Below are 72089 nucleotides of genomic sequence, written 5' to 3'. Positions count from 1 at the left end.
CTTCAGTGATCACCCTGCTTCTGATCTTGGGATAGATGTGGGGCGCCGGAATGGGGGCGCATAGACATTGATGAAGGAGATGAAGGTGTTTGTGCTGAGGAATTTAATCTGAGGATCTCCTGAAGAGATGTCCCGGGACTGAGAGGACACCGAACACAAACATCTTCCTTTGTGCTCTGAAAGATCCCAATCAGTAGGGAGGTTCGAACGGATTCTCATTGAGCTCAAATAAGTAGGTGGTCTCGATGACATCCTCAGTCGATTACTGCCTTGATTTCAAGGTCATTCACTCTTTCCTGAGCCCCTGTGTTCGCCTCTTGTTCATATCAATAGGTGCCAGTGTATGTGTAGAGAGTGTTTTCCTCTCACAGATGGTAATCGATGTCAGGAATTATCTGGACTAGAGAGTTAGGGGAGGTACATCACTGAAAGGATTTAAAGAGGTGATACATGAATCTTTGATCTGTCAGAGAGCTGAGGAGTGTGAAGAAATGGGCATAATGTGGAGTTCAAAGATTGTGAGAAGATTTGTAACTCGGGGGCTCGTTGTTGTGGTTCTGTTCAGCTGGGAATTTGGGTTGCAGACATTTTGTCCCCTGTCAAGGAGGAGTTAATGCCAACAGTAGATCAGCCATGATCGTATACAATGTCTTGACTGTCCGAATTATCTATTCCTGGTCCTTAGGTTTTCATTTTCTGTAATTTCAAAGTAAACAGCTGTAATTTTCCTGGATGTACTTTTATTGCATGTTGTAATCAGAGAGAGCAAAGCCCTTTTGAGTCATCTCTGAGTGAGAAATGGAGCTTTATTCATAATGAATCCTGGTCTAGACCAAGACCAACAAATGAAACACAAGTTGCATGGAGAGGGGGCACTCTGTAAAGAGACAAGAGGCGTCTTTGAAAACCAGCCTGGATTTCCAAATAACATTTTCCAATCCGTACCAATCTGTCTGAGACAGTTGTGAGGGATTGTTTGAGATCTTATGTTACTGTGGACCAGGTATTTGGAGCAAGTGGCCCCCATCTGCATCTTGCAGGAGCTGTGAGGGGCTGAATGCACCATAGTAACACGGGACTGTGGAGCAAGAGTGAGTCACCAGACACTTTGTCACGGCTCTACCATGTACCATTTTCATACATTCATTTGTCACGGCTCCAGCATGTACCATTTTCATACATTCATTTGTCTTTCAAATGTCTTACATAGACAATTTTGAACAAATGGAAATATCCAGGCATCACAAACTTCTGTGGAAGGAATTCTCACCTTCACAACCCTTTGAGAATCTCTTGTTCGTGTTCTGACCAATGTTGGAGTATCACTCATGTCTTTTCCCACTCCTCTATTGGTGAAGGCAAATTTTAAATGTCACCAGTTGAGTGTTGTGTCCAATGATATCAGTATCGGACTGGGTAATTTTCTAGAAAAATCTCAGACACAGTAAGTTGAACTGTGAACAAATGGTAAAATGATAGCGTGTCCCAAATGTTTTTTCTGACTTTGAACTTATTCTGCTCACACAAATGTCTGGGAATGCGGATTTCTTCCCAGAACAGTTGGATTTGGCTGAATTCCCTTTGCTTCGAGCTATACAGAGATTCCTATGAATCCTCATCAGGAATCCTCAACAAGTGGAAAAGATGATTCAGGATTTTTCTGCTCTGATCCCTTGTTTTCAGGTAGAACAAAGTAAGAGAGAGAGACCAATTGGCTGCTGCTTCTGAAGCAAATATTTTTCCCCGTCTCCGTGCGTAAAAATACAAGAATGTCAACTGAAAACCAAACTGGACAATGTACACTCTACATGTACATTCTCTGGAATGAATGATAATAGATTGTATGTTGTATGCAGCATCATTGCTGTTGTTGTGCACAGTGCCTTTCATTAGCAAAAGAAAATAATGCTCCCGTTTTATGATTTGTTTAGATGCTTATATGCATCTGCGTAATTTTTTTTGTTAAATCGGTTGATAGCTTCATAATATTTTTTTTAAACCACTGCATCTCATTCAACAAAAATATTATCTAGCTTTCGTCTTCTGAACGAGAGAAAATATGTATCCAGCTGAAAGACGTCTCTGAAAATCATGGTTCAATAAGATTTCTCATCTAAGATCCAAACAGATAATTCCCGATAACAAAAGGCCAACAATTCAGGAATGAGTAAAGGAAAACATCTTTGAACACCTTTGAAAGGAATTGTATCTTTTTCTTTAGTTTAGAGGATCAAAACTGCCCCCAGTGTATCTGATGTGGTCTCAGCAATGCCCTATACAGATGCAGTAAAACATTCCTGATTGAACCCAATACCCGTTGCCACAAACAGCATCATTCCACTTACCTTCCAAATCGTTTGCTGCACCTGCAGACAGACTTTATATGATTCATGTACCAGGAATATGAAAGACATCTATATCACAGACTTCTGCAATCTCTTTCCATTTAAATTGCTCCTGACTGCAATAGACAACTCACATTATATTATTACTGCTGAGGGTATGCTCACTAACCTTCCCTGTCGACATCATAATGCAGATTCTCTACCTCCGTTGGAAGATATATTGAATGATAATTTTGGTGTACAAGGTAATTCAGCTTTGATCCATTCAGTCCCTTCATCCAGATATTTTACTTGATCATTGATGACCTTACAGTGATCTCTGAGTCAAAACTAGTGACAGCTTTGTTTAAAAAATCATATATCTCTACTGTCTATCTCCTGTTAGCAACAGCATTCCTGTTCCTGTGCAGCACTTCAGGCGGTTTGAATGGCCTCGTCTGGGGCTGTGTAATGTACTCAACGAGCTGGATTACTTCATCCTATATTCCTGTGTAATTCTTTGGAGGGGCAGAATGGTCTCTTCCCGTTTCATTGTAATGATCCAGTCTGGCTGAATGGAATGTTCCTCTACCCTGTAATCGCATTGAGAAGTGGATTGAGGTAACAACACATGGGGTAGGGACAACAGCATATCTCTGTAACTGTTTCGAGGGGTGGATTGAGGGAACGACACATGGGATAGAGGCAGCAGTATATTCCTGTAACAGCCGGGAGGGGAAGCAGTTGGCCATTTGGCGGCACCAGTCAGAATGCTCATGGCTGATTGGAGTGTGTCTGACCATCCGTCTCCTGTCTGTTCCCAATAAACATTGACTCTCCTCTCCGGCAAAGATTAGTCAAGCTCAAACTAAAATATCTTCAATAACCGAGTCTTCACTGCTCCCTGAGGATGGGGACACCACAGACAGCACAACATTAAAGGGAAAGGGACATCCTTCTTCCATTGTGGGAAACATTTTTTAAAAAACTGTGTTAACCTCATATCAAATCACTGCCCCTTTTCGGATAAAGTGGTACAATAACTAGGAACATACATTAACCATTCTGCCCTCCAATCTTTTCCCACATTACCACTGACCGTTTCCAATCAAATATGCTGCTGCTGCTGTCTCAGGAAGAAAATACCTGATAACATAACAATACACGGGCATGAAAAAAGGATCAGAATTAGACCATTAGACCTATCGAGTCTGATATGCCATTCAGTCATTTCTAATATGTTCCTCAGCATCATTCTACTACCTTCTCCCTAGAATCCTTGATCTACTTATAAATCAAAACATATTTATTTGTGTCTTAATGGCACTCGTGTCTGTGTCTGTGTCTTAATGTGTATTTGTGTGTGTGTGTGTGTGTGTGTGTGTGTGTGTGTGTGTGTGTGTGTGTGTGTGTGTGTGTGTGTGTGTGTGTGTGTCCATGTGTTTGTTATCTGTGTATTTGTGTGACTACGTCTGTCTGTCTTTGTATCAGCCTGTGTGCTTCTATCTGTGTTTGTGTCTATTTGTGTGTGACTCTTTATGTATTTGTGTGCTTCTAAGTGTGTGTATGCTTATCTCCTTGTATGCATTGTGTATGTTAGTATATTGGGATATTTACCAATACATCTGTGTATTTCAATGTCTGTATCTTTGTGCAATGGGATATCTGTTCTTCTGCGAGTGAGAGAGATGAGGTTGGAACTGACAGTAGGTTTGAATTGAGAATTGCTCTTTACTGAATATTGCTCCTTATTCAGTTGGTGGTACGTGGATGTTTTAGAATCTCCACACAAGGCCTCCTGGTCCTCTCCGGCTCTCTCCAGGATCCTCCCCACATATCAGGGTAGTGGGATGAGGGAACGGATATCCGGCACTCCACCACCCAGCTTTACCCTTTCTGTCCGATTCCAGGCTGTTTCTCCTGGAATGGGAGAAAGGGAGGGAATGAGTGAGGTTGGGACTGGATGGTCCTGCTGTTCGTGCTAGGCTAGGTGAAGTGTGACATGGTGAGGTGGCCGGAGGGAGTCTGTCCATAGTGTTGTATCCATGTAGTTTTATTAGTGTGTGGGGCTATTGCGTCAGGAACAGAAAATGTGGGGAAGGGAAGGTGCTGAATTCAACAGTGAGAGTGGTCGTGCTTGAGCCTTATTTGGAGATAGAGTGTGAACCTTGGTTGAGGGTAGGTGCTGTAAGAGACATACAGTGAGTGTGAGGGCGCAGTGACAATATACGATGACACTTATCCTGACAGAGCGGTGTGGATATTGATGCTTGTCCTGTATTGCTGGACATATATTCAGATCAACTCAGCATGGAGGTGAGCCTCCCCGAATGTCTTATCCAAGTCTATCACCAATAACGACACAGGTTCTGTCCCGCAGATTCCATAGAATCAGTTTGGGTTGGTCTTACAATTAGCAAGGAGAAAGAAACCTGTTGTGTTATATATCTGAACCAAAACTGTCACGCAAATGTTTTGCATCATATGCTCTGGAAATTATATATGCAACTATATGCAAAGGGAAGCTATGACATACTGATATTATCGCTGGGCTCTTAACCCAGAGGCCCGCATAATGTTCTGGGTTCAGGGATTCAAATCCTGCATGGCAGATTGTGGAATTTGAACTTCATAAATATCTGGAATCGAGGGTTTATGATGATCAGGAATCCATTGTTGATTGTTGGAAGAACTCATCTGGTTCACTGATGTCCTTTAGGGAAGGAAACAGTTCTTCTTACCTTGTCTGGCCTGCACGTCACTCCAGACCCAATTCTGTTGACTCCTAACTGCAGTAATATTGGATGGTGTCAAGTTGGATCGAAACTGAGTTAACTAAGTGACTGCTAATGTTGTGAAAAAAAAATTCCATAATTGCATATCAGGTAGGTTGAAGAGTATATTGTGAACCAAACTAGAGAGCAGATTATTGCTGATTTGGTGTTGTGTGATACTGATTCAGGATGATCAGCCATGATCATATTGAATGGTGGTGCAGGCTCGAAGGGCAGAATGGCCTACTCATGCACCTATTGTCTATTGTCTATTGTCAATTGTGTGGTCGAAAGGACTAATTACTGACCTTGCTTTGAAGCAGCTTTGGAGGAATAGTGACATTAATATGTTGCATTTTACACGGCGTCTGCATTCAATATGGAATGTTTGAACATTCTGGTCAAACATCATGGAAGCCCAGAAGCTAGAGTGTCAAGTTCACTCCAGTGAACTGGGTAAGTACAATATTACATTCAGTCGGAGAACAATGGTTGTTAGACCCATATAGTCTTACAGCACGGAACAGACCATTCGGCCCAAACTGGTCCATTCCGAACAAAATGTCCATTCACACAAACCCCATTTCCCTGCCATTTCCCTGTATCCTTCTAATCCTTTCCTACCTGTTAATTTGTCCAAATGCGTGTTAAATTTTGTGAATGTACCCGCCTTAACCACTTCTGCTGGCAGCTCATCCCATATGCATACCACCCTGTGTATAAAAGAAATTGCCCCTCAGGTTCCCTTTTACTCTTTCCCCTCTGACCTTAACTTGATGCCCTCTAGTCTGTGATTGCCCAATCCTGGGGGGAAAAAACTGAGCGCATTCTCTCTATCACTGCCTCCCATAATATATTACACTACTATCAGATCCCCTTCAGCCTCATACATTCTGAAGTAAAAACTTCTAACTTGTTCAACCTCTCACTATAACTCAAACCATTGAGTCTTGGCAACATGCTTACAAATTTCTTCTGCACTCTTTCTAGTTAAATAACATCCTACCTAGAGCAAAGTGAACAAAACTGAACATGACGCTCCAAGTATGGACTCGCCAACATCTTGTATAACTACAAAATAACTCCCTAATTTCGATATTCAGTGCTCTAACTGATGAAGGCCAGTGAGTCAAAAGCCTTTTTCAGTGCCTTGTCTACCTGGGACTCCACTCACAGAAAACCGTGCACCTGAATTCCAGGGTCACTCTGTTCCACTGCACTCCTTAAGGCCCTGCCATTCACCATGAAACTCCTGTCTTGATTTGACTGTCTAAAATGCAAGAACTTACACTTACCTGAATTAAACTCAATTTGCCATTTCTCGGCCCAATTCCCCACCTGATCAAGGTACTGTTGTAATTTCTGAAATTTCTGATAACCTTCCTCACTGTCCACGATATCACCTATTTTAGTGTCACCTTGAAACTTACAAATCATGCCTGTACATTCTCATCTAAATCACAGATATGTGTAATATATGAATATATGGTCCCAGCACCGAACCCTGATGCATTCCACTCATCACAGGCCTCCAGTCCGACAAGCATCCTTCCACGATTACCCTCTTCTTCCTATCATCAAGCTAATTTCGAACCTAATTTGCCAACTCTCCCTCAATTCCATGTGATCTAACCTTCCAGAGCAGCGTACCATGTGGAACCTTATTGAAGGCCTTACTGAAATCTATATATACAACCATGCCCTTGACAAAGTTACTGGTCACTTCATCAAAGCAGTCTAACAAATTTGTGAGCCATGATCCCCCAATCACAAGGCCCTGTCTTTCCAAATGCATACATATCTTCTCCCTCAGAATCTGGTCACATAACTTACCTGCCACAGATTTTAGGTTTATTGGTCGATAGTTCCCCGTTTTTTGTTTAGCCCTTCGTGAATAACGGCACAGCATTTACTACCCTCCAGTCCTCCAGGACCTCATCCATTGGCTACCGATGATGCAAATGTACCAACCAGGGCCCCCGCTATTTCTTCCCTGTCCTCCTGCAGTGTTCTTGAATGTATATGGTCAGGGCCAGGAGACTTATAGAAATACAACAAAGTCTGAAAAACACGTCTATTTATTTCAGGTAAAACACCCACGAGTGAGAAAGTGAGTTAACAATGATTAGCATTATAAATTAAAGAATATATTAATCACAGGAAGTGACTTCAGAAGAATTCTACACATTGTGAAATCCTGAGAATTCTCAGAAATTTACGATCCAGTAAAGGAGGGCCATGAAACGGGTAAGGAAATCAAAAAGCGAACATGCATGCAAACAAACAGGAACACAAAGACTGCATAAATCTATGTTCTATATTTCAAAGGAAAGAGAAAAGCATAGTCAAATGTGGAAATCTGCAATCAGGAGAGACGAGCTTATTATGGATAACAGGGAAATGGCCAAGCAAATAACCAGTTACTTTGCATCTGTCTTCATGGAGGAAGATCCAGAAAATCACCCAGAAATACGACATCATCATATAGGACTTGTGGATCGAAAGACATGAAGTCAATTTCTATCAGTAACAAGGCTCTACTTGAACATACAGCTGGATTGTGCTTTGTTAACTTGACAAACCAGATGTACTTCATACCAAAATCTTCAGAAATAAACCACTAATAGAAGTATTAGTTGCACTGTCAATGACTGTGTTCTATTACGAAGTGCATTCTGCATAGTCTGGATCAAGCACTATAGATGAACGGTAGTGATCCAAGGGAAGAAGAGATAGTGTGGAGAACTGCAGACCAATTAACTTGACATTTGTGGGGAAACTGTTGGATTCTATTATATAGGATGTGATATTCGTTATTTAGAAATTAACAGCAACATTGGAGATAATCAATATGCATGTCTGAAAGGGAAATCATGCTTGACAAGCTTTGGAATTGTTTGAAGTTGATTCTTACAGCATAGATAATGGGTAACCAGTACATTGGCATATTTTAGATTATCAGAAGGCTTTCTGTAAGAGCGCACTCAATGGGTTTGTAAATGCAATGAATGTGAAGGGCGTTTGGAGGAATATATGCAAGTGTTAAGTTAAAGTTTGGATTGCCTTCCTTTCAGGGAGTCGGAATATAGATGTAAAGACATGTTGAAGCAGTTTAACAGCGTGTTGGTGAGTACTGTACCTGGAATATTGAGTTCAGTTTTGGTCACCAAATCTGAGAAATAATATACTGACCACAGAGGAAGTTCAATGGACATTCTCCAGATTAATCCCTCAGTTGGCGAGATTGCGTGATGAGGAAACGCGGCCCGTGTTCTCTAGAGTTTCAAAGAATGAGAGATGGGTCACTGTGAAATGTATAAAATTAACAAAACATGTGACAAGTTGGAAATTAACAGGATGTTTCTCCAGCTACCTAATACACAATCAAGGGAAATAATGGCAGGAAAAAGGACAGACCATTTAAGTCTGCAATAAGGAGGAAAATCTGCACAAGTAGGGGACTAATTAACAGAGGGGCATGGAAACCTGCAGCCAGGGCAAGATTAGGGAGAATTCCCATATATTCTACAAGTGTGTCCAGCGGAATCAGAATAACCAAGGAACAGGTCGGACTCATTAGTGACTTGCCAAATTGCATCCAAATGAAGTTTAGTGGTAGGAGACACAAGGTGGTGGTTGACTCCTTGTGTGACTGGAGGCCAGTGTCCAATGGTATACTACAGGGATCAGTGCTGTGTCCCTTATTATTTGTGATTCTGAGGTGCTGGTGTTGGACTGGGTGGACAATGCTAAACATCGCATAACAACAGATTATAGTCCAATAGGTTTATTCGGCGGCACTAGCTTTTGAAGTGCTGCTTCTTCATCAAAGCGCACAATCACCTGATGAAGAAGTAGCGCTTCGAAAACTAGTGCCTCCGAACACACCTGTTGGACTCTAACCTGATGTTGTGTGATTTTCCACTTTAATATTTGTGGTACTCGTAAATGATGTAGCTGTGAATATGGACGAGAGGTGGCGAGTGTGATAAGTAAATTTGTGTTTGATACGCAGATTGGCCGGTTGGTTGGCAGTGAGGAGGAAGGCCTTAAGTTACGGGAAGATACAGATGGAATGGTCAGCTGGGAAGGTCAATGGCAGATGGAATGTAACCCTGATAAATATGAGGTGATACACGTTGGAAGAAGGAACCAGACAGGGGAGGACTCAATGAATGGTATCACACTAGGAACGTCAGAGGGTGCTTCTCCACACATCCCTGAATGTGATGTACAGGTTAATACATAATTTGGGAAAGCATAGAGGACTGTAAACATAACCTTGATTCATTGAGGCACCGATTATAAGAGCTATGCGCAACTTTGGTGATGCCAAGATGGAATACTGTGTGTAGTTTTGGGAATCACAGTACAGGAAGGATGTGATTACACTGGGGGGGGGGGGGGTGCAAAGAAGATTCACCAGGATGTTCCCTGGGATTGAGCACATCAGCTATGGAGGGAGGCTGGATAAGTTTGGGTTGTTTAGTTTGGAGAAGAGGAGGCTGAGGGGGACGTGATTCGGAAGGATAGGATTATGAGGAGCATGGGCAGTGTGGATGGACTGCAATTGTTCCTTTTAGTCAAAGGGCCACACTTTTAAAGTGAAGGGTTTGGGGTTTAGTGAGGATTTGAGGATTGCTTTTCACCCAGAGTGTGTTGGGGTCTGAAATGTTTTTCTTGAGAGGCGCGTTGTCATGGTAACCTCAAAACCATTAGAAAATACATGGTAGTGCACTTGAAATGCCTTAAGATTCAAGGCTACGGATATTGTGTCGCGAAGTGCGTCTAATGTAGACCGTGTTGTATTTCTGATAGCACAGAGTCTTTGCTTCTGTGATTGTATGGCTGTGGAAGGCCAATCACTGAGTACCTTAAAATAGGAATGGATAGGATTCTGAAGAATATCTTAACAAAGTTTTTACGCAGAACTTGTAATATTTTCTGAAAATATGTCAATGGCAAAATTAGGGGAAAAATGTGCAGCTTTCCTACAGTTTGATCCCCGATAATTGAGGGCCCGGAAATAGCAGAACTATGGGTCAAATACTTCAGTTATGCCTTCACAGAAGAAAGCAAAACAAAAAAGAAAACTTCCTAGCAATACGAGGGAACTTTAGTCTGGTGAGCAAAGGGAATAGAATTAAATTATCAACTAAACAGTTTAGAGAAAGTATCGGACTGAAATTAATGGGCATAGACAAAGTCAACAGAGATTCATGAAATAGGAATCATACTTGAGAAAGTGACTTTTAGCAAAATTATGTAGAAGCTATCAATGCAATACGAGTGGAATTTCAGAAAGAGTTTTGATAAAGCCCCAAGTCTATTGTGCAAATTTGAATCCTGTGGGACTGGGGCTAATACATGGACATGATTCTCGAAGGACAGAGCTGGCAGGAAACAGTGAGTAGGAATAAAGTAACTTTTTTTAATGGAAGGCTAGGCGTATACAGCAAGGATCGTGGCTTGGGCGCCAGCTATTGCCAATACACTTCATATATTTGGTTGTATGTCTCAAAGGCAATATTCCCAAGTTTGCTGACAGCACTAAACAATGTCAGCTTGTGAGTGGTGAGGAGGATGTAAAAAAGCTCCAAGGTGACTGAGACAAGTGAAATGACTGGGTAAATACGTGGCAGATGGAGAGCATGGGAGAGATGAGATGGGAACATTGATGGGAACAATAGAATGGCAGTCTATCATTTGAAAAGGGAGTGGTTGAACAATGTTGCTCTATAAAGGAACTTAAGCTGCATTTTTGTTTATTTCTGTGCAGCCCTCCGAGTCCATGTAAGGCAGTGAGTTCTGAATCCAGTAGTCATTACTGGGAATGGCATTGGCATGCTGACCAGTGTATATAGACCCAGCAAATGGGGAGTTGTAACATTGAAAGGAATCTGGATCTCCCTGTACACCAGTCACTGAAAGCAATATTTCAGGAGCAGATAGTAGGGAGGAAGATAAATGCTGTATTCACCTTCATTTCAGGGGGATTTGAGTACAGGAGTAAGAGTATCTTACTGCAGCTGTACAGGGCCTTGGTGAGACCCCATCTCGAACATTGTGCAGCATTGTGTGCAGTTTTGGTCTCTGTTCCTAATAGAGGACAAACCTGACATTGAGAGAGCGCGGCAAAGGATGAGCAGACTGATCTCTGGGATGACAGACTTGTTATGGGATCTGAGTTTGGGAGGGACTGGACTTGTGTTCCATGCGGTCTAGGAAAATGAGTGGAGATCTCAGTGAAATATATCACACTCTGATTGGGCGAGACAGATTGGAAGCAGGGATGGTAATTCCCCTGGCTCGGATGTCTAAAGCAAGGGGCCACAGTATCAGGTACAGACAGGCCGCTTTGCATTGAGGTGGGAATAAATGTCTGCACTCTGAGACTGGCAAACCAGGGGTACTGTCTCCCAGATCAGGCTGTGGAAGTCATGACGCTGAATATCGATAAGGTTTTCTGGAAACTAAAGGGATAGGGATAGAGCAGGAGTATGGTGTGAAGATAGCAGATCAGCTATCAGTCCAGGTTGTTCTCCAATAACACGGTAACTGTGTTGCTGAGCAACACTGCGTTGTCGAAAATAGTACAATATTAATAATGGGGTCTATGGAAAAAAAGAGGGTAAGGGGCGAACCCCAAAATGTATCAGTAAAAACCAAAAATTAAGTTTAGTCTAACACACACACACTAGTTCACCTAAATAAATCTTTAAATCACCTGTTGTAATGGAACAGTGCTGTAAATGTAACACTTTCACACAACAGTCACTCACTGGAGCACTGTACCTTTCAGCAGAAAGTGCGTGGGGGCTGAATAACCACGTGATGCCGATGGAGAATTCCAGGTCTCCTCAAGATTCTCTCCACAGTTTGAAAAAAAGTTCTTTCTAAATGTAGTCTACAATTTCCAGTTTCAGCCTCAGTTTCAAGGCTTCCTGAGTGCATTGCATTCCTGTTTTAGCTGACCACATTGTACATTTTGCAGAGAGAGGATCCTGAGGCAGGGTTTTGCTGCTCAGATGGTTCCTGGCAAGGAATCGCGTCACAGTGAACGGGAGTTCACTTTACAGAAAAAAAAGATTCACGCATCACATTGCAGCCAAATTGTATTTAATCAACACAAGTTATCGGAGAACTGCCTGCACATTGAATGGAGGAGCAAAACTGATGGGCTTAAGGCACTACAGCAGTTCTCATTTTATATTTCACAATGTTTAAACATATTAAGGGATATGACTATTGTATGAGGAAAACTGCACTGAGGAGATGTTCGGCCATTAACTAACACAGGGAAAGCTCAATGTGTTGTATGACCTGCTCCTGTCACAATGTTTCTGTGCAGTGTGTGGGAAAGTTCTATTGTCACAAATATTATCACAAACTCTCAACTGTTCGTAGAGGTCTCTGCAGGGTCGAAAGGATTGTGTTTCCCATTCCCTTTTCTCCTAACGAGGCTGGGACCTGGTGTTCGGTTCAGGTAAATCATTTAAGACCTCAGTGCAGTTTGATATAATTGAGGCTCTTGTTTGGCCGATTCAGAGATCATTGAAGAGTTTATCACACGTCTCTGTGTCTGGAGTCACTTTTAGGCCAGACCAGCAAAGCACGGGAGATTCACTTCCTGAAAGTACATTGGGGAAAGTAATCGACGTTTACAACTGATATTGAACACAAGATCACTATTACTGACACCAGATTTTAGATCTTGATATTTTATTAATTGTTTTTAATTTGCACCAGCTGTCAGAGCATTAGCCTGGTCTAGGTTAGTAATCCAGTGACATTTCCACAACAGCACCAACTCCACATGGGGATCTCTCGGAAACCACACTGAGCAGGATATTTCTGTGCTGCTTGACATATCTGTCAAATAGAACTCCCATCAATATAACTGTCGTGATGGGACTGAAGGATTAGTAAAGAGTCAGATTGCAGTAATCCTCCTCTTAGCGTATTGGATATAGTTGAGTAATTTTCCACATTGCCAAGGAGATGTCAGAGTTGGAGCTGGAATGAAACAGCTTCCCGAGAGGCACGGCTTGTTGTGCAGCACAAGTCTTCAGTCCTATTGCAGGAATGGTGTCAGGGCCCACTGCCTTATCTACAGTGTCCAGCTGTTTTTTCATGTCACGTGCAGTGAATTGAATTGGTTTAAGACTGCCATCTGTGGTGCTGTGGGCATCATCATAAAGGTGAGGTGGATAATCGACTCAACACTTCTGGCTAAGGATGGTGCAGATACCGTATCTTTTACACTGACGTACAAGGCTGTTCCATTATTTAGGGTGCGGATATTTGTTGTAAGTTGTTTAATGGTCCATCGACATTTATGCATGGATTTGACAGGTCGACAGAGCTTAGATCTGATTTGTTAGTCTTGGGATCATTTCTCCCTCTGCATCAGATGTTAGTCCTGCTGTTTGGAGTGTAACCAGTCAAATGTGGTCGCATTAATGGGTTGTCATCAGGTTTAGGTGCACGTGATTCCGACCCTGGCATGTTCACCCACACTCGTCACTGAACCATGGATCGGCTTGATGGTAATGGTGGACTGAGAGATTATCCTGAGGAAAATGTTACAGATTGTCATTGAAAACAATTCTGCTTCTTCTGCTGCTGTGATCTACAGCATCAGATGATAACCCAGTTTAAGCCTCAATATTTACAATTCAGTTCTACTGACTGTGCCCCATTTCACACCGAGACCCATTCACCCATCAGCCCTGCACTCAGTGACCTATTCTGGTTTATGATGCGGAAATACTTCCATTTTCATCTTCTCATTCTGCTGGAGTCTTTCCTTGGTGCCTCGCCTCCAAATTGTTTCATAAACTCAATCCATTTAAGGTACTAATCTGAATATTCTCCTTTCCATAATGATATCTTCTGTATTTGAAGTGAATGTGTTTCCCTCTGTTTTTCTCCCTGACCATGATTCAGAGCTCTGTAGTGTCAGTGATGCCAACCTTATACAATTTCAGAGTCAACGAACTTCTGCACCATGCGTTATTGTTCAGATCCCAGTGTATGGCACTCCATGATGGACAAGATGTTTAGGCATCTTTGACATACGGTATTGGAAATTGTTCAAAAACAGAAATTGCTGAATAAATTGCTAAAGACGTTGCAGCATTTACTGGAGTGAATGCAGAGTTAAAAATGAGGTCTGCAGATGCTGGAGATCACAGCTGAAAATGTGTTGCTGGTTAAAGCACAGCAGGTTAGGCAGCATCTCAGGAATAGGGAATTCGACGTTTCGAGCATAATCCCTTGAAGGGCATATGCTCGAAACGTCGAATTCCCTATTCCTGAGATGCTGCCTAACCTGCTGTGTTTTAACCAGCAACACATTTTCAGCTGAATGCAGAGTTAAACTTTCAGGTCCAGTGAATTTTCTATAAAGCTCCCAGTATCTCCAGCATTTTATACCCTTATTTCCAGTATCCATAGTTATTTGTTTGATTGAAAATTTGTTCTGTGCCTATTCATTTCTGGACAAACTCAGCAGGTCTGTCAGCGTCTGCAGAGACAGAGAAACAGAGTTAACGCTTCCAGTCCAGTGTGACACTTCTTCAAAACTGAATACAATTGCAAAATGGTTTTTTCATCCCTTGCAGAAGTGGGGGATGGGTTGCAGGGAAAAGAGGGTGTGGCTAAAGATAAACGGGATTTTAGTAGTGGTGAATGAGAAGATTCTGTAAAACGGGTTTAAATTAAGGTGAGAATGGGGGAAAGGTGTTCTCTCTATTGATTGCATGATAAAGAAGACACACGGTCATAGGGAGGCCAGGAGGGAGAATGTTGGCTATGTGTTATTATATAGATCTGGCCATAGATACGTTTTCACTATCGTGATCATCATCCCCTTTAGACAAAGGAATTCAGATGCTTGACTTCTTATTGGCACTAGTAAGCGTTTCATGCCGCCTTAGAATTGTAACATGGAGAAAAACAAATAACTGTATGAAGTTTGGGCTGAGTATCGGTTACCTGTCATGTTTAATATAGTTTCACATTTGCAGTGCTTACCTTTAAATGCTTGTTCTTGAAGTTAATGTCAGATGGAGTGTAGAAGGTTGTGGGCTGGCATTGTAGAAGCTTATAAAATCATGAGAGGAATGGATAGGGTGAATAGCCAAGATTTTTTCCACGGGCTGGGGGAGTTCAGGCATAGAGGGAATGGGTTTAAGGTGTTAGAGGGAATATTTAAAAGGGACGAAGGGACAACGTTTCTATACAGAGTGTGGTGTGGTTATGGAATGAGCTTCCAGAGGAAGAGTGGTAGTTGCGTGTACAGCTGCAACATTTAAAACTCATTTGAACAAACATATGATTGGGAAAAACTTAGAGGCATATGGGTCAAAGGAAAGCAGATGGGACTAGCTTAGTTTGGAAAACTTGCCCAGCATGGACATTTAGAAATGCTTCACGGAGAGTCAGTGTGGTTTTGTGAACGGGAAATTATATTTTCCCCGGTAAAATCATGCAAAGTACTTCTGGAGATGCCTGAAAATGTAACACGTGGACTTGATAAAGGGGAACTGGTAGACACAAAACTTTCCAGAGATTTTCCACAAGTATTACAAAATGAAAGTTCTTACACAAAACAAAAGCTCTAGGACGTCTGATACTGTATTAACATGGGATGGTGACTGGTAAACACAGAAATCGAAGAGTCAGGATTAATGGATCTTTATGAAAAGGGTGTATATGCTGGAGTACCACAAATATCAGTCTGATGGCAATCTACAATTTTACAAATTTTTAATCTATGCTGATAGCCTGAAGGAGGGAGCTGAGTGCAGTATGCATCCGAATTTGAGGATGACACTGAGAATCAAAAGGCAGGCTGTTATTTAATGAAGAGGGCTTCCAGAAAAGGAGCAGTACAAAATGATTGGAGTATTCCTGTGTATGAAACATAAAGTCAGCATGCTGATGCAGCAAGTAACTAGGTTGGTACATTAGACGGCTTCCTGGGCTGAAAGGGTTTAGTTATTGAAAATCTCTAAAATGGTGAGGCGATCATTCATTGGGGTTTAAATGAGTGATACTGGTGAAACATACAAGACACAGCAGGGACTTGAGAAATTAGATGTCGAGAAGTTGTTTCCATTCTTGGGCAAAGTGTGTATAGATATCGAATGAGGAACATCGATTTCAATCTGAGAAGCAAACCGATGTCTTCTATCAGAAGGTAGTGAATGTCTGGAATTCCCTGACCTAGTGAGATGTGGAAGGATACAAGGAGTAAGCAAGAAAGTGGAGTTGAGCCCTGGAAGAGATCAGCCATGTTCTTATTAAATGACAAGGTTAGCTTGAGGGGCTGATTGACCTACCCCTGTTCCTATTTATTCATTTCACATGTTATGCTTTTGGAAATTAACAGGTTATTTTCCTGGAAATCGTGTTTCAAAATGTTGCATTCAAGGAGAGCAGAGGATTTGTTGTTTTAACCCTGGGTGCCTTATGGGGTTGTATTCCCAGCATATCTGGGGCTGCAATATGTCGCACAACTGGAGCAGAAGTTACAGTGAGGGGAAGCCTGGAAACAGTGATTGGGGGTGGTGGGGGCACTTTCTGGCTCAGCCTGCATTTTACAAGTACATTTGTGCAACTGCACCTAACCATCGGAGTGGCCTCCATCTGCCCCTGTGTAGCAGGTCTGTAGGGCTGAATGGAACATCAGAACACAGGGCTGAGGAACACGAGGGGGTTATTCGGCCCTTTAGCACTACTCCGCCAGTAAATAAGGTCATGGCACATCTCATTGTGGACCCAGTTGCACTTTGCTTTCCATGCACCATTATCTCTGATTCTCCTGTCTGTCGACAATCAGACAAAGCCAGCCTCGGTACAATATAAATATCTGGTCATCCCAAACTTCTGGGAAAGAGAATTCCCATTGGAATGAAATACCACTTTGTGAATTTCTCCTAATTCCTGCTCTGACTGAGGTTGGAGGATGTCACTGTTTCCTTTTCTAATCCCACTCCTCCACTGCTCACAACAAAGTGTAAATGTAACCAAGTTGGTGATATGTCTGATGATAAAGTTCTCAGATTGGGTGAGGTTCAGTGACAGGAACAAGTCAGGCAGATTTATTTAGTCAGCCACAAGTAACTAATATAACTAACGGATGCACAAGGTGGATCTGAGGTTAGTACTGCTACCTCCCATCGCCATGGAGCTGCGTTCAATCCCAACCTCAGGCAACCCTCTATGTTGATTTTGAACATTCTCCCCAGGTCTGTGCGGGTTTCCTCCCAGTGTTCCAGTTTCCTCCCACAGTCCAAAGATATGCAGCTTAGAGTGTATTAGCCATGCTAAATTGCCCATAGTGCCCAGGGGTGTGTAGGTTAGATAGGTTAGTGATGGGAAATGCAGGATTACATGGATAGAGTAGGGGGGCAGGTCACGGAGGGATACAGTTCTGAGGGCCAATGTGGACATGATGGACGGAATGTATTGCTTCTACACTGTAGAGATTCTATAAAAACAACAAGAAGTTTGGCCGATACAAACACCCAGTGGGCATCCATCTGATCACTCTCCTCTCGGTTTTGTATGTTTCAATAACATCACCTCTCATCCCAAGAGTAACCTCTTAAAGCCTTCATAATATAAGATCCTCATCCCTGGAATACATGAAGTGAAGCATCTCCGAACTGCTTCCAATTTAATTATATCCTTTCTCAGGTAAGGAGACAAAAATAATCTCGCACACACTTGAGATTAATTTTTGTTTTCTCAGAGTATTTGAAACTCTCTTCCCCACTGAGCATTGGAGGCAGAGGTATTGAATATTTTTGATGCACAGACAGAAGATTCATAAATAACAACAGAGTCAAGGATTCTCAAGGAATGGGCAGCAATTTGCATTGTAGGGGAAAATGTAGACAGTGGTGCAAAATCACATTGCTTCAGAACATCCAGAAAAACAGTTCTGTATCTTAACTGAACATGATGCCGACCTTGAGAACACGGGCAGGATGAAGAATGTTCACATCGTTCGTCTGCTGGCCCAGACACAGGTGGTCAGCCAGTGAGTATTTTTTGAGAACTGGATGCAGCGATTCCTTCACTTCGAAACTGAAAAGGGACGGATGAAGACTGAGACGGTTCATCGGGTTACGGTGCACTGCTCTTGCCCTGTCCTCGTGCGGTTACATAGATATGGGGATAAACAAAGACTAATGGAAGCTTCCAGAACCCAGCGGAAAGATCCAATGGCTTTAATTCACGGGCTCCAGGATTATGTCCTTTTGGGACTTTTCAGCGGCGGTGATTCAGAAAAAAAAACCGTTTGATGATATAGAACATAGAACATTAGAGCACAGCCCGGGCTCTTCGGCCCTAGATGTTGCACCGACCTGTCATACCAATCTGAAACCCATCTAACCTACATTATTCCATGTACGTCCATATGCTTGTCCAATGACGACCTAAATGTACTTAAACTTGGTGAATCTACTACTGTTGCAGGCAAAGCATTCCATAACCTTATTACTCTCTTAATAAACAAACAACCTCTGACATCTGTCCTGTATCTATCAACCCTCAATTTAAAGCTATGCCCCCTCATCCTCGCCGTCACCGTTCTTGGACAAAGGCTCACCCTATCTAACCCTCTGATTATCTTATATGTCTCTATTAAGTCACCTCTCAACCTTCTGCTCTCTAACGAAAATAGCCTCAACTCCCTCAGGCTTTCCTTGTAAGACCTTCCCTCCATACCAGGCAACATCCTAGTAAATCTCCTCTGCACCCTTTCCATAGCTTCCACATCCTTCTTATAATGTGGTGACCAGAACTGTACACAACACTCCAAGTGCGGCTGCATTAGAGTTTTGTTCAGCTATAGCATAACTTCATGGTTCCTGAACTCGATCCCTCTACGAATAAACGCTAAAACACTGTATGCCTTCTCAACAATCCTGTCAACCTGGGTGGCAACTTTTAAGGATCTATGTACCTGGACACCGAGATCTCTCTGCTCATCTACACTATCAAGAATCTTACCCTTAGCCCAGTACTTTGCATTCCGGTTACACTGACCAAAGTGAATCACCTCACACTTGTCCTCATTAAACTCCATCTGCCACTTCTCAGCCCAGCTCTGCAGCTTATCTATGTCTCTCTGTAACCGACAACATCCTTCGTCACTATCTACAACTCCACTGATCTTAGTGTCGTCTGCAAATTTACTAACCCACCCTTCTACACCCTCATCCAGGTCATTTATGAAAATGTCGAACAGCAGTGGACCCAACACCGACCCACTACTAACTGGGCTCCAAGATGAACATTTCCCATTAACCAGGACCCTCTTCCGTCTTTCCGCAAGCTAATTACTGATCCAAACTGCTCTATCTCCCACAATCCCATTCCTCCACATTTTGTACAATAGTCTACTGTGGGGAACCTTATCGAATGCCTTGCTGAAATCCATATACACCACATCAACCGGTTTACTCTCATCTACTGTTTGGTCACCTTCTCAAAGAACTCAATAAGGTTTGTGAGGCACGAACTACCCTTCACAAAACCGTGCTGACTATCCCTAATCAAATTGTTCTTTTCTAGATGATTACAAATCCTATCTCTTAAAGCCTTTTCCAACACTTTACCAACAACTGAAGTAAGGCTCACTGGTCAATAATTACCAGGATTGTCTGTACTGACCTTCTTGAAGAGGGGAACCACATTTCCCATCCTCCAGTCTTCTGGCACTATTCGTGTAGACAATGACAATTTAAGGATCAATGCCAAAGGCTCGGCAATCTCCTCCCAGGCTTCCCAGAGGATCCTAGGATCAATCCCATCCATCCCAGGAGACTTACCTACTTTCACACTCTGCAGGATTTATGATACCTACTCCTTGTGAACCTCAATCCCAACTACTTTGGTAGCCTGTATCTCAGTAATCTCCTTGACAACATTGTCATTTTCTAGAGTGAATATTGTTGAAAAATAATCATTTACTGCTTCCCCTATCTACTTTGACTCCACACACAACTTCCCACTATTATCCTTGATTGACCCTAATCTTACTCTCGTCATTCTTTTATTCCTTAAATACCTATAGAAAGCCTTAGGATTTACACTGATTCTATCCGGCAACAACTTCGCATGTCTTCTCCTGGCTCTTCTGAGCTCGCCCTTTACGTCTTTCCTGGCTACCTTGTAAGCCTCAACCGCCCTAACTGAGCCTTCACATCTCTTCCTAACGTAAGCCTTCTTCTTCCTCCTGACCAGAGATTCCATTTCCTTCGTAAACTACGGCTTCCTCCCTGCCTGACAGGTACATACTTACCGAGGACACACGGTATCTTTTCCTTTAATAAGCTCCACATTTCTAATGTGCCTATCCCCTTCAGTTTCCTTCTCCCTCCTATGCTTCCTAAATCGTGCCTAATCGCATCGTAATTGCCTTTCCCCCAGCTGTAACTCTTGCCCAGTGTTATACACCTATCCCTTGCTATCACTAAAGTAAACATAACAGAATTGTGATCGTTATCACCAAAGTGCTCACCTGCTTTCAAGCCTAACACCTTACAAGAGAAGAGTAAGGGAACTCGGGAATCAGTATTCCCTCTGGTACTCAACGATTCTCCGTATTGCATTTAATGGATCCATGAACTCGTCTGACTCTGCAGAGAAAGCAAAAACTTTGTGAACATTTTAAATTCCCCTATCGATTTTGTTCAGTTTTTATTTATGTTTAGTTTTGGAAAATTTTGAGAGCTTGTCCGTTGTAGTAGTTTTAGTTTGTGTAGTTTTAAAGCTCTCTGAGACTTTGTTTATTAATGATCAGTAATTCAAGTTCTTCCTCTCTCGAGTTCAAATGTTGCTACAATGTGTTCTGGATAATGATGTGCTTAAATGGTGTACCTGGAACATTAAGGGGAGCCATTGGCCAGTCAAGAGAAAAATTTGCTTTCTAGTCTTAAAACAGAGAGGGTGGATGTTGTCCTATTGCAGGAGATGCACCTTGATGACAAGGAACACTTGACGTTACAGCAGGGCGCGTTTGAACGGGTTTTGTTTCGTCTTTTAATACTGGGAGTAGGGGAGAGGCAATACTGGATAAGAAGAATCTTCCATTTAAATTACTAGATTGTATTTGACACTCACGGGAGGATCATAATCCCCCATGCCTTGAACTATGGTAAATAACCAGTGTTTTGAATTATAATTGCGACACCCCACCCCCACCACCACCCCCATCCCCGGCGCACCCTCTTTAGATCCTCGTAGATGCATTTTGCAAATTCAGTTATCTTGCATCATGGTATATTATCGTAGAAGGAGATTTCAACTCTCTTATGGACCCCACAGTGGACAGATTGTCCGAAGGTCCCTCAATGCCCTCGTTATAATGGAACCAATTGGTGGATTTGTGTACAGAACTAGAGCCGGTAGATGTCTGGAGGCACATCTACCTCACAAGTAGAGCTTTTATTATCTTCATTAACCCACAGAAATGGCACACGATGTTTGATATTTTCCCCATCCCTGCAACAATCTTAGATTCGGTGGCATCCTGCAAAATTGGGAATATTACCATTTCTGACCATACTTATTGATTAAGATCAAGGGAAATATAACTGATTTGAGACACTGGCGAATGTATCCCTTTATTCTGAAGGCTAGTTAGCTCATTGAGTATTTCTGCAATGAAATCAGAACATTCTTAGCTATTAATTCAGATTCAATCAGTAAGCCATGCATTCTATGGGAAATTGCTAAGGCTTATGCCAAGGGAATAATTATTCCTTCGGATGTAACAGAAGGGGGAGCAGCAACGCTGGTTTGAGGCACAGCTGAGGGCAGCCAAGAGGGCATACTGTGATAGACCCTCAGTGGCTAAGCTGCAGAGGATCACAACGCTTCGGTCTACAGTGAATTCCACGCTCACACAGACAGCCAAGAAGGAATTAACTTTTGCAAAACAAAGGCTGTTTGAACATGGTGATAAGCCAGGCAAGTATTTAGCCTATCTTGCCAGGAAAACGAGCGCCCCTCTCAAGCCATTACCTCAATTAGGGAAGGTACTGGGATCCTTACCTTCAATTACAAAAAGATTAATGCAGCCTGTCCGAGACTTTTCTCCGAATTATTTCAGACTGAACATTATGAGGATAGATGGATAAAGATGGAGTCATGTTTCAAGAACCTGGGTCTTCCAGGAGTAACCCCTGAATATGTGTTGTGCCTTAATGCACCATTCTCAGCACAGGAGGGTGTGAAGCAGCTTCAGAATGTAAAGGCGCACGTTCCTGACAGATTTCCTCGTGATTTTTATAAATAATTTATAAACCTATTGTCAGGGCTGATGTTTAATATATTCCATCACTCATACAGTCACAAACCCCTCCGTCCATCCTTAAGATAGGCTCATATCTCTCTGATGCTGAAGAAAGGAAGACCCTGGAGGATTGTGCTTCTTACACGCCAATCTCACTTTTAAATGTTGGTCTCAAAATCCTGTCTGAGACTCGTGCATTCAGGCTGGAAACTTTGCTGCCTTCCGTTACCAAAGAGGACCAACCATGCTTTATAAAGGGCCGCAGATCTTCCTACAATGTTAAGAATTTACTCAATATGATCCAAGAGTGTCAACAACAATCTGTCCAGGGATTATTGATCTCTTTAGATGAGAGAAGGCATTTGATTGGGTTGAGTGGCCGGATCTCTTCTGTACATTTGAACGGTTTGGTCTCTGCAAAGTTTTTATCAAGTTGGTGAGGGCCCTTTACAGTGATCCTCTGGCTGCGGTTCTCACTAATGGTGTGGCCAACCAGTAATATTAATATTTCTCCAGGCAGCCGGCAAGGTTGACACTTTTCACCATTGTTGTTTACGTTGGGGATTGAGCCACTGGTGGAGGCCATCCGTAGGGATTTCAACATAACTGCCCCAGAAGTGGGATAGATGTTATGTAAGATTGCATTGTATGCAGACGAGGGACTTATGTTTTTTTTTGTCAAATCCCGCAATTTCAGTAGTTCATGTGATGCAATGCATTAATTCGCTTGTTGCCTTTCCGGCGATAAGATTAATTTTACAAAGTTGGAGGCTATGCCTATGGGAGGTCTTAGTGAAATAACTGATACTGAGGCCAAATCCTGGTTTCCTTTTAAATGGTCACTGGGGTGGTTTCCCTATTTCAGTATATTCACTACATCTGCCTTTGATTACTTATTTAACGTGAACTATGTCCATTTGTTTGACAAAATTAAACAAGACCTTCAAAGATGGGAGGCACTTCCAATGTCCTGGCTAGGTCGGATAGCTGTTATTAAAATGAATGTCCTTCCTCATTTCCTACACCCCGTGTGAATGCTTTATTTTATGTTTCCCAGACAGATGAGGCATGTGGGTGGCACAGTGGTTAGCACTGCTGCCTCACAGCGGGTTCACTTCCCACCTCAGGCGACTGGCTGCGTGAAGTTTGCACGTTCTCCCCGTGTCTGTGTGGGTTTTCTCTGGGTGCTCCGGTTTCGTCCCACAGTCCAAAAATGTGCAGGTTAGGTGAATTGGCCACGCTGAATTGCCCGAAGTGTTGGGTGTAGGGGAATGGGTCTGGGTGGGTTGCAGATCGGTGTGGACTCGTTGGGCTGAAGACCCTGTTTCCACACTGTAAGTAATCTAAGTTTTTTTTAGAAAAAAATGGCTGGTTTCTCTCTTTTATTTGGCTCCATAAGCGATTCTTTATCAAGCTAACAAAATTGCAACTGCCCCACAGATTGTGGGGAGTTGATCTCCCAGATTGAAAGCAATCAATTAAGTTTTTTTCCATCATATTTGAGTGCCTAGGCCGCTGAGACACGGGCATCGATATGGCTAGACATTGAGCCCTCTCAGACAAAGTGAATCCTTATTAGTCTGTTGTTCTTAGATAAATTGACAACGTTTATGGAATATTGTTATCAACTAATGATGATAAATACTGTTAAAACATGACGGACAATGCGTCAGATCGAGGGCAATACAGCCATTACTATGTTTCTTCCCACTCTAATTGGTATAACGGGTTGTCAAACGGGGATAATGGATTCCAGGTGTTCACTGTGGGCAGCGAGGGGTGTACCTTGCTTGGGTGATTTAGAATTGGTAGAATCCCTACAGAGTGGAACCAGTTCCTTGGGCCCCACATGTCCACTTTGACCCTCTGAAGAGTAACTCACCCAGACCCATTCCCCTACCATCCTATATTTACCCTGATTAATGCCCCAACTTACAGATCCTGGAACACTATGAGCAATTTAGCAATGGCCAATTCATCTAACCTGCACATCTTCGTGACTGTGGGAGGAAACCTGTGCAGACAGAGTTGAGAATATGCTAATTCAACGCAGCCAGTCACCCAAGGCTGGAACCAAACCTGTGACCCTGGTGCAATGAGTCAGCAGTGCAAACCACTGAGCCACCATGTGTTACTTGAGGGAGAAACAATGATATCATTTGGTCAAATAACTCGTAAGTATGGACTACCCAGTAGAGACTTCTTCTGTTTTTTTTCCTGATCAGAAATTTGATTAAAAATTACTTTTAACAGACACTTATAGTCCGATATAGAGAAGTGGGTTCTTACTGCTAAGAATTACACTCTGTGTCAGCACCCTTTATCATTAGTTGGATAGTGTCCTCTCAGACAAGACTGTGTAGCTTCGCGATGTCTGTGCGAGAGATTTGGGGGTTTAGATCTCTTCAGAGACATGGGAGGATATTTGTGAAAATGTTCGAAGGATTTTAGTCTGTAATTGGACACATTCCATGCAGTTGAAAATTCTTCATAGGGTCTATCTGACACCAGATTTTCTCTCAAAATTCAAGACATCCAACACTTTCTCCTCTGTAATATGGACAGTTTGCAAAATGTCACCATCTTTTTCCCTATATCTTACGTCTTCCATATCCTTTTCAACAGTAAATACTGATGCAAAATACCCGTATAGTATCTCCCTCACACTTCCTGTGCTAGGAAATATATTCTGTTGTGTTGGATGTCTGAAAAGCCCCCGGGTCTGTTGGGTCGTTGTAAGCTCGTCATGGGAAATATCCCTTTGGACTTTCTCACCAGTATGGTGCACCGAAAAGCAGATTTATATAAGATATGGCAACCCTTTTTGAATTACCGCGATACATGTTTATCTACCATTGTAATAAGGGCATTTATATAGCTATGATGATATTGTCTAATGAATCAAATATGAAGATTTATGAACATATGGATGTGTAATGCTCTCAAAGAACGAGAACTATTGTTTGTTATGCTGAGCCATATTATTTATTTATTATTTATTGTTTATTTTTGTTTTTCGTCTGTCCGTTCAGAGACTTTAACTTGTTTTGTATATTCATGCACATGGGTGTACGTTTTTTTCAGTTATTTGAGTTGTTTTGTTATTGGTTTATTATAAAAATAAAAATCTTTTCTACAATAAAAATTTTTGTTACAAAAATTAAAATGCTAACATTGATAGAATAGAGTCCCAAAGAACTCTCCATAGATAGACCACTCATGGCGGTTTACGCTGAAGATCACCACACTTCAGGTGATGGGGTGTGGTTGAGAGAGCATACCCTTCATGGTAACCTCTGTCAGTGTGGGGAATTGAACCTGCGCTGGTGTCCTCCCTCTGCATCACAAACCAACCATCCAGCCAATTGAGTGGGAGACTGTGTAACTGTTACACACAGAATCAGTCACAGACAAAGGGCAAGAGAAACATTCATGTCAAGGAAAAAGGTATATTTGAGACAACGGTCATGATAACGGCTGAGGCTAAAACCGTTCTCTGCTAGAAATTGTATTTTCTAACGAAACAAGTGTTTGGAAGCTGTCATTGGCTGAATACAATAAGGTGAGAAAAGTGAAATAACCAGAATGGCTAATTGTGATTGGGTATCGATAACCATAAAATAAGTGCATGTTTTTGATTGGTCTGTGGAAAGCATTATGACTGCTGCATGAATTTATAAAGCATATGAAATATATTGTTCGCAGATTCTGTCCCCATGGGAAATGCCTTCTGAACACATGCTGGAAGAAACCCGGGGAACAAAATGTCTGAGAATCGTCTGCTCGGTACCAGGAAGCTGGCGGTTAAATGAATGAAAGCTCCTGTGATATGGAGCTGAGAAAACCATCAGATCACCACCGACCGTAATGAATGTTGGTGCATATTTGAAGCACTGAATGGCCTCATGATGGATTTTAATTGTGTGTGATTTGAAAAACGTACATCTCTACTCCACCCTCTTACGTGTCACACGCTGGGGCACTGAAATTGGGAATAAGTTGGAACATTATCTGGAACATTCCAGAATTGGCATTCTCCAAAATATTGTATGGCTGTGTGAGGGGCACTAGAAATGCAAGACAGAAAGAGAGGGAAGATGATGCATGCAGTAGTGAGAGTGGTGGAGCATGAGCCTTGTTCAGGGGAAGGTGCTATAACAGATATACAGTGAGTGTGACGGAGCGGAGAAAATGCGGTGACCCTTATCCTGACAAAGGGGGCAAGGTTATTGATGCTTGTCCTGTATTGCTGGACATTTCTTCAGACCGAAGATACTGCGCTGAGCTGGGTGGGGAGGTCAGACCAGACTCAGTGGGTCTGGTGGTGTGATCCCTCTGGGAAGAGAATGGTCCCCCTCTGTACTAGCCCATCCACCAGGACCTCCGTGCTGCTGTCGACAAACCATGGTGTAATTTCCCCTTAGCTGCCATGCTCGGGTAAAATGTGTAGGGCAGCTGCAAACTGAGAAAGTTCAACCGTGTGCCAATTGGCCTTTCAGAGATGGCATCCTTGCCAGGAATCACAGAATATCCAAGGGCATCCAGGCGACTGTGAGTACCTCCAGTCATGATGGGTGGGAGAACCGGGCGGGCATTGTATGAGAGGGACACTATGGAGTGGGTTGGGTAGTTAATGAGATAAGTTTGGTAAGATGGCACCAGGAAACTAGCTCGGCCTCGTGCATACAACCCCTCTGTCACACTCAATGAAAATGTCACTGAGACAGTTTTTGTTTGATTCAGCCCAGTGAGGCAAAGACACTGCAGTCCTCACTCCCAGTTACAAAGCTGCAGAACAAATGCTCATCCAAAACCCTCCATCGCCTGAGCTCACAGCAATATCCCATTCACTCATAATTCTTCATAATACTGACCCGTGTTGCATGATACTATCGAAATGTCTTCATTTCAGCATTCTGAAAACTGTGAACATATCCTTCCATTGCATTTTTTCTCAGTCTCCCCCACTCTGCCTCCACTCCAAAACACACTCACTTACATTCGTGCTGCACGAGACTTCCGGTATGACTGATCGTTTGGCACAGCTGGTCCATGCCAACCAAAATGTTCATCCACACTCATCCCATTTCGTGCCCTTGCTCTGTATCCCTCTAATCCTTTCCTATCTGTGAATTTGTTCAAATTACTTTTCAATGTTGTTATTGTACCCACCTCAATCACTTCCACTGGCAGCTCAGTCCATATGCGTACCATACTCAGTGTAAAAAAGTTGCCCCTCAGGTTCCCTTTTATATATTTTTTTCCTTTCCAAACATTCATGGATGTCCTCTAGTCCTCGATTCCCCAACCTTGGGGAAAAAAATGAAGTATTCACCCGATGCACGCCTCTCATTATTTTATAAGAGTTACATTTCTATAAGAACCCTCTCAGTTTCCTCCACTGTAAGGAAATAAGTTCTAACCTGTCCAACCTCTGCCTGTAACTTAGAGCTTTTAGCCCAGGAAACATCATTGTAAATTTCTTCTACACGTTTTCTCGTTCAGTAATATCCTTTCTAGAGCAAGGTGAACAAAACTGAGCACAATACTCCAACTGCAACCTTACCAATATCCTGTACAACTGCAACATAACGTCCCAACCTCTATACTCAATGCCCTGATGTAGGCCAGTGTGCCAACAGCTTTCTTCACTGTCCTGTGTATCTGTGACTCAAATTTCAGATAACTGTGCACCTGATCTCCGACGTCCTTTTGTTCCACTACACTCCTTAAGACCCTCTCAATCATCATTAAACTCCTAACTGGATTTGACTTTCCAAAATGCAAGACGTCGCACTTACCTATATTTGCTATTTCATAGCCCACTTCCCCAGCTGACCAGGGTACTGCTGAAATTTCTGATAATGTTCCTCATTGTAAATGATGCCTTCTAATTTAGTGTCACCTGCAAACGTATTAACCTGTCGCAGTGCACTCTGGTCCAAATCATTGATATAGATAACAAACAGCAATGGGCCCATGACCAACCCCTGAGGCATTCCACTAGTCACAGGCCTCCAGTCCGACAAGCATACCTCCACCATAGCCATTTGTTCATAACGTCAAGCTAATTGTGTCGCCAATTTGCCAGTTTACATTGGAGTCCATGCGATCTAACCTTCCAGAGCGGCCTACCATATGGAACCTTATCAAAGGGGGCCTGACTGAAATCCACATAGACTATATCCGCCACCCTGCCCTTGTCAACCTTTCTGGTCACTTCCTCAAAAGTCTAACAAAATGTGTAAGGCATGACCTGCCATGCACAAAGCTATGCTGACTGTTCCAAGTCAAACTCTGTCTTTCCAAATGCATGCATATCTTCTCTCTCAGCACCTTCTCAAGTGGTTTACCGAAAACAGATGTGAAGCTTAATGGTCTATATTTCCGGGGCTTTTCTTTGCAGCACTTCTTGAATAAGGGCACATTTGTTACCGCCCAGTCTTCCGGGTCCTTGGCCCCTGAACTGTCTACTCTCGCCTCTTGCATATGTCTGGTCAGGACCAAGAGATTTATCTGACTTTAAGCATTCTAAGATGTCCATTAGTACCATTAATGATATGAACTGTACCAATATATGAAAATTAACATCCCAAAGGTCACAGGTCTTTATGTCTTTCTTCATGATAAACAGAGAGGGGGAATTGAGGAACTCAAACATCTCTTGAGGTTTTACACATGTATGCCCATTTTGGATTGTAAGACGTTCTTTTCTCTCTCTGGTTGTTCTTTTTATTTTCTATACTGCATTTGGATTCACACCAATCTGCTCAGCCAAGGCTATCTCATACCTCCTTTTCGCCTTGCTGATTTCCTTCTTCAGTAAACTCCTGTATCCCCTGTGTACCTCCAGGGATTCCCTTGGTCCCAGCTGCCTGTACCTGAGCCACGTCTCCTTTTTTTTTGCTGGTCAGAGCATCAATATCGCTTGTCATCCTGGTTTCTCTCTTCCAACCTCACTTTCCCTTCACCCTCACAGGAACGTGTAGACCTTGAACTCGAACTATCTCACTTTTGAAGCCCGCCCCGTTGCCAGGGATCCTTTTACCTGAAAACAAACTGTTCCAATCATCCCCTGCAATCCCCTGTCTAATTTCAGCAAAATACGCCTTGCCCCAACTTAGAACTTGAATCCTTAGAACAATTTTGTCCCTAGCATAACTATTTTAAAATTAATACAGCTCTAGTCACTTTTCCCAAAATTCTCCCCCACTTTCCCTCCGTCACCTATCCTACCCTATTTCCCAACAGTAGGTCGAGTTTGTCCCTGCCCCAGGAGGAACCATGATATATTGCTTGTGGAAACTTTCCTGAACACACTTAACAAATTGTGTTCTATCGAAGTTATTAATCATCTGGATGTCCCAGTCTATGTTAGGAAAATTAAAATCACCTATTATGACAACCCTATTGCTCCTTCAAGTCTCGCCAGTCTCCCTGCAGATTTGTTCCTCTAATTCCCATTGATTATTTAGAGGCTTATAGTGCAACCACTATAACATCACCATCCCGCTCTTACTTCTTTGCCCAGTTCACAAAACCTCATTCGATATTATCTCAGTTATTTCATCATTAAATAAGACAGCGATATGCGCCTTTATCAGATCTATTGGTAGTTAAATTGTTTCCATTTAAATCTCTTCCTTGCAGTGATTTTCACAGTCGCAGCACCCCTTGTCAAGGTACAGTGGAGATATGGAGCAGTAAATGGATGGCAATTGCACATCCTGTCACGTCCAGCATTGGTTACATTTTTCACCACACTGATCTAATACAGAGTTACCGAACAATGCAACTGCCTGGGTTTATATATGAATGAACCAGTGTAGACTGCACAGCTCCCCACACTGAACATTTAGCCCATGATTATAGATCAAGCATTGGTGTGGGCTGCACAGAGTTTCACTCTGGACATTGCTGGGTTGCATACAGCTATACACTAGCCGGATCTACACAGTGCGCCATCCTGAATATGCAATGGATGGGCTGGTTATGTGAGTTGGATTGTGAATGTGAGAGTACGAAACATCTGACAATACGTTTATTTTGCGTTTTCATTCTTGTGATTGGACCCTTCAAATCCTGACTCATCCTGTTAGATCCATCCTACTGGATGAGTCATGGTGAGTGTTGTTGCAGCATCTGAGTCTGCAAAATGACCAACAAATGGAGCAGAGGCTGCAGAGAGGGGAGTCTCCGTAAAATGGAATGAGGGAATCACAATCAGATCAGACATGGTCTTTGTGAATGGTGGGGCAGGATTGAATGGATCACCAATGCAACTTATTCATATATTTCTGCTTGTTCCAAGCAAACTCCCCTTCTCTCCCAGTGTCCCATACTGGTGGGGAGTGAGCCACCTCCTGCTGTCCTTGCATAACAGGATGCTGGGGCCTCACTAACCTCCAGATTTCCCTGTGCCCCCGTTTCGAGCTCTGAGTGACTCCCTCCTGTCCCTGTGTCCCAGGTTACTGCAGTTGAATGACTGCCTCCTGTTCCTGTGTCCCAGTCTAGAGCTCTGACTGATTCCCTCCTTTCCCTGTGCCCCAGTCTCAAGCAGTTGAATGACTGCGTCCTGTTCCTGTGTCCCAATCTTGGGCAGATGAATGTCTGCCTCCTGTTCCAAGGTTTGCGATAGCAGATGTCCCTCTCCTGCTACTGAGTAACAGGCTCCAATATCTCTGTGTTCACCTGCTGCTCCAGTGGAATGGAGTTGAGGGCCTAAATGGACTCTTCACATTCCTTGCAGCTTCTCTTGAATAAAAGCCTTTCTCCTGTTTCTGTAAAACACCGCAAAAATTGAATGATGTATTTTTGTATTTTACTCTCGGCAATTGAGCAAACAAACTGACTGACAGAATTCAGAAGTTGAATTGCCTCCTCCTGTCCCTGCGTCATACACTCAAGAGGCAATAGAGTCTCAGAGATTCACAGCACAGAAAAATACCGGCCAAATATCTTAAATTAATCTCGTCCCCTTTACCAGCACTTGGCCCATCTCCCACTTCCCATACATGTATGCATCCAAATGCCTTTTAAATGGTTTAACTGTACCTGCCTCCACCACATCTTTCGGCTGATCAATCCATACACACAGCAGTCTCTGTGTGAAAATGATGTCCCTCATCTCCCTTTTTAAATCTTTCCCCTCTCACCTTAAACCTTTGTCTTCTAATTTTGGACTCGCCTAAGCTGGGTAAAAGACGTTGACTGTTTACCTTATCGATTCCCCTCATGATTTTATAAACCTCTTTAAGGTCCCCCCTCAGCCTCAACACTTGAAAATAACCCCAGTGTATTCAAACTCTCCCTGTAACTCTAACCCTCCATCACCTGCAACATTCTTTTAAATCTTTTCTGCACCCTTTCAAGTTTGACAACATCTTTCCGACAGCAGGGAGACCAGAATTAAAGGCAGTATTACAAAAGTGGCCAAACCAATGTCCAGTACAGATACAACATGTGAAAATGTTTAGTCTCAAAGCACGTACCAGCAAAGGGAAGATCACGAAGTGCCTTCTTCACTACACTATCTACCTGCGACGGCACTTTCGAGGAACGGAGAACCTGCACCACCAGGTGACACAGTAGCTCAGTGGCTAGCATTGCTGCTCCAGAGCACAGCGATCTGGGTTTAATTCCATCCTTGAATGACAGCCTGATCACGAAGTGCCTTCTTCACTACACTATCTACCTGCGACGACACTTTCGAGGAACGGAGAACCTGCACCACCAGGTGACATAGTAGCTCAGTGTCTAGCATTGCTGCTCCAGAGCACAGCGATCTGGGTTTAATTCCATCCTTGAATGACAGCCTGTGTGGGGTTTGCACATTCTCCCCGTGTCTGCATGAGTTTCATCCGGATGTTATGTTTTCCTCTGACACTATAAAGATATAGAGTTAAGGGTAGATTAGCCATGCTAAATAGCGTAAACTACCCAGGGATGTGTAGGCCAGGTGGATTAGCCATGGGAAAAGGAGGCTCAGAGGGATAGGGTAGGGGTTTGTCCAGTGGGATACTGTTTAGAAGTTCGGTGTGGCTTCGATGGGCCGAATAGGCTGTTTCCTCACTGTTGGGATTCGATAATTTCAGTGGAGTTCTCCTTGATTGGCAGCTTTCGACAGGACCCTACCTACATGTCTTGCCTTGATATTTCTTGCCAAAATGCAACATATTACATTTATCTAAAGTAAACTCCATCTGCCACTCCTCGGTTCACCTCAGCAAAGTCCCTTTATAGTCTGAGAAATCATTCTTCACTGCTGACTACGCCAACAAATTTGGTATTATCTACAAACCTACTGATCATACTTCATATACACAAATGCAAATGATTTGTATACGTGACAAAAGGCAATGGACCGCCTACTGATATTTGTGGCATGCCACTGGTCACAGGTCTCCATGTTTAATGAAAAAATGTGCACTGTCACACCCTGTCTCCAATATTCAAGAAAATGTTGGATCTAAATGGTGAGCTCTCCCTGGATCTCAGGCAGTCTGACCTTGTTAACCAGTCTACCATGTAGAACATTTTGGTTTTCTTACTGAATTGCATAAACACAACATTCACTTTCCACCGAGTCAGTGAGACACGATCTCCAATTTACAAAGCCCTCTTCAACCCTTGTCTTTCCAAATGCATATCGAAGCTTTTCCTCGAAATCCCCTCCAGCAATTTAGTCACCATTAACGTCAGGCTCATCGATCTATAGTTACCTGTTTTTTCCTTACTTTCTTAAATAATGATACTCTGTTAGCAGCCCTCCAGTCTTTTGACACCTCACCTGTGGAAATCAATGTTACAAATATAGCAGCAAAATGCTGAGTAATTGATTTCCTAGCTTCCCACAAATATCTGGGATACAATTGCTCAGGTCACAGGGATTTGTTCACCTTTATGTGTTTTATAATGTACAACACCTCCTTATAATATGGACACTTTTCAAGTTAACATTATATATTTCTTTATTCTCTCGCTCTTGTAACCTCCTCCACACTAAACTCTGAGGAGAAATATTGTTTAGTATCCCTCCAACCTATGTATATGTGGTTCCATATATAGGAAGCCTTACTTATCTAAAAGGGGCCCTATTCTCTCCTTTATTAATCTTTTGTCATTAAAGGATTAGTAGAATTTCTTCAATGCCTCATTAACCATATTTCTAAAGCCAGCTCTTGTCCACATTTTTCTGGCCCGATTTCCCCATTGAATATATACTTGCTGCCCTTATACACCTCTAGGGATTCACTTGATCTCAGCTCTGTTTACCTGACATATGTGTCCTTCCTTACCTTGACCAGAGCATCAATATATCTAGCCATCCAGCACACCCTGCACCCACCAGCCTTTCGCCTCTCACTAATGGGAACACGTAGGCTCTGGACTCTCTGAAACCAAGTTTTGATGGCCTTGCATTTTCCAACCATCCTTTTACCTGTGAATGGGGTATTCCAATCAGTCTTTCACAGGGTCCACCTAACACTTTCAAAATTGGCCTTGTTAAAAGTTATCGAGTAAAAAATGAGGTCTGCAGATGCTGGAGATCACAGCTGCAAATGTGTTGCTGGTCAAAGCACAGCAGGTTAGGCAGCATCTCAGGAATAGAGAATTCGACGTTTCGAGCATTCCTGATGAAGGGCTTATGCTCGAAACGTCGAATTCTCTATTCCTGAGATGCTGCCTAACCTGCTGTGCTTTGACCAGCAACACATTTGCAGCTTGTTAAAAGTTAGAACTTTAATGTTTACATCAGGTCTTTCCTATTCCAAAACTAACTTAAAACTAATAATAATGCGTAACAGACTTGAATGTTAAATAAACACTTCCTGTCCCTCTGGAACAGGCTCGAGAGGATGAATGGGCTCCTCGTGGCCCTGTGTAATAGACTGGAGAGGCTGAATGGCCTCCTCCTGTACATGTGTAACAGACCCGAGACAGTAAATGAGATAGCAACCCGTGGATCACGAGCATCCGGTAAACTGTATCTGATGGAGGTCCATGCCTTGTCAGTTACAGAAACACAAACAACACAATGTACTTCAGGTGGCCTCCCAGTAATAGCACATACAGCTGCAGTGACACATCACTTCGTTTTGAATGATTCTGTTGGCAAAATATGCCAATATTCTAGATTTCAAGTAGCAACAGGCTAATCTGGACTGAATGGCCTTCTGCTATCCCTCTGTAAGAGGCCCATAGGGACAGAATTGCTTTGGCCTGTTCCAGAGCAGCAGTCTCAATGCTCTGTCTCAAGGTTATGAAAAGATTTGATAACAGGGCATTAAAACCATGAGTAGCCTCACACTGGTCAATAAGTACCATATTTTGTGTTCAGGTATCTGGAAACTTACCCACCCGAGTTCTTTTTTATGCAACCAATCTGTTATTTTATAACTGCCTACTTTCATAAACAAAGCGGAACATATATAGACCCCTGCAGTGTCCTGTTAAAACTCTCATATACAAGTTTAAAAAAAAGATTTTAAAGATTTAAAGATGTATGGTCCACCCCTCAGCAACCATCAGCCATCACATCCAAACCCAGTAAATGTTCTCTTTTATAGTGATATGAAAAGTGATGTGTGGAACTGGTTAACTGAGCCTGTTTGTTTAGTCATGATTTGGAGATGCCGGTGTTGGACTGGGGTGTACAAAGTTAAAAATCACACAGCACCAGGTTATAGTCATAGGTTTAATTGGAAGCACATTAGCTTTCAGAGCGCCGCTCCTTCATCAGGTGATAGTGGAGGGCTCGACCGTAACACAGAATTTATAGCAAATATTTACAGTCTGATGTAATTGAATTTATACATTTTAAAATACCTTAATTGTCTGTTGAGTCTTTCATCTGTTCGAATACCATGGTAGTTTCATTTCTTTCATGTGTAAATCACAAAACCTTTTTCTTTGAAAGTTGCATTCTCAGGTTAGCTGTAACATTGAGTGATAGCTAGACAATATGTTGAAGATGTTCGCCCCCGGTGTTGTCTGTCTATGCCATGATGTTTAGATTGATTCTAATCTGAAAAGTGAGGTAATAGAGTTTTACATGAATTCATGCAGTTTTTGAGCTCAAAGGTTTACATGAATTCATGTAGTTTTTGAGCAAAGTACAATGTAACTCTGCAAGCACAAATTCACCCCACAAAATATATGTGCGCATGTGGGTCTTTGTCTGTGTGTGTGTGTGTTTGTCTTGGTTGGGGGTTGAATGTGAGAGGGAGTATATATGTGTGTGCAGTGAGGTAGAGCGTCTTAAGTCTGTGAGGGGATGCATGTGTGAGTTTGGGAGTGTGTGTGCGTGGCTGGGGTGGGGAGGGGGTAATTGAGTATCAGTGTCACTAACCAGATTTTTTTTCACTATAAACCGGTTATGACTGTATTACTGTTCTTTTATATAGTCTACACTTCTTGACACTATTATGTTAATGTTGAAACTCTCAATCCAGATATTCACGCTACAGACCGCTACTAACTACATCAATGAATGTGTTCAATTACTGCCTCCCTGTCTGCTCTGGCAGTGTTACTCACCGGTCTCTATGTTGACCTACTCAGTTTCAGCAGAGAAGCACAACGTATTGTATCATTGCCTTTGTTATTTAAATATTAACAGCATGGAGGTCACTTTCTACTGTTCTGGTTACAAACTCCACTTCCTACCACTGTTTCAATCCCATCCCTGGCCAATATCTGCGGCTAAAGCAGACAAGTCACAACTGTGGGAGATCCCTTTGATTATGTATTCATTCTTGACACCATTCCCTGACCATTTCCAACTTAAAATACTCACCATTCCAGAATAAATCTCACTGGTTTATTCCATCTGCTGTTTCAATCTTGAGCTATGAGGTACAGTCTTGAAGAAGCCAAGAATCTGCTGCTGATGCTCCTGGCTTCAAACCTGCCCAAGCAAATCTGATTCGAACTCACACCTGACTCCCATCCATCTGTCATTCATGTGCACGCGGATGTATGTTGCTATTGTGTCTGGCAATGCGTTTGCTTTAACATTCTCAAACACTTTATCTCATCTGTCCATTAAACTTCTCTCACTCTCTCTCTGTCGATTAACAAAACGGCTTCCAATTGTTCGTATTTAAAATAGTTTCCTCCATGTGCGTTCCTTCTCAAACAACGAGTTTCGTATTCAACCACGCCAATCGCGAGCACACACACACACACACACACACAATGGACAAACTGCCTCCAGAAAATGGCTCAAGTAAATACCTTGCGACGCTTTTAGGGTTTTTAATAAATAGTCGCAACACTGGCCTAGTAACTGATCCAGAGCTCCTACTCTCTCGGAAACCTGACTTGATGCTGTTTCCTCCTAGATTGGAGAACTGTATGCGAGAATGTATGCCTGAATGCTGCTTTTTGCCAAGGAGTGTGTTTATGTGATGTTAGTATATTGTAACAGTTCATTTGTAGAAGGTAATGTATCCATTATTCGGGTAAGTTTTCCAACAGTTAAATTATTCTAAATTCCTCCTCATTTTGTAGAGATTTCATTAGAGTGTGTAAATATATTGTGTTTTACTTAATGGTGAGTGGTTTTACTAGTAGCACCACATCTGGAATACCCACTTCACATCTACCTTTAAAATAAGGAAAGTTTGGCATCCAAGCTCCCTTCTTAAAATACTTTGAGACAGTCTGGTTAGTCTATAGCAAACTGGGGACTCTTGTCAGGTTCTAAATCGATAATACCAAATTGGGTTTAGAATTACAATTCCTACAGTCTGCAAACAGGCCATTAGACTCAACAAGTCCACACCGACCCTCCGAGGAGTAACCCACCCAGACCCATCCCTCTCCCCTATTATTACATATTTACCCGGACAAAGGCTCCTAATCCACACATTCCTGAAAACTACAAACAATTTAGCATGGCCACTTCACCTGACATCCGCATCTTTGGATTGTGGAAGGAAACCAGAGAATCCAAAATAAGTTCATGCAGACACTGGAGAGTGTGTACCGGGATACTATTGGGTTCAAAGGTCGTGTATGGTAGATGTCAGTGTCTTTTGTTGCGGATGTTGAATCCAGTTGGTTGAAACAGTGTTTTGTGAATAAAGATTCTTTCAGTCACTAAGAGTTTTCTGGGTGTGGAAGAAGTGAAGTTGGGGGCTTTACAAAAGGTAATGAAGACAAAGCTGTAGGAATTGACAGACAAGCTGGAGATGGGGTTGCGATTGTCTGTGAGAAAATGAGAGATAATTACAGCTATAGCTCAGCAATTACATTTGGTGGAACCGCCATCAGACTCTTTGGAAATGTCTGGAATTCAATTTCAAATGAGGCACTTTGAACATGAGAAGGAATTGAAACAGTTTGAATTATGATGAAAAGAAGAAATAAAAGAAAAGGAAATGAAGAAGAAAGAGAGAAAATGAGAGAAGAAGAGCAGAGTTTCAACTTAAAACGGTAACAATTAGAGAGGCCAGTTGACATAGGAGGCGGAGATGAAGTTAGACCATGAGCTGGATGAGGAGGTTAGTGAGGTTGATCAACACTATAATAGCCAAAGGCCTGATGGGGTTCTGTTTAAATTCATCCAGGCATTATCTAAATTTGATGAGAATGATGGGGAAGCCTTTTGAATTTCATTTGAGAAAGTGGCTAAAGCAAAGCAGTGGCCAGTGACCATGTGATTTAGTTGATCCAAACAAAGCTGGTCGGTATTTGCATCACGATCAGGAGGTATCGGGCCAGTATGAGCAGGTGAAGAACACCATCTGAAGTGTATATGAGCTTGTTCCAGAAGCCGACAAACGCATTTCAGGAATCTAAAAAAGTGTCCCGGTTTAAAGGCACATTGAGTTTGAAAGAATCAAACAAAGTAATTTTGAAAGGTGGGTAAGGGTATTAAAACAGAACAAATCTATGATGTTCTTAGAGAGATTATTATTTTGGAGAAGTTTAACAATTCACTTCCTGCAGTCGTGAGAACTCGTGTGGAAGAGCAGAAATTAAAACGGCGAGATTAGAACTGAAATGGCTGCTGCTGATGATTGGATTCAGAAATCAAAGTTTGGTTTCTGTGAGAGATTGAGAAGAATGTGCGAGATTTTCTTAAAACATTTATCTGTGAAAGTAAGGTTTACTGGCATAGGCCAGGATTAGCAGGTAAAGAGGTTACAGCATTACGAGGTACAGAAGTATGTAATTCTTTTATGCTGAGACATGAGGAGCTATGTCATTCAGAAGGACTATTGGAGAGATGAGGAGTGCCCAAGTATGTAACGTGTGGTTGGAGTGTCCAGTGGAAACATCAACAGATTTATTCCACAATGGGGAAGGAGGCCTTGAGCTTGATCCAACATTTCAGCATTTAAATTGCGAATAACATACATGAGACAAATCTTTATCACTGATCGTGGCCCCTTAAAGATTTTGGAAAAGTTTAGGGAGAAAACTACCAGTCTGTTTCGATTGAGCTTATAATTGCTGCCATTCAATTTGAAATTATACAGGTGACAGGGCGAGAAAACCTAAGTTTTGACACATTCTGAAGATTTGGATGAAGAAAGACAAAGGCATTCTGTGGCAGGAGTAAAATGGCTGAAATCGGAACTAGTTGTGAACATTTGTATGCTCAGAGTCAATGTAATATATATGCATTGCAGTCTACTAATAGAGGAAGATTAGGAGGTCAAAAATGAACCCAACTTTGTATATTGTTGGATCATTATATTAAAGGTGGAGTCGTGAGGATACCATCACTGTAAAAAGGTTATTTTCTCTTGATTTTTTTGAAGAGAGGTTTTAAAGGCAGAGGTGCAGAACTGCTGTCTGAAAACAATTAAAGTAAATAACTGAGAAAACGTGTAGGTTTCATTAAAATGGTGGTAGCAATGGAAGGGCAGTGGCCAGCTCTCCCAGACCAGATATTCACGTTTTGTTTTTAGCTGCAGCATTCAGAAGCTGCTGGGGATCCCAGAAGGGTTGGAAGTTTCAATACAAGATCCCCAGCTGCTTTTATCTCTGAGATCTCTGTTGACGTTGTTTTCCTCCTGGATTGGAAATCTGCTGTAAGGATCTATATTTGAATATATCTTTGTGCCAAGCGGTGTAAACCAAGGAGGTACGGTACCTATTGTTTGTGTAAGTGTTCCAACATATAAGCTATCCCAAAATAGCATTTTCTTTGATTGTGTTTGAACTAAAGCAGATGAATAGATTATATTTTGCTTAATGTCGAGTGGTTTGACCAAACACAACATATCTGGCTACACAACGTAGCGAAGGGGTTTCTGACTGACTCCTGTAATTGAAAATTTAATGGAGGGTCTGGGGATGGTTTGCTGGAGGTTGTGCTGGAAGCTGCCTCAGACATTCTGGGAGACCTGAGGATTTGGTGACCAACTCTGGATGGAGCATGGGGACCGTAGCTACAGCATCTGAGCCTGCAACATGAACAACACATGAAGCAGAGGCTGCAGAGAGGGGAAGCTCTGAAACCACGGAGTGAGTGTGTCTCGGGAAAGCGATCTGCTGCTTCCACCCCGGGTTTTCCAGGACCAGCTTCACAAGCTCCATTTAAGCTAGGATCAGAGTGTGAGGAGATCCTGATTGAACAAGGAACTGCTCGTAGAATGATGCTACCTCCTTCTACATGACCTTCAGCTTCATACCAGAGGGAGGACAGTGCTGCCAGTGGCTGTTAGGGTCACAGTTCCATTCAGCGTCTATGATCCGGAACTTTCCAGGCAAGAGTGGGTGACATATCAATCATCTCCCAATATCTCAATATCAATGTACTCATGTCAATGGGGAGAGGTAGAGGAACTGAAGGAGATCTCTCTCTATTAATGTTACAGTGTGTCCATGCACAGTGCATCATGTTGATGAATACGCCGGTCCTGCCAGCAGCCACAGTTCCTTCTTTCAGAAGCAGGCAGCCATTCTTATCGTCTTCGGGTCTCCTTGTAGAAAGGAATGAATGTATCTTGCAGAAAGGCCGTCCCCTTGATACACATCTCAAAACATCATCCCACCACCAACCAACCACAACAAAATATTCCTTGCGTACAGAGAGCAATGGGGTCACTTGGAGCTTCAAAGAGCAGATGATCGGGGATGAAACAAAACCTCCCCCGTTTGAATGGGTATGAACCCCCCAGTACACTGTATCATTAAATCCCGTAATCCCTCTCCATTTCGGTAACTTACTGCCTTCCATTATTCCTGTAAGTGAAATGACAGGTTATATCATGTTATATTACACCTGCCAAACAATTATCCATTGCTTTTACCACTCTGTATCTATTTGCAGACTCTCCACCTTCTCTTGATAATGTAATCTCTTCCGTATCACAGCGACATCACCAAACTCAGTATCAGTACATCTGTTCCATCCCACTGATCGTTGATATAGATTGTAACTAGTTGAGGACCCATCGGTTGTCGCTATATGACTCAACAGTTTACGACTTGTCCACTGATTAAGACTGATTTACCCAGAATGTCTGCTTCCTGTTTGATAACAAGTCCTCCCCCATTCATGTGTAACACATTCGAAGGGCTGAATAAGAACGAGGAGCATCAGTCGGCTATTCAGCCCCTCAAGCCTGCTCCGCAATTGAATAGAATTATGGCTAATGTCATCTCTGTTCCGCCATTGAATACAATCATGGCTGATGTCATCTCTGCTCCAGCATTGAATACAAACATGGCTGATGTCATCTCTGTTCCGCCATTGAATACAAACATGGCTGATGTCAACTCTGCTCTGCCATTGAATGCAATCAAGGCTGATGTCATCTCAGCTCCACCATAGAATATAAACATAGCTGATGTCATCTCTGCGCCACCGTTGAATACAATCATGGCTGATGTCATCTCTGCTCCGCCATTGAATACAATCATGGCTGATGTCATCTCTGCTCCAGCATTGAATACAATCATGGCTGATGTAATCTCTGCTCCACCATTAAATACAAACATGGCTGATGTAATCTCTGTTCCACCATTGAATACAAACACGGCTGATGTCATCTCTGCTCCACCATTGAATACAATCATGGCTGATGACATCTCTGCTCCGCCATTGAATACAATCATGGCTAATGTCATCTCTGTTCCACCACTGAATACAATCATGGCTGATGTAATCTCTGCTCCACCATTGAATACAAACATGGCTGATGTCATCTCTGCGCTGCCATTGAATACAAACATGGCTGATGTCATCTCTGCTCCACCATTGAATACAAACATGGCTGATGTCATCTCTGCTCCACCATTGAATACATTCATGGCTGACGTCATCTCTGCGCTGCCATTGAATACAAGCATGCCCGATGTCATTCCGGCCTCTGTTCCACTCTCCTGCCATCTCTCCATCCTAAAAACGCTGCTCTCTTGCTGTAGATTGCCCCACATTAAAATAAAAATCCACTCCACATCTACACTTTCAATTACTCTTAACATTTTCCAGATCTCAATGAGATATCCTTTCATTCTTATAAACCTGAGAATATAGGCCTGAACTGCTCAAATTCTCTTCATTAGACAAATGTTTCATCTCTGCAATCAATCTAATGAACCTCTTCTGTATTGCCTCCAATGCAAAAGCATGCTTCCACAAGTCAGCACACCCAAACTATACTCCAGTTGCAGCCTAGCGAATGTCTTGCATAGCTAAAGTAACACACTCTACCTTTCTACTCTGTCATTTTCCAAATAAACACTGAAATTATGCTTGCATTTCTCATTACTTGCCGTACCCGCATGCAGGTTTTCTGTGATATGCAAGCGGACACCTTTGCTCCAAAGCACTTTAAAGTTTATCTCCATTTAGACAATAATTTGCCATTCTATTACGCTGGCCAACTTGAATAACCCATATGTATCCAATTTAAATGTCATTGCCAAATTTTGGCCCATTGAACCAACCTATTCATATTTATTTTTATATCTCTTCCATCTTCATTCCGAAGTAATTTCGAACCAATAGTATTTTCCATCCCGTCAACCGAGTAATAATATCGAACTCAAATAGTTGAGGCATGAGAACTGAAATCTATGGCACCCCACAAATTGCATTTGCCAAAAGAAAATGACACATTTATTCCATCTGACTGCATTTTGTTGGTTAACCAATCCTCCATCCAAGATAATAAATTATTCCTAAACCCATGTTGTCAGATCTTGCCACTTTCTCTTTGGAGGAGCGACATACCCAATGCCTTCAAGAAGATCAGATAAATTCCAACTCCAGGAATCCTCCTATCCACCTTGTTTGTCACATCCTTAAATAACTCAAGCAAACAATTCATACTCGGTTTAACCTTTGTAAAACCGTTATAGATTGTGGTTTAACTTTGAAAAAATCCTCAACAACGATTCTAATAATTTGTCTTAAATTGCAATAGTTTTATCGTTACGTTTTACTCCCTAATGTATACAGTTATTATAAGTTCTTCCCTTTTGAAAACATTTACGTTTTCTTTGAATTCCTGTTTAACTGGGACACTTTTTTAATGGATATGTTCCAATTGCTGTGTAAGAGATATGTGTGGCTGAATGGGTTCATCATCCTGCTGGTGTACAAACTAGATGGGCTGACGTCTTTCTGGTTTTCCTATCTACTCATCTATATGGCCTGAATGACCTCCTCTGTTGATGTGTTAGGGCATTGGGGGATTACGGAATCTCCTGTTGCTGTGTAACATTTTGAGGGGATGATCGATCTTCTCATATTCTTCCGTCATAGGCTGGAAATACTGAACGGTCTCCTCATGCATCCCTGAGATGGAACTGAGGGAGTGATTGGTCTTCTCCTGTTCTTACACAACAGACACGTGTCTGAATTACCTCCAACTTTCTCATTTAAAAAAAGTCTCAGATAATTTGTATCCTTGTCCAATTCCCCTACAAAGGATTGGAGGGGCTGAATGACCTCCTGTTTTCCAAATCTCCAGTCACTGTGTGGCCTCTTCCAGTTCCCGTCTTACTGACTTGAGGAAGCTGAATGGACTGATCCTGTTGCTGTGTAATAGGATAATGGTGCAGCATGGCCTATTCTGGGTCAAGTGTTTTGAATCGAGGGGCTGATTGGCCTCCTCCTATAACCTTATGTCATGCTCCAGGGCTGTATAACCTTGTCCTGTCCTGTTGTAAAAGGGTCGAAGGAGTGAATACCCTTCTGCTGTTCCTGAGAATCAAGCTGGAGAAGTGGAATGAATTCCTCCATTTGTTGTGTAATTGGCTTCTATTACTGACTCCTTCCGGTGTTCGATGCAAAAATATGATCATCTTTCATTCTTCTAAACTCAACCTGATGATCCGTTCCTTATAGCTCAACACTTTCAATACGGGAATTAGTTGAGGGAACCATCTATTCCAATGTAACAATATCCTTCCCTCAGTGAAGAGATAAAATCTGTATACACTACTCCAGATGTGATCTCACTAAGACCCTGTACAGAAGCAGCAACACTTTATTAGCTTGTTGTATGGTTCCCAACGAGGTTACAACAGTCTCAGGGGAAATACACAGCCTTGTTGAAAGATCATTGTCCTTCTCTACTCCACAGCATAACAGAAGATCTCAAGAAGACCATAAATTATGTGGTGAGATGATCACGAACATTAATTTACCCAGAGAACACGTCGCTCAGATTCTACAGAATCTAATAAGGTGGAGCTCAGAAAAAGCAAGGAAGAACAAACATTGATGGGATTTATATATCAAAGCTGCAATATAAATGCTGGGTATGTTACAAAACAGGAAAATGGGATGTACACATCTGTGGCTACTCCACTAACAATGTGCTGTTTAAATTATATCTAAGCTGTGTTAACCCAACTGAATACTAATGCTGGAAAAAATGGATTTCATGATCATGTCTGATATGGCTTGTATTAACATTATGTCGAGCACCAAGCTCGAGATCAGGTTATTTAGGAATTGGTGTTGGATGATCAGAAGAACTAATTGAAAACTTTGCTGTAAAGGACCTTTTGGGACCAATGACCACAATGCATTTGTTTTCATTAATGATGTTTGAATACACAACAATTTTTGTTTTATTTGAAATAACCATTATAAATCTGAGTCATGCAAGCCCTGAAGGTGTGAGGAGGAAGTGGGGACTGCAGATGCTGGAGATCAGAGTCGAAGAGTGTGGTGCTGGAAGAGCACAGTCAGGCAACATACTAGGAGCAGGAGAATCGATGTTTTGGGCATAAGCCCTTCGTCAGGAATGAGGCTGGTGGTCCAAGTGGGCTGAAAGATAAATGAGAAGGGGGTGTGGCAGGGGGGAGGTAGCTGGGAATATGATAGGTAGATGAAAGTGGGGCTGAAAGTGAAAGGTGATGAACGCAGACAGAATGCCTCATCTACTGCATCCATTACAGCCAATGTGGTCTTTTCTACATTGGCGAGACAGGACGCCAACTTGTGGATCCTTTCAGAGAACATCGCTGGGACAGCCACATTGACCAACTCCACCGTCTTGTGGCTGAACACTTTAAATCCCCTTCCCACTCTGCCAAGGACATGAGGGTTCTGGGCCTGCTCCATCTGCATTCCCTCACCACCAGTAGAATGGAGGAAGAAAGCCTCAACGTCTGCCTTGGGATCCTCCAACCACAGGGCTCAATGTGGATTTCACCAGTTTCCCCACTTCCCCAAACCCCACCTTATTCCAGTCCGATTATCCAACTCAGCACCGCCCTTTTGAACGTTCCTATGTGTCCACCTTCCATCCCATCAGCTTCACCTTCATCTACTAATAAGATTAAAGGAGGCAGCTTCGAAAAATGCCAAGTGTTGTAGTAAGCCAGTGGATTCAGATAAATGTAAGGCCCAGTAAAGGATGGCCAAGAAACTGAAAAGAAAATCAAAAATGTAAAGCATGCAAACAAAAACATAAAGACTGTCATAAAGCTTCTATCAATGTATGAAACAAAAGCAAAAACAAGGTCAAATATGGGACAGTGAGTGTGCAGACAGGATCATTTATTGTCGAGAACAGAGAAATCACAGGGAAAAGAAACAGTTATTTTTGTGTCCATCACCAAGGAAGAATATCCAGAAATTTTCCCAGAAATACCAAGAGACCATGGGACTTGTGTAAGTAAAGTCTAAGATCATTCTTCTCAGTGATGAAGTCGTCTTTGAAAAGACAGCTGGATTGAGTATTGATAAATCTGGCAGACCAGGTGTAGTTCATACAAGAATTTCAGATGAAGCAGTAATAGACATAATGATTGCATTGCGGATTTTCATGTTATTTTCCGACACATTACTGAACGGCTTTTAGCCAATCTGAATAAGGTGAAAGTTATAAATATTATCCGACAGTTTAGGAAAGGATGAAAATGGAGAGCAGTGAACTGCAGACCGGTAACTTGTCATCTGCCATCGGGTATCTGTTGGACTCAATTACAAAGAACGTGCAGCTAGATATACAGAAAATAATGACAAAACTGGGAAGTATGATAACGCATCGATTAAATGAAAGCCATAAGTGGTAAACACGTTTTGGAATGGTTTGAAGATGATTATTGGAGACATAGACAATGAAGAACCAATGGATAAGGTATAGTTGGATATTCAGGAGCAACTTTTTAAATACCTCACACAGTAAACTTATGAGAAAAATTAAAGCGCAAGGTATTGGGAAGAATATATGCAAACGGGACACTTAGAAATAGGTTTATATTCATGTGAATGTAATTGCAATGTAGAAGATGTCGTGCACCAGTTGCATAGAGGGTTGGTGAGACTAAACATAAAGAATTGTGTACCGTTTGGAATCCCAATCCAAGATTGAATATAATGACTACAGATGAACTGCAAAAGCTATTATCTAGATTGATCCCTGCAATGGCAAGATTTTCTGATGGGGAAACTCAGCCTGTGATCTTGAGTTTCATAAGGTAATTGTAGTGAAACTTCGAAACATCGAGGGGCCTGAATAACGGAGGGACATGGAGAAGTGCAAACAGGCGAGATTAGCGAGAATCCTACGATATTCTACACGTACAAGTAGAACAGAATAATCAGGCAACAGTTAGTGTGCATTAGAAACCAAAGGGGACAATCTGTGAGTGAAGCTGGTGAACATTGATGGATTGTTACATGAGACTTTAACATCAGTTTTACTTGGGAGAAGGAGGAGGCAGGTGCAGAATTCTAGAAGATGAACTGGAAAGCTCTTGAACAGGTTGATGTAAAATACGAGCAGGGATTTGAGGCTATGTTCGGTATAAAATTGGACCAATCCCCCGGTCTGGATGAGTTGTATCACAGGCTGCTGTCGGGGTCAGAGGAGGAAAGACCCTGACTGGAAATTGTAATTAGAATCTGACCATAGGGGGAGGTGTCAGAGGACTGGAGAACATGTAATCCGATTCCACTTCACTGTATGGGTGGTAGAGAAAGATCAGGGAATTATAGACGAGCGAGTGTTAGATCATTGTTAGGGAAACTACTGGAGAAAATAGGGAAGGAGAAAATTGAACTCCAATCAGAATGGCAAGGTTTGATCAGGGATAATCATCATGACTTTACCAGAGGGAAGTCACATCTAATGAATTTGATTGACTTAGTTTGCGGAGGTCACTTTTTTAATTTTGCAGCAAGGCCTTTGTCAAAGCCCATATGGGAAACTGACAAGTAAAGTCAAATCTCACAGTATCAAGAATAACTTGACAAGTTATAGCGAAAGTTGTCTTAGTGTCAGGAGACAGAGGGTGGTTGGAGAAGGCTGTTTGTGTGACTGGAGACCAGTGTCCCCTGGTGTACCACAGGGATAAGTGCTGTGTCCATTATTGTTTGTGGTATTCATAAATGGTGTAGATGTGAATTTGCAGAGGGGTCGGTAGAGGAGGTTTGAGTTGTGATAAGTAAGTTTGCGTTTGATACAACGATTGGCCGGATGTTTGGCAGTGAGGAAGAAGGCCTTATGTTACAGGAAGATACAGATGGAATAATCAGACGGGTGGATCAATGGCAGATGGAATGTAAACATGATAAATATGAAGTGATGCACTTTGGAAGAAAGAACCAGACAGGGGAGTATTCAATGAATGGCAGCACACTAGGAAGCTCAGAGGATGTTTCTCCACACATCCCTGAATGTGACTGGACAGGGTAATAGACAAGTTAAGAATTGGACCTTGGGTGTAGCGTTTACTAATCAATGCGTAGATTATAAGTGCTGTACGGGGCTTTGGTTATGCCAAGATGGAATACTGTGTGGGGTTCTGGGAGATACATTACAGGAAGGATGTGATTGTACTGGAGGGTGTGCAGAGGAGATTCACCAGGATGTTCCCTGGGATGGAGCATATCAGCTATGGAGAGAGGCTGCATAAGCTTTGGTTGCTTCCTTTGGAACAGAGAAAGCTGAAGGGGATATGAATCAGAAGAATAAGATTATGAGGGACATGGACAGGGTGGATAGACAACACTCTTTTAGTTAGAGTGTCATGAGCAAGGGAGAACACTTTTAAACTGAAGAGTTTGAGGTACAGAGAGGATTTAATTTTTTTTCACCCAGAGGGTGTTGGGGTCTGGAATGCACTTGCTGAGAGGGGAGTTATCATGGGTAGCACCACAACCGTTAAAAAGTGCTGGGACGAACAGTTAGAAGTGTCTTCGATTCCAGGCTATGGGCCTGGTGTTGGAAAATGGGACCAATATAGATCGTGCTGTATTTCTGTTGGCACAGAGTCTGTACTCCTGTGAGTGTATGTTGTGGAAGGTCAATTATTGAGCAGCTGAAGGCAGAAGTTGATCGGTGTCTGAAGTGTATATTCACAAGGGTTATAAGAGTGAACTTTCATAGCTTGTTAAATCATGTCAGTGTGAGAAGTATGATAAAATAAGTGCAGCTTCCTTACAATCTGAAACCAGAGAGTGGGCAATAGGAAACAGGGAAATGGAAGGACGATGAAGTCACTACTTCAGTTCTGTCTTCACAGAACATTCTAACAATACAAGAAAAACCAAATCTGGTGTGGGAAAATGATATAGTACATAGAACATAGAACATAATAAGTTAATGGTTAAAGAGAAATTAATAGGACTGAAAATAATGGTCATAAACGATATTAACATAGATTTATGAAATGGGAATTATGATTGAGAAACAGACTGGGAGACAAATGAAAGAGAAGCAATGGATATTGTACATTTGGATTTTCAGAAAAATTGGTAAAGCGCCAAGCCTAGTTTGCAAAATTAAATCTTAGTGCATTGGGGCGAATATATGGACATGTTTCTAGAATGGGACAGTTGGCAGGAAACAGTGAATAGAAATAAACAGACTCGTCAAGCAACAGCCTGACATTGTCTGTAGGGTATGATTCTGTGAGTATGACTATGTCCCAGACATCCCATCACCTTCCCCGGATATCTCTTGTCTCACCAGCAGGACAGACATAGCAGAAATGGCGGCACAGTGGGATACAGTTGGAAGGGACTTGCTCTGGAAATCCTCAATAGTGACTCTGTATCTCATGAAGTCTCATGACGTTAGTTTACGCATGGGAAAGGGAACCTCCTGCTGATTACCATGTAGCAGCCTCTCTCAACTGATGAGTCAGTACTCCTCCATGCTGATCAACACTTGGAGGAAACACTGACGGTGGTAAGAACGCAAAATGAACTCTGGGTGGGGTATCTCAATGTCCACCATCAAGAGTAGCTCTGCAGCAGCAATACTGATCGAGCTGATCGAATCCTAAAGGATATAACAGCTAGACTGGGTCTGTGGCAGGCGGTGAAGGTACCAACAAGCGCAAAATACATACTTGACCGCATCCTTATTATTCTGCCAATTGCAAAAGCTGTTCCAATACCGTTATGACAATGACATTTACCCGATTATGTGGAAAATTACCCAAGTATCCCCTATACATAAAAAGTAGAACAAATCCAATCCAGCCATCAGTCTACTCTCTATCATCAGTAAAGTGATGGGAGGTGTCAGTGCTTTCAAGCAGCACATGCTCAGATATAACCTGGTCAATGACGCCAGTTTGGGCTCCACCAGGACCACTCAACTCCTGACCTCATTACTTTGGTTCAAACATTGACAAAAGACCTGAATTCCAGAGGTGGGGTGAGAGTGATAGCCCTTTAAAACAAGACAGCCTTCGACCAAGTGTGGCATCAAGGGGTCTTAGAAAAACTGACATAAGTAGGTATCTGGGGCAAACTCCCAACTGATTAGAATCATACCTGACACGGAGGAAGATTGTTATGGTTGATAAAGGTCAGTCAACTCAGCTCCAGGACAAGTCTGTAGGAATCCCTCGGACAGTGGCCGAGGTCCAAATATCTTCAGGGCTGCTTCATCAATGACCTTCCCTCTATTATAATGTCAGAAGTGGGGTTGTTCGCCAATGATTGCACAATATTCAGCAGCATTTGTGGCTCCTCAGATACTGAAACAGGCCATATCCAAAGGCGACAATTTCTGGACAGTATCCAGGCTGACACGTGGCAAGTAATATTGACGCCACACAAATGCCAGACCGTGACCATCACCACTAAAATACAATCTAAACACTGCCCCTTGGTGTTACTATCACTGAATCCCCCAGTATCAAAATCCTGGGGGATAATCATTGCTCAGAAACTCACTGGACTCGCCAAATAAACACTGTAACTACAAGAGCAGGTGAGAAGCTAGGAATACTGCGGCGAGTAACTCACATCCTGACTTCCAAAAGCCTGTCCATTATCTACAGTGCATAAGACTGAAGTGTGAGAGAAGACTCCCAATTTTTCTGAATGATTGCAGACCCAACAACACGAAGAAGTTTGATACCATCCAGGACATAACAGCCGGTTTGAGTGTCGTTTCATCCACAATGCTCCACCATCAACGCTCAGCAGCAGCAGTGTTTTACTATCTACAAACTGCACTGAAATGATTCACCAAAGATCCTCAGACACCTTCGTCCCAACTCACGACCTTGTCTATCCAGACGGACAAGGGCGACAGATGTATGGGAACATCACCATCTTCGAGTTCCCCTCCAAGACATTCACCATCCTGATTTGGGAATATATCACCGTTCCTTCACTGTAACTGGGTCAGAATCCTGGGATTCCCTCCCAAGTGGCATTGTGGGACAGGTGGACTGCAGCAATTCAACAAGGCAGCTCATCACCACCTGCTCAAGGGCAACTAGGGACAGGCAATAAATGCTGGCCCAGACAATGACACCCAGATTCAGGAAATAAATAAATCAGAAAAATAAAATTAACAGACGAAGGTTGCTGAGGTATCGCAGGGATTGATGTTCGGACCCAGCTATTCACAAAATGCATTAAACATTTGGTTGCGGGAATCAAACCCCAGCCTGCTGACAGCACTAAAAGATGTGGGATTGTTAGTGGGTGAGGAGGTTGTTAAAAAACGCTCCAAGGTGACTGAGACAAGTGGAGTAAATGGGCAAATACGTGGCATATGGAGAACAATGTGGGTCGAGGTGACAGTGTGTCCTTTGGTGGGAACAAGAGATTGGCAGCTTATGTTTGTACCATGTTGATCTACAAAGCGATGTGTGCTCCTTTTTGTTGTTTCCTTCTGAGCAGCGTTCCGAGTCCCTGCAGTGCAGTGAGTTCTCAACCCAGAGGTCAGTTGACCAGTGTACATAGACGCTCCAAGGGGGGAGTTGTAACATTGAAAAGGATCTGGATCTCCCTGTACACCAGTCACTGAAAGCAATATTGCAGGAACTGAAAGTAGTTAGGAAAGAAGCTGGTGCGTTTCCCTTCATTTCAGGAGGATTTGAGTCCAGGAGTAAGGGTTTCTTACTGCAGCTCTACAGGGCCTTGATGGGACCCCATCTCGAACATTGCGCAGTGTAGTGTGCAGTTTGGGACTTCTTAACTAATAAAGGACAAACCTGACATTGAGGGAGTGTAGTGTAGGATGGCCAGACTGATCTTTGGGATGACAGGCTTGTTGTGGGACCAGAGTTTGGGGCAACTAGGCCTGTATTCCATGGGCTTTAGGAAAATGAGTGGAGATTCAGTAACATATATAACACTCTGACAGGGTGAGACAGATTGGAAGCAGCAATGATAATTCCCCTGGCTGTTATGTCTAAAACAAGGGGCCACAGTATTAGATACAGACAGGACACTCTGCATTGAGATGAGAATAAATGTCTACACTCAGACACTGGTGACCCTGGAGAATTCTCTCACACCTGGTAGCCAAGACACTGTATATAAATAAGGATTTAGAGACAGTAAAGGGATGGTGGGAGAGCAGGAGTACGGTGTGGAAATAAAGGGCCAGCCATCATTATATTGAATTGGGGAGCAAACTTGATGGACCAAAGGGAGTACTGCATTTCCAATTTTATAGCTCTCCAAGGTTACTCACATTAATGGATATATTCATAGTGTGGGATAAGAGCATTGAGGAGATGTTTGAACATGAACTAGAATGGGTGGGGCTCAATATGTTTTACAACCTCCTCCTTTACCGGTGTTTCTGTGTAGTCTGTGGGAAAGTTGTCACAAACTCTCAGATGTTAGGAAGGAGGTCTCTGCAGGATCGACAGGATTGTGTTTACCGTTCCCTTTTCCGATAACGAGGCTGGTGCCGGGTGTTCTGTCTGATGTTATCCTTTAAGACCTCAGAGCAGTTTGAAACAATAGATTATCTGGCTTGGTCGACTCAGAGACGTTTGAAACGTTTATCATATATCTTTGTGTCTGGAGTCATGTTTAGGACAGACCAGGAAAGCACGGCAGATTTGCTTCCTGAAAGTCCATTGGGCAGGCAATTTCGTGTTTACAATCAATATTGCCTTCAGGGTCATATTACTGACACCAGATTTTGCATCTTAATATTTTATTCATTAACTTAATATTCCACCCGCTGCCAAACCATTAGCCTGGTCTGGATTGGTAATCCAATGACATTTCCACAACAGCCCCATCTCTACACGGGGACCTATCAGAGCCCACACTGAGCTGGTCATTTCTGTGCTGCTTGACAGGTCTGTCGAAAAGAACTCCCACCAACTTGACTATCGTGCCTGTCCCGAGGGTGTGGTAATTGGTCAGATTGTAATTATTCCCCTCTTCGGGGACTGGACATAGCTGAGTAATTTTCCACATTGCCAGGGAGATGTCAAAGTTGGAGTTGGAATTAAACAGCTTCCCCAGGGTCACGGCTTGTTGTGCAGCACAAGTCTTCAATCCTATTACAGGAATGGTGTCAGGGCCCATTGGCTTTGTGGTATCTACTGTGATCAGCTGTTTCTTAATGTCACGGGCAGCGAATCAGATTGATTATGGACTGACATCTGTGATTCTGTGGGCATCATGGCGAGAGTGAGGTGGATTATCGATTCAACACTTCTGGCTGAGGATGGCGCAGATACTACATCCTTGTCTTTTACACTGATATGTAGGTCTGTTCCATTATCTAGGATGGGGATGTTTATGGATGCCTTTCCTCCAGTCATTTGTTTAATCATCCATTACCATTTATAACTGAATGTGGCAGGACTGCGGAGCTTTGATCAGATCGGTTGCACAAGTGTAGTTACATTAATGTGTTAGCATCAATAGACAATAGACAATAGACAGTAAGTGCGGGAGTAGGTCATTCTGCCCTTCGAGCCAGCACCACCATTCAATATGATCATGGCTGATCATCTTTAATCAATATCCTGTTCCTGCCCTACCTTCATAACCCTTGATTCCACAATCCTTGAGAGCTCTATCCAACTCTTTCTTAAATGAATCCAGAGACTGGGCCTCCACTGCCCTCTGGGGCAGAGCATTCCACACAGCCACCAAACTCTAGGCGAAGAAGTTTCTCCTCATCTCTGTCCAAAATGGTCTAACCTGTATTTTTAAGCTGTGTCCTCTGGTTTGGCACTCACTCATCAGTGGAAACATGTTTCCTGCCTCCAGAGTGTCCAATCATTTAATAATCTTATATGTCTCAATTAGATCTCCTCTCAGTCTTCTAAACTCAAGGGTATACGAGCCCAGTCTCTCCAGTCTTTCAGTGTGAGGTAATCCCGCCATTCCAGGAATTGACCTCGTGAACCTACACTGCACCCCCTCAACAACCAGAACGTCTTTCCTCAAATTTGGAGACCAGAACTGCACACAGTACTCCAGGTGTGGTCTCACCAGGACCCTGTACAGACGCAGAAGGACTTCTTTGCTTCTATACTCAATCCCTCTTTTTATGAAGGCGAGCATGCTATTAGCCTTCTTCACTACCTGCTGTACCTGCATGCTTACCTTCATTGACTGGTGTACAAAACACTTAGATCTTTCTGTACTGCCCCTTTACCTAAATTGATTCCATTTAGGTAGTAATCTGCCTTCCTGTTCTTGCCACCAAAGTGGATAACCATACATTTATCCACATTAAACTGCATCTGCCATGAATCTGACCACTCACCTAACTTGTCCAGGTCACCCTGTAATCACCTAACATCCTCCTCATATTTCACCCTGCCACCCAGCTTACCATCATCAGCAAATTTGCTAATGTTATTGCTAATACCATCTTCTATATCATTAACATATATTATAAAAAGCTGCAGTCCCAGTACTGATCCCTGCGGTACTCCACTGGTCACTGCCTGCCATTCTGAAATGGAGCTTTTTATCACTACTCTTTGTTTCCTATCGGCCAACCAACTTTCAATCCAAGTTAGTACTTTGCCCCAATACCATGCGCCCTAATTTTGCTCACTAACCTCCTATGTGGGACTTTATCAAAAGCTTTCTGAAAGTCCAGGTACAATACATCTACTGGATCCACCTCGTCTATCGTCAGAGTTACATGCTCAAAAAATTCCAGAAGTTTCCTCAAGCATAAATCCATGCTGACTCTGACCTATCCTGTTACTACTATCCAGATGTGTCATAATTTCATCCTTTATAATAGACTCCAGCATCTTTCCCACCACTGAGGTCAGACTAACTGGTCTATAATTTCCTGCTTTCTCTCTCCCACCTTTCTTAAAAGGTGGTACAACATTAGCCACCCTCCAATCCACAGGAACTGATCCCAAATCTATCGAACTCTGGAAAATAATCACCAACGCATCCACGATTTCTCGAGCCACCTTCTTCAGTACCCTGGGATGTAGACCATCTGGCCCCGGGGACTTATCAACCTTCAGATCTAACAATTTCTCCAACATCAATTCCTGGCAAATATAAATTCCCTTCAGTTCAGGTCCTTCAGCCACTGTTACCACAGGGAGATTGCTTGTGTCTTCCCCAGTGAACACAGATCTGAAGTACCAATTCAATTATTCTGCCATTTCGTTGTTTCCTGAAATATATTCCTTGGTTTCTGTCTTCAAGGGCCCAATTTTAGTCTTAACCTTTTTTTTGCCTTTCACATACCTGAAAAAACTTTTACTATCCTCCCTTAAATTATTGGCCAGTTTACCTTCGTACCTCATTTTTTCTCTGGGTATTTCCTTCTTAGAAATCCTCTGTTGTTCTTTACAAGCTTCCCAATCCTCCGTTTTCCCACTTATCTTTGCTATGTTATACTTTTTTCTCTTTTAACTTCATATGATTCGTAACTTCCCTCGTCAGCCACGGCCACCCATGCCTCCTCCTGGGATCTTTCTTCCTTTTTGGAATGAACTGATCCTGCATTTTCTGCATTATACACAGAAATATCTGCCATTGTTCCTTCACTGTCATCCCTGCTAAGGGATTGCACCATTGAACTTTGGTCAGCTCCTCCCTCATAGCTCCATAGTTCCCTTTATTCAACTGAAAAATTGTCACTTCCAATGTACCCTCTCCCTCTCAAATTGCAAATTGAAGCTTATTGCATTATGGTCACCACTTCCCAATGGCTCCTTCACTTCGAGGTCCATGACCAATTCTGATTCGTTGCACAATACCAGATCCTGAATTGCCTTCTCCCAAGTTAGCTCCAGCGCCAGCTGTTCTAAGAATCCATCTCTGAGGCACTCCCCAAAGTCTCTTTCTTGCGGTCCAATACCATCCTGATTCTCCCAGTCTACCAGCGATTTGAAATCCCCCATAACAACTGTAGTAACATCTTTGTGACAGGTCAATTTCAGCTCCTGATTTAACTTACATCTGACATCCAAACTACTGTTTGGGGGCCTGTAGATAACTCCCAAGAGGGTCTTTTTGCCCTTCGTATTTCTCAGCGTTATCCACACTGACTCCAAATTCCCTGATTCTAGGTCCCCCCACGCAAGGAACTGAATATCATACCTTACCAACATGGCCACCCCACCCCCTCTGCCCGTCAGTCTGTCCTTACGATGGCACGTGTAGCCTTGAATATTCATTTCCCAGGGCCTGTCCACTTGAAGCCACGTCTCAGTTATCTCCACAATATCGTATCTGCTAATTTCCAAAAGAGCCTCAAGCTCATCCATCTTACTTCTAATGCTTCGTGCATTAATGTATAGTATTTTAAATTTGTTACTGTCCTCACCCTTCCCATGAACTCCTATTTCACTCAACCTTACAGCATGATCCCTTTCTGAGTTTTCTGCCTCATTGATACAATTGTCTTTCTTCACTTCCCTTGTTCTATTTTTCCCACCAATTTCCTTCTTAAACATCCAGTTTGTCCTCTCCACTCCGCCACCCCCCCCCCCCACCCCCCCGCTACTTAGTTTAAACATAGCTGAGTTGCAGTAGCAGACCTGCCTGCCAGAATGCTGGTCCATAACCTATTAAGGTACAAACCGTCACTCTTGTAGAATTTATGCTTACCAAATACATACCCCAGTGATCCAAGAATTTAAATCCTTGCTTCCTGCACCAGTTCCTCAGCCACACGTTCAAGTCCATTATCTCCCTGTTTCTGGCCTCACCAGCCCTAGGATGGAAGCAAACCGGAGATAACCACCTTGGACGTCCTGCTTTTCAGCCTTCTTCCTAGTTCTCCAAAGTCCCGCTGTAGTATGTTCCTCCTCTTCTTCCCGACGTCATTTGTACCACCACCTCTGGTTCTTCACCTTCGTCCTTGAGGATATCCTGCACTCTGTCTGTGATGTCTTTCACCCTGGCACCAGGAAGGCAACACACCATCCTTACGCCCCTCTGCTGCCACAAAAACCTCGGTCAGTTCCTCTCACGATGGAGACCCCTATTACCACGGCTCTGTGCGATGTCCGACTCTTCCACTCTGCCTCCACACCAACTTTTGATTGACAGACCTGACCACCTCGTGGACTGGCAGTGTCATCTGTCTCTACTGTTTCCAAAAGATACAACTTGTTCCTGACAGGTACTTCTCCAGGGGTCTCTTGCACCTCTCTGCTCTCTGCCTTCCTCATCGTCTGCTCTCTTCTGGCATGATTGGTGTAGTAACCTCGCTGAAGGTCTTGTGCAGAAAGATCTCGTTCTCTCGGATGAGCCTAAGGTCCTCGAGCTCTTTCATCAGCGCTGCAATATGCTCTGTCAGTAGCTGAATGTGCACACACTTTCCACACTTATACGAGCCAGACACACCAGAGTTGTTGACCTCCCACATCAAGCACGTAGCACACTGAACCAGCTTGGCAGTCATGTCTTCACCCTCTTCAACTGTGGCGTAATCACTTCTACTTAAATAACAATCACTTACCTTCCCGACCGGCTTGGCGCTCCGACTTCACTTCCACCCAGCTCCCGGTGCTCTCTGATGCGCAAAGCAGGTTTAGTTCACGTATTTCTGACCCTGACATGTTCAACCACAGTCATTACTGATACATAGATCGTGTTGATTGCAATGGCAGACTAAAGAGATTATCCCTGGGTCAGATATTACAGGTGGTGGTTGAATGGTGTTCTGCTTCTCGTGCTGCTGTGTTCTACAGCACCACATGAATACACAGTTTGGAGCTGCAATATCTGAAATGCAATTCTGCTGTCTGTCCCCGAGTTCACATCGAGACCCTTTCACCCATCAGCCCTGTTCTCAGTGACCTACTCTGGTTTCTGATGTGGAAATACTTGCATTTTCATATTCTCATTCTGCTGAGGTCATGTTTCCAATCTGACACATTCCGTAAGAACATTTAACTGATTTTATTCAATTGTTAAATTCACCTGAATCTTTTCCCTTGAGTAATCCCATCTTCTGGGTTTAAGTTGAATGTGATTCCCTCTGTTTCTCTCCCTGACAATGAATAAGAGCTCTGCAGGGTCAGGGATGCCAGCCTGATGTAGTTTCAGAGCCAATGAATTCTCTCGATTCCCAATCCTCTTCACCACATTGTATGTTTCCTCTTTTGGTTCGATGCCTTATCACTCATGGCTGCCTTGTCCTCCCATGAGTATGTTTCATGATATTCTCCGAATTATCCAACGTAAATTCCTGCCATTATAGCTCCGTGGTCTTCCCTGCTCGGCTCCCCTTCCAATTAACTTTACCCAGCTCCTCTCTCACGTCTCAATTATAATCACATTACATCAAGAAGAGAGCAATAGATATAAATCGAAATAAAGCGTTTTGAGAGATGGGACATAAAGAATAATTGGCAAATTTCTTGACTAGATACAAAGAGAAAATGTGAGAGAGGATATAGATGGGGACATGTGAAAATGAGTAAACTAGATTGTTGAAAGAAATAGATGCACATCCCTCAATGTTTTGGCAATTCCTGTATGCTGTGGTCCTTTGTAACAGTGCATTTACAACAGAGTAATGTGTTCAAATGGTGGGTCTGATGCCAGAATTTTTATCTCCAATGATATGACAGACACTAGCTTTGGAAAGCACCCAGCAGGCTATTATATTGAAGTCCCAGTAGAAAGGGGATTAACGGAAATACGTTGGGACACCAGAAAAAAAAAGTACAATGCACAACCTGATAAAAATGAGAAATTAGAGTAGAGAATTTCAGAAAAGGAGGGAACATTGGGAGAAGGGGAACATATCACATTAGATGATCATCAAATAATGTTTTATAAGTTGTATACATCATGTGTATCATTTTTCAATAACTGTGTCTCCGTTGTTCATTTAGAATATGTTGTGCACATATGAAAAATATCTGCATACACTCACATATTGATTAAACAATGTATACAAAATCATTTTTCTGCCATTGAAATGGTCCTGTTGTCATGTTACCAGGATACATGAACACCAACTGGCCACCAAAAGACATGATCCACTATCACTCTATTCCATAATACAGACAGAGAAGGACATCACTTTGACTAGAACAACACACGCACATACTAAGACATGCAAGGATGATCCCAGAGGAATGGCATTCTAACCAGAAGTCCATCAATAAATGCATCAATTTAGATCCTATCTACCTTCTCTTGTAATTAAAAAAAAACCGGGAATGACATCACCCACCTTAAGAAAGAAAAACCCATAAATAGAGAGACGGGCCATGCCACCAGCGCTTCAGCAGAGACTCACTGATGATGTCACCTAATCATGGTAACGAAACATCTGAAAACAAATACTCACGCTCGGTGGGCTAACTTGAATACATATAAATTGTTATTTTTCGTTAATTAGTGGAATTTAGGAGTTCTCTGTCACCAACGTTTTAACAGATTATGATGTGAGGTGAGCTTTTCTGGGTGTTTTGTTTTAATTAACAAAGGGGTTCAACATTGATGTCATAACAGTTTGGGGCCTTGCTGGGGACTTGGACAGACTTGAACAGATTTATGATACAAAAGGTCCCAGCAAATTCCAACTCATTGCAATTAGTGACCTGGATATTCAAATAAAACCGTTGGGAAAATTCATTTAATTTTGTTAACTTGTGGTTGGTTAAAGTAAAAGTGAAAGAGTTGTCTTTTAACATTACTAAAGAGGTTCCCAAGTTTGCCAAGGAAGTTTACAAAGTCAGAGGAAGGAATATTTTTAGAATTAGAAAATAGGTTGGAATTGGGTTTAACCAGGGACAAAAGGAAAGCTGAAATTGTAACGGAGTTGGTCAAGCACTTTGGTGTGTCCGAGAAACAGGCAATTGCCGTAGAGTTAGAAATAACTTAAATTGCAAATACGGCAACTGAAGTTAGAAGGTGAAAGTAGGGAAGGAAACAGAGAGAGAACAAAGGGAAAGGGAAAGAGAGGAAAAGAGAGAGAGAGAATTTGAATTTCGGAAGTTGGGAATTAGGCAAGAAAGTTAAATTAACAGAATAGAGATGAAGGGATGTATACAGCTATGATAATACCTTGTCATATTTCAGTGAGAAAAATGTCAATATCTGTTTTTATGTCATTTGAAAAACAAAATGGCTTGGCAGATGGTGTGTCCAGTGAACTTGTGGGTAATGCTCGTTCAGATTACGCTGGAAGGCACGGGGTGAGGTATTTGCAGCACTGGCAGATGAGAGGTCAAGAGACTATGTAGATGTCAAACTGACTATTTTGGTTGATTATGAATTGATACTAGAATAATATAGGCACAGGTTTAGAAATATAGAGACGGATCCAGGTCAGGCTTATGTTGAGTTTGAAAAAATTAAACACAGTTATTTTGATAGATGGGTGCTGGCGTTAAAAATGGATAAGACCTGTGAGTCTTGAAGGGAGGTTATTCTGCTGGAGGAGTTTAAAGACTCACTTCCAGAGATGGTAAAAATTCATGTGAATGAATAGAAATTTCAAGAAGTGAGAAGCGCCGCAGAAATGGCAGGTAACTATGTATTGCTGCATGAGATGAAATTTAGCTTCTGGGAGGATTTTCATCCTGTGAAGGATAGAAACTGTGAGAAGGGGAGATCACACATTACAAAGCGAACAGTAGCACACAATAGTTTACTATAGGTGAAAACGGAAGCTTAAGGGAGTTAAAGGAGGTGAAAGGCCTCAGTTCTCACTATTAGGGAGTGAAACACATACCATTACAGTGCTGATGGTTTAAGAAAGGCACTGGGAAAAAGGAGCTTTCACTGCAGCAAGCTGGGGCATACCGTGCTGGGGTTGAAGGAAGACACTTTGGGAAAAGATGTGGTAGAAGAGGCTAAGCCAGTGGCATTAGTGAAACTGTTAAAGAAGACCCCAAGTCTCCAAGCAGCTGTAGGAGAGTGCACAGCCTAGGTACAGAGTCAGTGCCTGGTCTCTATAAAGAATTCGCCTCTGTGGATAAAGTTTATTCAGAAGGTGGGGAGGGGTGCGGGGAAGGACGATAAATTATAATTTTCTGAGATATGGGATCTGCTAAGTCGCTAATAGTTGAGAAGTGAGGTGCCAGAAAAGCACAATGGATCAGGCAGCATCTGAAGAGCAGGACAATCTACATATCAGGCATAAACCCATCATCAGGAATGTGATGGGGGGACAAGGGGGCTGAAAGATAAATAGGAGGATAGGAGCTGGACTCGTGGGAGGGTCACTGGGAGGGCGATAGGAAGATGTCGGTGGGAGTGATAGTGATATGTCGGAGGAGAGGGTGAAGTGAATAGGTGGGAAGGACGATGGATAATTAAGCCCGTTCAAGAGGGCGCTGCTGATTTGAATGTTTGGATCTGGCATAAGGTTGTGGGAGGGGAGATTTGGAAAGTGGTGAAGTTGATGTTGATGCTGTATAGTTTGAGGGTTCCAGCTGTCCTACCACCTATCCACTTCACCCTCCTCTCTGACCTATCACCATCACACTCCATCTGTATCTATTATCGCCTTGCAACCTACCTTCCACCCATCTCCACCTGCACCCTCCTATTTCGTTCGCAGCCCCCTTCCCCTCTGTTACTCCCACCCCACTTATCTGATGAAGGACTTCTGCCTGAAACGTCAACTCTCCTGCCTCCCAGAGACTGCCTGATCTGCTGTGCTTTTCCAGCCTCACACTTTTCAACTCTCATCTCCACGATTTACAGTCCTCACTTTCTCTCAGCTCCTAATAGCAAGAGATGGAAGGATTTTCACTCTTTCTGACATGTTACTCAAGAACGTGATAATTTGTGGAATTGGGACAGAAATTCAGGTTGGGGACAGAAACATCACATTGGAGTGCCAAATCAGGATTGGGGAAGTAACAGTGAGAGTGAGTGACAGAGTGTCAGTTCCAGGAATACGGTTTGTTCTTGTGAACGATTTAATAGGATCCAAGGTGGGAGAGACCTCTTATGGTGGAGAAGTCAAAGGAAAACTAGGGAACTGAGGAGTTAAAAGAAATATACCCAGGAATTTTCCAGACTGTGTAGTAACAACATCCCACTGTCAAAAGTTACAGCAGGAAGGAAAAACGGAAGAAAACGACAAAGAAGTTGATCTTCAGGTAACTGACACCCTGTGTGATGTCACGGTGCAGGGAAACCTGAACGTGGAGAACAACAGTAGGTTAGTGCAGAAGGGAAATGGGCCAAAATGCACTAGATCGTTTGACTGGTAGCATACCGTGTTATGGGTAACACACAAACTAACTGCAGGTGGTCACCTCGGTGTACGGAAAACTCAGGCTAAGGTACAGAAACATTTCTAGTGGCCTGGAATGCTCAAGGATGTAGTTAATCTTTGTTTTACATATCATACATGCCAAATGGTAGGTAGGTCACAGGCAAGAATAAAACCGCACCTTTGTTGACAAGTCCTGCATTCGACGAACCTTTCACGTGGGTTCTGATTAATTGTGGAGCTCCCCTTTCTGAAGTAAAAGTGGAAACCAATATTTGCTAACCATAATGGATGTGTCTCCCAGATTTCCAGAAGCAATTCCATTAGGGAGTATTAAGGTCAAAAGTGAGGGAAAGAAGTTGGTAGCTTTCTTTACTCGCTGTGGGCTCCGCAGAGAGATTCAATCAGACCAAGGGTCTCATTTTACCCCTCAGCTGTTAAATGAAGTCATGGATAGCTTAGGCATACAGCACTTCAAATCAAGTGCGTCCCATCCTGAATCCCAGGGAACATTGAAAAGTTAGCATCAGACGCTGAAGACCATGTTAACAGCGTACTGTCAGGATTGGCCAAATGATTGGGATAAACGTGTCCCAGTAAATTGCTTATCATTGAAGATGCCCCAAATAAATCTACTCCGTTTACTTCCTTTGAGTTAATCTTCGTACATGAAGTGAAACCCTTTGAATTTAATTAAATCTAAATTGACTGGGCCAAAGTCAGAGATCTCACACTTTGATTATGTATGTAAGGTGAGGGAGAGATTAGACCGAGTAGGTGAGTGAACTAAACAGCACCTGAAGAGGACACAGCATAGAGTGAAGCAGGTGGGGATGATGTATTAGCAGTTTAAATAATGCTCAGGATACCAGAAACCAATCGAATTAGAATACTATTGTTTGGACAGCTGGAAAGCAATCAAATGATGAGAATTATTGTATCATGTGGAGTAAGTGAACTCGACATTTTGAACACTGGAGAGAGAGCTACTGCCATCCAACAGCAGAGTAACTGCTGCAGAGCAGGAGTGCTAACTGGCCATCTCAAATACGCTCTATCAAAGATACATCTTCATGACAAACCTACTTGCAGTAAAACAAAATGTGACCCAGGGAGATCAGCAGCTGGATGAGTGAGCACAGTGGGGAAGATAGAGAATGTGTGGTCTTGAGATTGTAATATTTAATATGGGGGTTGGTGGAACAGCATATTTTTACAGAGTTGGAAACAGATAGTAAGTAGCTAAGAAAAGAGGGGCTTGTATTTGTGAATAGTTGTTATTCAGTGTTCACTACTAAAGTTAAGAAACTAATTTGTGAATGTTTGTTTAAATCGTGGCATGTCGGAGATTTGTGTCGCTCATATTTTAACAGTTTACGAGGTGAGGCGAGCCTTTCTGGGTGTTTGGTTTTAATTAACAGAGAGGTTCGACTCCACCTTGTAAATGTCCATCCACGCTAACCCCATTTCCCTGCATTTGGCCCATATCCTTCCAGTCCTTTCCTATCCACATATTTATCCAAATGCTTTTGAAATGTTGTTAATGTACCCCTTCAACCACATCTGCTGGCAGCTCATCCACGTACCAGCCTCTGTGTGAAGAAGTGACCTCTCGGGTTCCCTTTTATTCCTTCCCCTCTAACCTTAAACTGATCCCTTCTCATCCTCGATTCTCTACACCTTGGAAAAGGACGGAGAGCATTAACCCTATCCATACCCCTCATGATCTTATACAGCTCCATAAGGTCCCCCCTCAGTCTCCTGCACTCTATAGAAAAGGTCCGAGCTTGTCCAACCTCTCCCTATAACTCAGACCATTGGGTCCTGGCAACGTCCATGGGAATTTCTTCTGCACTCTTTCTAATTTCATAAGATGTTCCCTATAACAAAGTGATAAAAATTGAACAGAATACACCAAGTGCGGCCTTACCAAAGTCCTGTAACGGCAACATAACTGCAACATAAATTCCCAACTTCCATCCTCAATGTCCGGCCTGATGAAGGCCAGTGTGCCAAATGCCTTCTTCACTGCCCTGTCTACCTGTGACTCCACTCTCAGAGAACCATGCTCCTGAACACCAAGGTCTCTCTGCCCACTACACCCTTTAAGGCCCTCCCATTCGCCGTGCAACTCCTACTTTGAGTTGAGTTTCCAAAATGCAAGACCTCACGTATCTATATTAAATTCCATTTGCCATTTCTCGGCCCACTTCCCCAACTGATTCTCAACCAAGTCATAGACCACAAACAGCCATGGACCCAGCCTCCAGTCTGACAAGCATCCTTCCACTAAACCCTCTGCTTCCTACCATCAAGCCAACTGTGTATCCAATTGGCCAGTTCCCCAGCATTCCACGTGTTGTAACTCTCCAGAGCAGCCTGCCATGTGGAACTTTATCAAAGGCCTTACTGATATCCATAGAGACTATGATTACCACTCGGCCCTCATCAACCTGCTTGGTCACTTCATCAACGAACTCCAACAAATTTGGGAAGCATGATCTCCCACTCACAAGTCTATGCTGACTGCTCCGAATCAAACCCTGTGTAAGTAATGGGTGCAGTCAATGGTATGCTGTCCTTCATTGTAAGATGATTCAAGTACATAAGTAATGCCATCTTCCTGCTGTTGTAGGGCCTTGCTGAGAGCGTGGTTGGGACACTCTCTACGGATTTGATCTCCTTTGTAAGGAATGATCTCCTTACCACAGACACGCGTGATGGTATCACGAGGATAGAGTAAAGAAGCTGAGTGTTTAATCACTAGAGGTGTGAGAGAAGAAACGGTGACGATAAACACGAGGAGTGACAGCGATCACTGACTTCCAAAATAGACATGGACAGGGTGAGAAATTCCAGACTTTACCCAGGATTGATTGGTTTGATTTATTGTCACGTGTACCTCAGTACAGGGAAACACTTTATTTATGAGCAGTGGAGGCAGATCATAGTAAACATGGCCAGACAGATCAGAGGGTAGAAATAGACTCGGACAGAGTAAGGCATACAGGTGACGGGCACTAAACAAGATCAACATGAACAAGATCAGCATTATTTGAACTTAGAGAGTCCATCCATCAGTCTAACGTGACTATCCTAATATTTTATATTCCTAAATTAACTCTCCCCACGTTATTGTGCAGTCAGCGTGTGAACCCATACTGAACGCCATGTTGTTCACAATCCCCAACAGCAGCCACAATGCCTTCCATCTGAAACAGGTAGCCATTCCCATCAGCTTCCACCCTACATAGAGAACATCAGGCTGTGTACTCTCTGTTCCACTTGGTCATCATGTTAGAGCATCAGTTCGGAGACAGCGAGGATTGTTGATGCTGAAGATCAGAGTAGACAGTGGTTTGCTGGAAAAGCACAGCAGGAGAATCGATGTTTCGAGCATAAGCCATTCATCAGGAATCTGCATCAATCACCTCATTCTGCCCCTGTGTAAGGGCATTGAGGTGGGAATGGCCTCCTACTGTTCCTGTGTAAGTGACTCAAGGGACTGACTGGCTTCTTCCTCGTCCGATTGGACAGGGCCAAGGGCCTGACTGGTTACCCCTAGTTCCTATATGACAGCTCGATGTGCTGACTAGTGCGATGATGCTGTAGCTTTAAGAGATTATTTTGTTCTGGTTTCTTATAAGAGAGAGATTGAATGACCATTCCCAAGCTGGCTAGTTAGGACCACTTGAGTAAATAACTAGTGAGGCCTTAGGTTTATTTTAATGCAGATGGAATGGGTGTGGTCAGCTCTCACAGATTAGGATTTCTGGGTTTTGGTTTCTCAGTAACATCAGAAATTATTGGGGTCTCCACCGAGTTGAAAACTTTAGTGAATGTCTCCTGGCAGCTACTATGGATTTTCTCTTGATGCTGTTTTTAAATCCTGAATTGGGGAAATATTTGTATCATTCAGTGTCTGAATATTCCTTTTTGCCAAGGGCTGTGTTCATGTGATTTCCAGTATTAGAACAGTTCATTAGTAATAGTTCCTAGATCTATTATTCTGTTAACTTGTCCAATATAAATACGTTACTCTAAATTCTTCTTTCTTTGGTTTTATTTCATCTATCGTGTTTAAGTAAATGGTGTTTTGCTTCACACCAAGTTGTTTGACCACTCACATTGCATCTGGGACAGACACTTCACATTTTCTTTGAAATAAGAAAACATTAGAGTCTAGGCTACTGCCTTCAAATATTATCGAGGGGCTCTGGTGTGGCCCATCACACTAGAATCCTTCTCTTCCTGAGTAATATGTTGGAGGTACTGAATGGGCTGTCCCTGTTCTTCTCCAATAGTGACAATGGGCTGAACGACTTCCTCATATTCCTGTGAAACCAGTGTGAGGTGCGGAATGATCTCTTATTTTACTGTGGCAATGTGCAGTGTCAGACAGTCCTTTATATGAATGTTACAGACTCTTTAAAAGCACAAGCCTCAACGGAGTCCATGTCTTGCTGCACATGGACACAGTCCAGTTCAGGAGCTGACGGGGGCGTCAAATTATTCTGAACATTGTGGAATCCTCAGTGACCATTTCCACGTCGGATCTTATGGTGGGGAGTGTGGGGGCGGGGAGACATTGATGAAGCAGCTGAAGGTGTTTGTGAAGAGGAAGCTACCCTGAGGATCTCCCACAGAGGTGACCCAGGACTGAGATGATGAACATCTTCCTTTGTGCCATGTTTGACTCCAAACACTGGACAGTTTTCTCTGATTCCCATTAAGTTCAGATTTGTTAAGCTCCTTGATGTCAATAGAAGTCAACAGAACGCTTTGTATAAGGGCCAGTCATTTTTACCTGACCCCTTGTGTCAACCTCTTTTGTTCATATCAATAAGCCATGGTATAGGAGCAGCAAGGAGTTTCTTCAAACAGGTGGGATTGAATGTCAGGATTTCGCTTCTCAAGAGTGTTCGGGGAGCTCGATGACTGAAAGTATTTGAAGAGGAGGGAGATGGATATTGACCTGTCAGAGAGTTGAGGGCGATGAGGAATTGGGTATGAAAGAGGATTTGAGACCAAGAGCAGATCAGCCACAATCTTAGTGAAGGACAAGGCAGGCTTGGGGAGTGAACGACCTGCCCCTGTTTCTGATGTTCTCACATTCTGTTATTGGAAAGTTAGTGGGTATAATTTTCATGAATGTTCTGTTATTGAATGTTGCCATCAGGGAGACCAGAAGATTTTGTGAGCCATCGCTGGGTGAGGTATGGGGGCTGTATTCAGTGAATTTGGGTCTACAACATGATCAACAAATGGAGCACAAGTTTCAGAGAGGGGAAGCTCTGTAAAGTGAGATGAGGGGCCTCTTTCATACCCAGCCTGGGTTTTACAATTACATTTCTCAAATCGCCCCAAAGTGTGTGGGACAGTCTTGAAGGGCCGAATGATCTCCTCTGTTTCTGTGCACCAGGTTATAGAGGTAAGTAGTCTCTAAATGCTCCTGCGTAACAGGTTTAATGGGCTGAATGGAACACAGGAACACGGGATTGAGGGACAGGAGTGAGTCATTAGATACTTTGAAAATTCTCCACCAGGCACTAAGATTGTGGCTGATCAGGGTGGGGTCTCAGCCCCACTTTCCTGTCTGCGTCCCATTATCCATGACTCAGTTCTCTGTCAAATATTTAACAAATGCAGCTTTCAATCAATGTGAACATAGAGGCACGATAAACTTCCAGTGAAGAGGATTCCAACTTGAAATGTCCATTCAGAATTATTCGTCGTTCCTCTGATCGAATCAAAGTGTCATGCAGAATGGAAACAGACCCGTCAGCCCAATCTGTTCACTCCGATCAGATATCAAATCTGATCCAGTTCCATTTGCCAGCATTTCGCCGATATCCCTCGTCTTTCAGATACTTTTTAAATGTGCAATTGTAACCTCCTTCACCACTTCCTCTGACAGCACTTTCTGAACACACACCACTCTGTGTGTGAAACATTTATCTTCAGTCCCTTCTAAATCATTCCCCCTCTCCCCTCCAACCTATACTCTCCTGTTCTGGACTCCCCTATCCTGGGGAGCAGAGCGTGGCTGTTCAGAATATCCATGCCCCTGCTGGTTTTATAAACCTCTATAATGTGACCCCTCAACCTCTGACACTCCAGGGGGAAACACCTCAACCTAATCAATCTCTCCCTTAAGCTCAAACCTCCAGTCCTGGAACATCTGTGTAAGTCATTTCTGCAGAAAACCGAGTTGTACGCAGTATTCTTAAAGTGGCCTCACCAACATCCTGTACAGATACAACATGCCACCACAACCCCGATACTCAATGCTCTGACTGATTAAGGCAAATGTGCCAAATGTGTTCTGCACCAGTCTGTCTACCTGCGACTCCACTTTCAAGGAACAATGTACCTGCATCCCTATGTCCGTTTGTTTCTCAACACTCACCAGGCCCTTACCATTAAGTGTATAACTTCTGCCCTGATTTGCCTTCCCAAACTGCAAAACCTTGTATTTATCTCAATTAAACTTCATCTGCCACTCCTTGCCGCTTTATCCCATCTATTTGTGGTCTTGTTGTACTCTGAGATAATCTACTACACCACCTTTCTGATGTCGTCTGTAAACTCACTATGGCCCCAATATTCACATCTAAATCCTTGACATAAATGATGAAATGCAGTGAACTCAGTCCTGATTCTTACAGCACACTGCTGCTCACAACCCTCCTGTCTGAAAAATATCCCTCTTCCTTCAAGCCAATTGTGACGAGCTTCCTCTGTATCCCATGTGACCGAACCTTACTAATCTGTCTACCAACCAGAATGTTATGAACTCCTTGCTGAGGACCATACTGACAATGTCTACCCAAATGCCTTCATCAATCTTCTTTGTCACCTCTTCATAAAACTCAACCAAATGAATGAGACATGATTTCCCATGCAGAAAGCCACGTTGTCTACCCCGATCAGCCCTTACCTTCCCAAATGTATGTAAATGCTATCCCTCAGAATCCCCTCCAACAACTTACCCATCACTGACATCAGGCTCACCGGACTACAGTTCCCCGGCTTTTTGGGTCACTGTTTCCTTTTCTAGTCCCACTCCTGCACTGCTCACAACAAATGTTAAATATAACCAGGTCGGTGATGTGGCCGATGATATCGGTCTCAGACTGGGTCAGGGTCAGTTTTAGGAACAAGTCAGGCTAGTTTATTTAATCTGCTCAAATAGCACGTTTATGATCCAGAGCAATGTTACTCCAACTATGATGGAATGATGAATGGCAAAATGGATATTGCAAATAACGACTCGATATTTCCCGTTCTAAAAACACACACACACACACACACACTTTCTGCAATTTCATGTTGAAAGAACCTTGTCCAAACATTAGTGTAACTCATGACAAAAGGAAAAATTGATAGATTGTCCAAAATGTTATTCTGCTTCTGAAGATATTCTACTCACACAGCTGCTAGCAATGGGATTTCATCCTGGGAGAGTCGGATTTGGCTGAATTCCCTTTGCATTAGGCAATCAGCAGGTTCCAGGTTAGCACAGTAGCTCAGTAGTCTGCACTATTGCCTCACAGCAGCAGGGACATGAGTTCAATTCCACCCTCGGGCAACTATCTGCGTGGAGTTTGCATCTTCTCCCCTTGTCTGCGTGAGCTTCTGATGGGTGCTCCCATTTCCTGCCACAGCCCAAAGCTGTATAATTCAAGTGGATTGGTCAAATAGTCCATAGTGTTCAGCGATTTCTACTTTAGGTGCACTAGTCAGTGGTAACTGTAAGATAATGAGAAGGTTACTCTTTGGAAGGTTGGTATGGAATTGCTGGGCCGAAGGGCTTGTTTCCACACTGCAGGGATTCTATAAAAATAAGAATGGTAACGATGACAGTAGAGTTTTGTTTTAGCTCGTACACGTTACTGTGATGAGGAATAATGAAGGAGAGAGAGTGCAATGGGCTGTTTCGTCTCGGGCAGATGACATTTTCTCCCTCTCTGAGTTGATCACACAATAATGTCATTATCTCCCAAACTGGACCATGTGAGGTCTCCTTGTACATTGTCCAAACGATGTCTCCATCACATTCCCTGTTCCATGTCGGTGCATCATTGCTGCTGTCATACACAGAGCCGTACCCTGAGCAGGAAATGGTCTCGATCGATTTGAAGATATGTTTATATGGCCCTGCGTCATTAAAAAAATAAAATGTTTAATGTATTGAGAATACATAGAACATAGAACAGTCCAGCACAGAACAGGCCCATCAGCCCACCATGTTGTGCCGACCATTGATCCTCATATATGCACCTTCACATTTCTGTGACCATCTGCATATCCAGCAGTCTCTGAAATATCCCCAATGACCTTGCTTCCACAACTGCTGCTGGCAACGCATTCCATGCTCTCACAACTCTCTGTGTAAAGAACCCGCCTCTGACATCCCCTCTATACTTTCCTCCAACCAGCTTAAAACTATGACCCCTCGTGTTAGCCATTTCTGCCCTGGGAAATAGTCTCTGGCTATCAACTCTATCTATACCTCTCAATCTTGAATACCTCAATTAGGCCCCCTCTCCTCCTCCTTTTCTGCAATGAAAAAAAGTCTGAGCTCAGTCAACCTCTCCTCATATGATAAGCCTCCAGTCCAGGCAGCATTCTGGTAAACCTCCTCCGAACCCTCTCCAAAGCCTCCACAGCTTTCCTATAATAGGGTGACCAGAACTGGACACAGTATTCCAAGTGCGTTCGAACCAAAGTTTTATAGAGCTGCAACAAGATCTCACAACTCTTAAACTGAATCCCCCTGTTAATGAAAGCCAAAACACCATATGCTTTCTTAACAACCCTGTCCACTTGGGTGGCCATTTTAAGAGATCTATGTACCTGCACACCAAGATCTCTCTGTTCCTCCACACTGTCAAGAACCCTATCCTTAATCCTGTACTCAGCTTTCAAATTCAACCTTCCAAAATGCATCACCTCGCATTTATCCAGGTTGAATTCCATCTGCCACCTCTCAGCCCATCTCTGCATCCTGTCAATGTCCCGCTGCAGCCTACAACAGCCCTCTATACTGTCAATAACACCTCCAACCTTCGTGTCATCTGCAAACTTGCTGACCCATCTTTCAATCCCCTCATCCAAGTCATTTATAAAATTTACAAAGAGTCGGGGCCCAAGGACAGAGCCGTGTGGAACACCACTCACCATGACTTCCAGGCAGAATATTTTCCTTCCACTACCACTCGCTGTCTTCTGTTGGCCAGCCAACTCTGTATCCAAACAGCTAACACAGATACCTGTGTTAAAATGAATGTTTTGTTTAACAAATACCGAAATTGCTGGAAACGTTCACCAGGACTGTCAGCATCCAGATGCCTTTTACATGATGTAGTTGTACCAGCCTCCACCACTTCCTCTGGCAGCTCATTCCATACGCACACCACCCTCTGTGTGAAAAGGTGCCCCTTAGGCCTCTTCAAAATCTTTCCCCTCTCACTTTCCACCAATGTCCTCTAGTTTTGGACACCCCTAACCTGGGGAAAAACCTTGACTACAAACCCTATCCATGCCCGTTCTGATTTTATAAACCTTTCCTGCTGCGAAATGTGACTTCAATCAACACGAATGGCTGTACTTTCAATAATCCTGGGCCGAAATGCTGACATTCAACACCCACACCTGTTCATTCTCCATCAAGTCACAATTCTAAACCCAGTTTCATCAGTTTGTTCAGATATATTAGGAGACACTTCTGTGGGATTTACACCCAGACCTTTGTGCCCGGAGGTAGGGACACGAGCACCACTCGGCAATACCCATAAAGCTGTAACATTATTCACTGTGTTTGTCCATCAGCCTGTTATGACATGTTGTGACATACCTCTGCAACAGGCAGGACATGAATCCACACCTTCTGGTGCAGAGCTAGGAACACTACCAAACAATTTCAGGAATTGGAATCAAACCCAGAGCCATGGCTCAGAGGCAGGGACACTACCCACTACACTACTATACCCAGAGTTTGGGTCACAGTTTAAGGGGCAGCGTTCAGCTCGGTGTGGATTTATTATAATCAGGTTACCATTACTGAGCTACACAAAACATTTTGTTTTGTTAAACAAGTGCAAGATGAAAGTTAACCATGAACATCTTTAATCGCTATTATCTGTAGTCTGCAATATTAGGGAAAGGAATCCTGCAGACATACTCTGCCCAATGAAGGGTCTCAAATAGATATTTATTACTGAACACCAGGCACGGAGAAAGACCATAATTTCTGGTCCCAAAACACCGATCAGTATAACCCCACTCTCACGTGTGTCTACCCTCTGCCTAAAACCATGAAATGATA

Source organism: Hemiscyllium ocellatum, unplaced genomic scaffold, assembly GCF_020745735.1.
Source record: "Hemiscyllium ocellatum isolate sHemOce1 unplaced genomic scaffold, sHemOce1.pat.X.cur. scaffold_403_pat_ctg1, whole genome shotgun sequence".
In the NCBI taxonomy this organism is placed as follows: Eukaryota; Metazoa; Chordata; class Chondrichthyes; order Orectolobiformes; family Hemiscylliidae; genus Hemiscyllium; species Hemiscyllium ocellatum.
Note: the sequence above shows the minus strand (reverse complement) of the source record.